Source organism: Chinchilla lanigera, unplaced genomic scaffold, assembly GCF_000276665.1.
Source record: "Chinchilla lanigera isolate Chin_1 unplaced genomic scaffold, ChiLan1.0 scaffold00022, whole genome shotgun sequence".
In the NCBI taxonomy this organism is placed as follows: domain Eukaryota; kingdom Metazoa; phylum Chordata; class Mammalia; order Rodentia; family Chinchillidae; genus Chinchilla; species Chinchilla lanigera.
The window spans coordinates 17,161,615-17,213,069 of record NW_004955423.1 but is presented as its reverse complement, the minus strand read 5'-3'; the positions used below and the strand labels follow the sequence as shown (position 1 = coordinate 17,213,069).

Here is a 51,455-nt window from a genome sequence, read left to right as displayed (position 1 = left end):
CTGCATTGTCTGTACTGTTCTTTTGCTATTTTGTAAAAGGTTGTCTGTCTGTTAATGTTTTCCTCCTTTTATTTTTAAAATAAAAAAACAAAAAATAAAACATGTTTTATTGTAAATTATTTAGACTTCATTAAACTACAATACGGGTCCATGACTCAAAAAAGTTTGAAAATTTCTTCTCTGAATGAAGAGTAGTTATCTCTTGCCTTTAGGCATATATTCTCATTATAGTGGCAACTTCCTGGTAACTCTTTTTCATATTCTTTTTACAAATTTAGGCCACAAACTCAAAATAATAAAATTGTTTAAGACGTACATTATACCCAGACTGTCTTTGGTGTAGCCCAAATGGCCACTGATAATTCTAAAATGTGTTCTTTTACCTTAAACAAGAAGGGATATTAAAATAATTCAATACATTTGGGATTTTCCAGATTTTAATTTAACCATTATGAATAACTAAATTAAATGATCTATAATCCCTTCCTTAAGGACAAGGGCAGTTGGCATTCTTGAACATGCAACAACTGACTTTAGAAATTCCCAACTATGTTCAACACTATATTTCAAATATTTAAAAGTATGGTTGCATTTTAACAGGTGCTGTTTCAAAAACCAGAAAGTTATCACAAGTACCCTATCTGCTTTTGCATTTCTCTTAAACTACTAACTGAGAATTAGTCATCTCATTTATATTCTCTAACAAAGTCACCTAATTCAATTAAAATTTCCACAAACATTGTTCTAGATACACTTCTTACCCTATAGGTCCTTCATTTAGCAGCAGCCTTTCCATTCCAAAAACAATTTTCAACTCCTCTTGGCCAGCTACATTACCACTTATAAAATTATTTTATTATCTCTTCTCTTAAAACTGTTAAATTGTGGTCCAATCTAAAGCCAGCAACCTTATTTTCTTTGATAAAAATAAGCATCATGACTAACAGTTATTCAAAATCTAAACATGCAATATCCTGATTCTACTGATGTTCCCCAGACAACCCAGATATATTTTCTGTAGATGGCTCGTAACTTAGAATTAATAAAGTAACATGCAGTAGAAGATGTGCTATACTTTCTGAACATTCTGTTATTGAAACTTCTTATATAATTCATTCTCTTCAAGTGACCAACTTGATAGCTCTAATATGAGTATAGCAATTTGTTAAAACTTTAATAATTAAGATCTATGATAATAAATTGGATTTCAAGTTTTTCATAATTTTGATGAGATTAAAACAAACTCATAAGCCCCATTCATAATAAAAAATAAATGACTCATTAGAGTAAATCCAAAATCTGAAGGAACTCTCTATCATTAAGATTGAAATACACATGTAAGATAGTTTTTAAAGTTTTAGACGACAAACTACAGTTAGCAAAATCAACAGCCTACACTGATTTAACTATTATTGGTCCCTAAAATCTGTAGCAATTATTCTCTCTCTCTAGAAGAGAAGAAGACATGTTATTCCAAAACTGTCTTATACATGGCAAGACAGACATCAGCATTTCAAAGAAGGTAATTTGATGGTGCCTACATTGACTTTTGTTCTCCTATCATGTGAAAGCATTCACAGTAGAAGGGTAAATTGGACCAATCATTACAAAAATATTGGTGAGAACATTTTATCTGGCAGTTTCAACAACTGAAAAAAACCTTGTCATTTTGTAATTATAACCCAAGAAACAACTATAAAGGTATGATAAGGCTAGGAACACCACACTGACCATCTAAACATTTAGAAATGGACACCATTCAGGTGCCTAAACTGCAAGATTTTAAATATTTAGTCTGTCTTATTCTGGATAGGTTATATTTTCTTTTGGCAAAATATTAGTCTTCCAGTTGGTGCAATAAAAATGTGTATGCATATTACTTTCCCTACAGCAAGAAAATATTCAATACATTCTACTAATAAAGGAACTCACTTTACAGATCAAATACTTAAGAAATTATATAACGCTCTCCCTCTAAAATAACAGCATATTTGCCCAAATAGAAAAAAGCTCTGAAGAAATAAATAATGTTACTTTAAGTTAGAATAGTTCAAATTTTCAGAAGAGGTGAATTACCCATATTATATTCTAAATTGTCATATATCATCAAAAACCAGTAGCAAGTGCCCAGTCATGTAAATGGATACAAGCTACATACCCTTAAGAGACACCACCAGACATAACCCTGACTGATATACAACTAAAGCTGGATATAATAGAGATTCTGTTACAATTTATATGTAAACTGTCCCCCAAAGTCTCATGTACTTGGAAGGTGATTGAATCATGGGGGTGCTATAACCATCAGTTGAATTCATAGCTGAATGTGCTGTTATGAGGTAGGACCTAGTCAAAAGTGATGGGTCACTGGGGTAGCTACCAGGAAGAGTATAGTCTTATGCCTGGCTCCTCCCTTCTCTCTCTGCTTTCTGGCTGCCATCGGTTGAGCAGCTTTCTTCTCCAATGCACTTCCACTATCTAGCCATCCACCATGCTGGTTTTGCCTTGGATCCAGCCAATCAAGAACCAAATCTACTGGAAATTGAGTCAAATAACCTTGTCCTCCTTTAAATTGTGAGTGCGAGGTATTGAGTCTCAGTGATAGAAAAGTGTCTAAAAAAAGAAAATTGCTACCAAGAGTAGAGTTGTTGACTGTTCCTGACCATATGATTTGGAAGCTTTTGGAACTGGCTTGCTGAAGGAGTTGGGAAAATTTGGAAGTTGCCAGCTTTAGAATTTTAGAAACAGAAATTGATGGGAGATGCTGGTGATAGCTGAGGACAGTAAAGGCCATGCTCAAGATGCTTCAGATCAGAATGAGAACTATTGGAAATATTACTAGAGGCCATATGTGTTATATTCTGGCAAGAAACTTGTCTACATTTGCACATGTCAAAGAATTCGTGAAGCTGAATTTAAACATGATATACTGAATAATCTGGAAAAGGAAATTTCAAGGCAGCCCAATGTTAAAGCTGTGGCATGGATTCTGGTAACTGCTTTTAGCTAGATCTATAGGACAATCTGAAGCAAAAAAGCAGAGCTGAATGATTTGAAGAATTTCCAGTTTTGCCAAGAAGGAAGTATCCATAAATTGGGGCTAAGGAGAGCTTAGTAGTTACCTTGGTTCCTTTTCCCTCATTACTGAGACAAAATGCCCAACACCTGCAATTAAGGGAAGAAAGGTTTATTTAGCTCACAGTTAGTGGAGGTTTTAGTCCATAATCGACTGGCTCCAAAACAGGGAGGCATGGCACAGGGACAACACTTCAAGTAAGGAGAAGACAGAAAAGCAACAAGAGCAAAAGGGGAGGGGGAGAAGCAAGCCTCTTTTCCTCCCTTATATTGTATGCCAGCTATCCAGCCATACCATCTCAGTGCCCTCCTGTTCCACAAGCTCAGGATGTTTACAAAGTAAGGATCCTGGCCCCTGCTGAATTAAACTTCTAAACTTCTCAATTTGATACAATGTAGCAACCATTACAATAGTTGAAAAGATTATCAATAAAAAGAAGCCAACTGTTTTGCTTCAGAACAATAGGGAAGACACCTTGAAGGCATTTTAGGAAATGGACAGATCCTACCCATTACAGGTTCAAGGAGCTAAACTTTTCCTAAACTCCTTTGAAAGACTTTGCTTCAAAAAGTGTCTCCAAGTCAACCTGTTCACTTAGGGCTACACAGAGGAGTGTTTCCCTGAGTTCAGCCATGGAGGCACTCAAAGTCCTCTGTAGCCATGGTCCAAGGGGATGATGCTTTTGCTTTAGTTGGTGTCAGATGTTGGCATTATACACATGGTGCTGGTTTTTCAGACATGCACAATATAAAAGTTATGGGTCACGGAGACTTTGATCCAGATTTCAAAAGGTCTTTAAAGACAGGCAATGTTCATGATGCATGAAGCTGTGAAAGTGAAGCTGAAGGTATAGTGGAGACTCCAGGAGGTTGGAGATGACAGGCATAGAGAATATCCGCTGAGGAAAGCTAGAGGCAGTGAGTAAAGCCAGCCCAGGAGAGAGACCATGTGCACTGTAAACACTGAGGCCATAGCAATGGGGTTACCCAAATCCTTTGGAGGTAATATCTCACTACAGCCTTCCCAAATGCTAGAAATGGAGCTATAGCACTTAATGTTTTCCCTGCCTTGCTTTTATCTGATTCCTTTCTATCTCCCATTCTTCCTTTTGGAATGGGAATGTTTACTCTGTAAACATGGAATATATATATTCCATTATATATTGGAATTATCTTTCTTTTTGATTTTCACAGGATCTGACAGGTAAGAATTTTCCTTGAGTCCAGAGGAGTTTTTGGACTTGGACTTTTCAGCAAAGCTTGGACTTTGGTGGCACTTAAAATGGATTAAATATATTTTGCATAATGAGATGGACATAAGCTTTTTGGGGGTTAGAGGTAGAATGTTAAAGTTTAGATCTAAAACAACCTGTGAAAAGTCTCATGATTGAATTATAGGGGTGTCATAGTTATCATCTTGAGTGCTGTTAGAAGGTAGACTGCAGCTGGAAGAGGTGGGTCACAGACGTACGACCTAGAAGGGAGTATTATTGTCCCTCGATCTTCCCTTATCCCTCCACTTCCTGGATGCTGTGGGTTCAGCAGTTTTCCTCAGCCATGCCCTTCCACCACAACATGTCTGCATTGAAGCCAACCAGCAACCAGGGACTGAACCTACTGGAAACTGAGCCAAACAAATCTTTCCTGCTTTAAACTGTAGGTGTTGGATACTTTGTCTCAGTGACAGTAAGATGACTAATAGAGATAGCAACAAAAGTCAACCTTAACAACACATTTGAAAAAAATCAAGCAGGATAGTCTTTTGGATTGCTGAATCGGCCATTAGCTTCAGGAAAGATGGTGAGAAAGATACTTATAGGCATCACCTGGGCAAGTGCTCCCACTAGACAAGAACAAGTTTCCTGAGATCACAGGGGTAGGCCTTTAGTGGTGATACTGTGACCACCAGAAGATGGGTATATGATCTGGTAATAGAGATTTGGTTGGAGCATCACTGTCACCTAGGAACAAGTACTAAACCCTTGCAGTAACCAAAACCTAGAAATGTGGACGATAAGGAGAAATCAGCAAAGATATAGGCAAAGAGAAGAGTTAGTTACACCCCAGACACAATGCTAAAGAAGTATCTTGAATAACAGTTGCTAAAAAACACCAATCTAGGAATAAATCTTATTATAGATTGGAAACTAGAAAGTATTATTGAATAAGATTGAAGAAGACCTAAATAAATTAAGAGACTTACCATGCTCAGTTTGGAAATTTAATTAAGTGAGGTGTGAAATGTGTATGGAAATGCAAAAGACCAAAACCATCCAGGAACATTTTAAAAGTTTATATAATTAGATATCATGGTATACATTATCCTAATCTATACTAATTAAGACAGTGCATGATTAGTAAACATTAGTAATAAATGGGCTGTAGAATATAGAAACAGGCTCCCTCATACTGGTACTTGATTTATGATAAAAGTAGCAATGAATTGCTATAGTCTTTTCAATAAATGATGCTGAGTTAACTGGATATGCAAATAGGAAAATTTTGATTATGATTCCAACCTCATACTATATACAAAAAAAATAAAAAAACACTTCTAGGTAGATTGTGCATCTAAACATGAAAAGTAAAAATGACAAATATTTTCTAAGAAAATGTAGGAAGATATTTTATTCTTTCAGAATAGGCAAAGATATCTTAATAGGATCCTAAAAGTCCTAACAAAAAGGAAAAAAATTAATAAATTAGGTCATGTTTAATTTAAGAACTTCTAAAGTGCTGCATTAAAACAAAAAGGCATACCATACTGTAGAAGTTATTTTCATTGTATATATCCAACAAAAGAAAAAGTTTCAAGAGAATATGTCTTAGTTACTTTTCTCATTGCTGAGACAAAATACCGAACACCCAAAGTTAAAGGGGGAAACGTTTATTTCGCTCATAGTTTGAAGAGGTTTCATTCCAGTCAGCTGGCTCCAAGCCAGGGTGTCACATGGCAGAGGGGCAACAGTTCTTGGAGGCTGGGGCAGGGAAGACAGCAAAAGCAGCACAAGTAAAAAGGGGGAACAAGCCTCTTTCTGCCCCTTTTATCTTATCCAGACTGCTTGGATTGGGGTGGTGCTAATCCAATCAGTGGAGTGATTCAGCAATCACCAGCCTTAATCCCAGCACCCTTAATCCCAGCGTTGTACCATGAATCAGTTATGAACTCTAGATTCAGCTACTTCCCAAAAAGCCTACCTCCCCATGACTGTATGAGGCTTTGGGGGGACCTCTAGAAGCAAACTGTAACAGCATATAAGTGGTTCCTCAAATCAGTAAAAAACAACAGGCCATCAAATAGAAAAAGTAGCAAAAGATTACTAAAATGCTTCACAAAAAGAATAAATAAATGGTCAGTTAATGTATAAAAGTAGTTTAGCTTCATTGGTCCTCAGGGAAATGCAATCAAAAACTTCAAAGTAAAACTACTAGGGTGCCAGGGATATAGCTCAGTGGCACAGCACATGCCTGGCAAGCATGAGGTCAGGAGTTTGATTCCCAATACAAAAAAAATAAAAATTAAATACGGAAACTACTAGTAGCCAACAAAATATATGCACAAGAATATTCACATAACTGTTCTTAGTAGCTAAAAATTAGAAATAGTCCATTAATGGTACAAGAGATAGACTGCAGTGTATTTGTGCAATACAAATTCTATATAGCAATAAGAGTGAATGAACTTACATCCCATAACTCATGAAATTCACATATTTTTGAGTGAAAACACAAATGCAGATGGTATGTGTTGCCTTTCTACACATCATGATGGTTTTTATTTATTTAATGTTATTGTATTAGTTTTCTTCTGATTGTATGACAAATCAGTACAAACTTAATGGCTTAAAATATCAAAGCAAAGTTTTCCTTTCCGTTTCATAGAAGTCCAACACAGTCTTCCTGTTTCATAGAAGTCCAACACAATCCTCTTCAAGGATTAAGATTTACTGTCAACTTGACTGATTTGAGAACCACCCGGGGAATTACTAAAGCACACTTTTGGGTACATCCAGGTGTGTCATACAGATGTGAATTTGGAGTCCATATCTAGTCTCTCTTTACTTCTTCTTTAGCATTCTTCCCTTGGTGTACTTTGTGAATATCAAGAATCCAGCATCTTTGCTCTTCAATGATTTTATCTTTCATATTTAGGTGCACATGATATTTCTGCCTTGCAGACAGCTGACCATGAACAGAATCCTCTGAAACGTAAACCAAATAAACTTCTCCTTTAAATTCTATATGTTGAGTATTGTGTCCCAAAAACAGGAAAGCTACTAATACAACTGCATAATTTTGTGGAGAATGTTTCCATTACTGTGATGGTTAAGCTTAATTGTGTCAATTTAATTGGCTTGGCAACTATCAAGAGGACTGGTGAGGCAGTGGGCAAGCTGACTAAAACACTGTTTGTTTCTAAATTCTAGAAACTCCCTATACTCCTTATGGCCCTCTTCCTCCATCTTCAAAGCCGGCAATAGTGAGCTGAACTCTTTTCACAGTATGTCTTTGATCCTCTTTTTAGCCTCTTCTGCTTTTAACAACTCATTTGATTGGATCAGACCCTTCTGGACAATTCAGGGTCATCTCCCCATCTCAGAGTCCTTAGCCTTAGTCACATTTGCAAAGTCGCTGCTGCCATAGAAGTAACACATCTGCAACTGCAAGGACTAGAGTGTAGATATCTTTGCAGGCCTGAGAGCTGATTTGGTAAAGAGAATAATGTTTCCTCCCAAATTACCCCATTGCAGAGGGAGCTCAAGGTACAGAAGATGAGTGAGATGAAACTCTGATGACACTGAAGTAGGAGGAAGGGAGCTGTACACCACTTTGATTTTGCTGTCACCTTGATTCTAGTCTGATGAGGCCTGTGTTGGGATTCTCATCTGCTGAATTTTAATATAAATTTTGTTGTTTATGCCACTAACTTTGTGATAATTTCTTACTGCAGTAACAGAAAATCAATACAATTGCACTCCTTTGGGTGCATACCCCATCCTGACCCTTTACATGTCACGCTGCTGCTCCTGCCAGGATACAGGGAAACAACCGTCACTTAGCAGGGGAATGAGAAGCCAAGAACCTATGCTGGGGAGGGAGATGGGTCACGTGTGAACCAAGCATATGTTCCGTATTAGTCAGCCAGGGCTGCTATAATGAAATACCACAGATTAAGTACATTTATTTATCATGTAGTAGAGCCTGAGTAGTCCAAGATAAAGCCACTGGCTAATTTAGATCTCAGAAAGAGTCCTCTTCTTGGCTTGAAGATGGTTGCCTTCTTGTTGTGCCTTCCCATAGTAGACTGAGACAAGGGGCTCTCATCTCTCTTCTCATAAAGATATTAGTCTCACCATGAGGCCCTCACCCCCATAACTTCATCTAAAACAAATCTTCTCTAAATACCTCAAAATATCATCATTCCACAGCATACTCCGTTGTCTCACTAGGTATTGCTTACAAAACACAAATTCTGAGATAAAATTAAGATTTCAAGACAGTAACCACAGAGCACTGAATCCTAAGCATAAGGCCCCTTAGTGAGCATGGTCCCAACACAACTACAGTAGTTCCAGAACCATGAAGTTGTTCCAGCTAATAGGAATGATTCAGTAGATTGGGGAAATTGAGCTTTATCAACTCAGGAACAAAGAATGTGGGGTAAATGAGAAAAGATGGGATTCTATGTATTAGTAGAATGTATGACCTTAAATGAGAGTATGAATCCTTTATTCTCTGTAACAGGAGAGGTTGGCAGATTATACCTGTATGTGTATTGGCAGATTGGTTTTTTTTCTACTTGTGCTTTATTGAAACATGATTTTTTTTATTTTAAAGAGAGTAGTAAATGAGAAACAAACAAATAGAACAGTAGCAGCATACCAGTATCACAAACATAAACAAAGCAAGAACATTCAAAGTCATACAGTCTCAAGACAAAATAATATCAATCAACAGTGGTTGTTATATTACATATCGCTATCCTCAACTACATTGCTCAGATTACCAGCTGTAAGAATGAAAGATTGCTCAAACCATTATAGGGAATAAGAAAATAATTCTTCAGTAAAACTAGATTGTTTTATGTGGTAACAATGTCAGATATTAGCCCTCTTCCTATTTCTTCTATTTTCTCATTAGCATAAGAGGAGCATCAATATCATAAAAAGAAGAAAGAATGGAAGAATTAGAGAACAGAGAGCATGTATTAGTTAATTGATTGTGTCAACTTGAGAAGTTTAGAAACTTAACTGAATTTGATTCAGCAACTGGCTCAGCAATTCTACATCCTAGGGTTAGAAGAGCCACTCTAAGTTGGACCATCACCTAGATGATATAGAAGAGAAACAAGGAAAGACAGAGGTGTTCCACTCTTCCTTCAGAGGAGCTCCAGTCTTTACCTTCAGTTTGGACGTCGTCTCCTGGCTTCTAGTGTAGACTCTCCAGCTTCCACCTTGGATCCTTTAGCCTTCTGGTGTAGACTCATCAGGTTTTGGTCGCAGGCTCATCAGCCTCCTGATACGGACTTGCACAGAACACTGCAGTGAACTCCAGACCCTGGACTGAATCCTTCGGTCTCCAGGGTGCACAGACGCTCTGCATGCTTCCTCATCCAGCTCTGTGGCTGACTGTCATAAGCCAGTCTTGTAATTTCTTATACATTTGTACACCTTGTGTTATATCTGTTTCTCTAGTAAAATCCTGACTGATACAGAGCAAAACCCGTAGGCCTGGAAAGACAAAAGGTATGGGATATTCATCTAGGAATATTTATGGAGTAGGCCAATGTGCGAGGATCAGTAGTCTAGGGTGAAATTAATCAGTCTTTAGCCAAATTCAGAAACCTAGTAATAGTTACAGAGTAGGCAATGAGTTGGATAAAAACATGTTGCATTTTGTCAAGTGAGTCTCATGAAGGAAAAGAAGCAAGAGCACTGAAGGCACGTGAGGATTACAGTGACAAAATGTGGTTTATGCCACCTGGTGACAATTCTCAGTTTTAGTTTAAATTACCAAGTTTTGTTCTGGCCTCTGGCTTGCACATTTAAAAGCAGCAGTAAGCCCAGGAATATTTCTGTGAGTTGGCACTAATTTCAGCAGCCTTCTGGAATGTAGGTTAGGATTTAAGGGACATATCCTCTGCCTCCTAGTTTTTCCAAAAGGGTTGTCTGCTATTTGTTCACCTGGCTTTACTCTCCTTTCCATCCTCCACCCTATAGAAAATAAATCATCCCTGTATACTTAAGAATGGCTATCAAGAAGAAGGCAGTCAGTGAGGTAGTTTCTAAATTCTAGTGCTTAACACATTTCTTATTCCAAAGCAATACTGTATTTTACATCATGAAACTGGGAAAGATAAGAGAGCAAATATTGATTAAAAAACAAGAGTTCCAAGAATTGAAATTTGGAGCCCACTAAGATTTACAGGTTCTCATTCCCTGCTTCAGCTACCCATTCCACGATGATAACCTAGCCAGCTTGCCTGGGCCACGCTGAGTGATGAGGAATGCTCCTAAGCCACATCCAAAACACGTAACAGGGACCTGAGCAGAGTGGGGCATATCTGTATTGCTGGCAGAGGGAAACGGACACACAACAATTTCAAGTTCAAGACCTGCCAGGGCAACTCAGTGAGAACCTCTCTCAAATAAATACATAAATAAATAGGTCTGGCAGGGGATGTAGCTCTGTGGCAAAGCAGTCCTGGGTTTGAACCCTACTCCCTGAGGGGAAAACACACATAATAAATTTTTAAAAATACAAAACTTCTTTTATTCTTTCATATTTGTTATTATAACATTAAAAGAAAAGAGTGCAAGTGGACTGCAGGCTGAATTTGGACACACCTGAGTCTAGACCTTACTTTATTATAACCATACTTTCTCCACCTCACTAAAACCCTCTGTCTTTTAACCTCATTCTTGCCAATGTTCTCCTTCCATTAACTTCTCAAACTCAGTAGGCATGCCAAGGTGTTGGATTTCACCACCTAACATGTTCACTCCCCAAAAAGTGAGAACAAGAAATACGCACATTTATGTATATATATTTCTTCTCTCTCTACTGATACTTATTTCCTACTTTACTGAAATAGAAACGATCAGAAAACCTTGAAGTTCTTCTTCCAGCACATGTACCAAACTATGGGCACCTTAACTCATATACTCTTACTCTCTATCATTGTGAAGATCTTTTCCTCAGGAATATATGCATACAAATAAACTTTTGCATTTAATGCCAAAGGATTCTCAGATTCACGTTAAGTTTATTAAGGAATTCTGAGATAAAGACCACTAACCTGCTGGGCATGGTGGTGTATACCTGTGATCCCAGCACTCTGGAGGTTAAAGAAGGAGGATCGCTGTTTGAGTTCAGCCTGGGCTATATAATCGAGCTCAAGGCCAGCCTGCCTCCTAAAACAACAAAAGAAAGAAAAAAAAAAAGCCCACTAAAGAACTGAAGATGCCATGTTGTTTTATTTATTTATAGGGAGCAGCTGAGGCTAGAAATTGATCACACGTGTAGGGGCAAGGCAAGGCCAGTCCCAGAGAAAGAGCTCTGGAGACAATCAAGGTGCTTCAATCCAGAGAAACACTTTGCCTGAGACAATCCCAGCCATTACACACTGGGCAACCCTGTGTCCCTTGATACCAATTTTGTCGAATGTACAAATAAACACTCCTATGGTGGTTGACCAGTTTCTTTCCTCACACTGGGAGAGAGAAGGCTCCAGGCAACCTCAGCTTTCCTCTCTTATTTCTTCTTCCTCTCAAAGTTCCCCCCACCCCACCCCCCTGCAGCATTGAGAGGTGCAAGAGCTGCATAGGTCACAGCATTTATCCCATGGATTGGAGGACACTGGCAAGATGTTTGAATTATTTCACCTAAAAATGTACTACAAGTTTCAATGATCAGATAGCTGGCTATTCAGAGATGATCCCATTTTTACCACTGGGGAAAATTTATATAAAGGATTATTTGCCATGATGCCAACTATCCCTGTATAGATTATTTTTTACTGACAAGAGAAAAATAAACTTTTACCATAGAAAGAATTGTCACAAGCTTAAGTAAACGACCAAACAGCAATAGTGGAACAAACCTGATGTTAAACGTGATGAATTGCACAATATGATATATGAAGTATCCTTGCCAGTTCCCTTTAGTCTGAAGTATTCACGCTTCTATACCTTGCAGTGTAAAGAAAATACAAAATCTAGTACACAGTTCAGATTAAGAGCATTCTCAAGCTAACTGACTAGCTCTCTTAAAGGAAGAAATTTTGTATTACTGTAAGGAATTGGATTAGAAGTTTTATATTAAAAGAGACCTAAGAAAGTTAAAACCTAAGTTTGAGGGGCAATGATTCCTAGGATCATGTTTCAAAAACAAACTTCATACAAAAGGCATTTTATGAACAGTTAGAGAAATCTAAATATTGACTAGGTGTTGAGCAACAGTAGAGATTAGTTATTTCAAAGCACTTTTAAAGGTACATATAGGACAATGTCCTATGGGAGACACTTGTATATAAAGAATGTAGAGATGAAGTGTCTTATGTACAATTTTCAATTCTGACCAAACAAAAACTACACACATATATGTACACACATACATACATAATAAACAAATATGGCTAAGTATTCGAATTGTGATGGTAATGTGTGACTTTTTAATTATCTTTTCTGTGCTTAAAATATTCAGAATAAGAAGTGGGAAAAAATAATTGTGCCTCCACCCCATCTTTAAGAGAATTTTGTGGGGCTGGGGATTTAGCTCAGTGGCAAAAGCGCCTGCCTGGCAAGCGCAAGGTCGTGAGTTCGGTTCCCGATACCGGAGAAAAACCAAAAAAAAAAAAAGAGAGAATTTTGTGTTTTATTTATCTCAAAAGATTTCTTGTGATCCTAGGACAAAACGTAGTTCTCCATTCTCCAAATTTCCCTGATATTTTGTATTTAGCACTTAACATTCTGCCTTGTACCCAGCTTGGGGAACACACTGTAAATTCCTAAGAGACAGAGTGAGAGAGTACAATCCTAGGGTATAGAAATTGAACAGCTAAGCTAGAATGAGTTATGGGTGGGGTTTATTAGACAAAAAGATGTTAAGCTAATTCAAAAGGTTTTCAGGTCGAGGTGACAAAAACCTCAAATAGGGTGCAGCAACGAAGATGAAAAGTCCGCAAAACGGGTGAAAGGTTGAGTTTACAGCCCTGACCTGCCTTTGGGCTTTTCTTAAGCTTTCATAAGTTGCGTGAGACCAATCTGTAAGTACCCAAACCTGGACAGCGTTAGGATCCAACAGCTTTCTAGCGCCCCAAACACCGTCTGGGACACGGGGTCTAAGGGGAACTCTTCAGAAACGCGTCCGCGTCCAACACGCGCTGCGGGAGCGGGGAGCTTTGAACACTCATCTTTCACCCTGATTTCCAGGGCCACGCTCCACATGCCCACGTGTGGGCAACAAGCCGCCTGACAGTCTCAAAGGTCACATTTCTCTAAGCAGCTAACTTAATTTGTTTACACTGTTCTGACGCAAACCTCCTTCTGGCTTTAGCGCAGGTTTGACAGGAAAGGACTTTGAACCCGCAGGGCGGACAGCTTAGCGTGACAGCTCTCTCCGGGTAACGGTCGGCTGACCGCGAGGTGGGACACTCTCCCGCGGCGTCCAGGACGCACCCGAGCGCCGACCCTTCTCCCAAGGTCGGGCCGCCCGGCGAGGACGGGCCTCACCGAGCATGCGCAGGGATGTACCGCGCAAGCGCCCCCCCCTCCGGGTCCCCTCCTCTGGCCACGCCCACAGCCCGGGGCCACGCCCACACCCACGGGCCGGGGGTGGCTGCCCGCGCACTGTCGGTCCGCAAGAGTCCGCGGCTACTCTAAGAGGCGCGAGCGCGAGTCAACATGGCAGCGGTGCTGAGGAGAAGCTGCGGGGTGAGAGGGAGCCAGGGCCGCGGCGGGGTGTGGTGGTGGTGGTGATGCAGGGGAGGCAAGCGGCGGGTGGGGCTCGGGCCCCCTCCTGCCCCGCGTCCCGCGTCCTCCGCCCCCGCTCCGTGGGCGCCCGCACCCCCCGGGCCGCGCACCCCGCCGACGCTGGCCTCTGACGCGGAGCCCTCCGCCCCTCCCCGGGAGCCGCTCACGCACCCACCCCTGCCCATGGAGAGCCGGGCCCCGGGCAGCTGTCAGCGCCCCGCGAGAAAACTGTCGCGGCCGACACTCGCAGCCCGGGAGCGAAGGCGCACAGGCGGGTCGCGCCGCGGGCGCGCGGGCTGTCAGGGAGCGCGTGCACGGCTCCTCGGCCCGCGCCGCAGCGGGAAGGGGCAAAGCAGCGGCCTCCTCGGGTACCTGACACACTCAGTGCGCTTTGTTTTCGTAGTAAGGAGGAGCCTTCAGGGTGCCTGGGTCAAAGCAAAGTAAAAGACAAGCCGGACTGCAGGACTTTGCGCGAGCCTTGTCTGTGTGCTGTAGTGTTAGCTTAGGTTCTCAGTGCCTTTGACCGCGTAAATATTATGGTGCGCTCCCAAGACTGACAAATAACACGTGAAAACGGAATTAAAGTTGTTCTTGACCGAAAAGACCTGCCGTTTTAGAATTTACAGTAATGATATTATTGCCCAGTTTTTGTGGTTGCTATGCAAGGTAGTGGACTCTGAAGGGAGAAATGAAGGGATCTTTGAAAATTATTTTTAACTCTGACGTCAGAAAAAAGGTTTCTGACCCCAAAGAAGGATCCCCAGAAAAACTTAATCACAAAGCTTATTTCCCTGTATCTCTTCTTTGATATTCCTATAAAAGCACTGAAATGTCTAAGTAAACCGTGGGAGTTTTTCATTGTGGTGATAATGTTACAGAATTGATATCTGATTAAAATTGCTGTCTTTGGGGTATTTTGCAAATCTGTTGTTCTGATCAAAGAGCCTGAAATATTAAAATCGGTATTTGATGACAATTAGTATGTATTGCAAACACGTACTTGTAAAAAATTTTAAAAGAAAATAAAAAATCTTACTGATATCATTAGTCAATTAAGAGCAGAAGCCAGAACTTTGTAACCTGTCCTCAGACTCAGCAATTCCAAGAAGTAATTTCTTGGTTCTGCTTCTAAACTACTCTCTCAAGGACTGACAGTATTATGCAGTTAACTGGGTCAGTGGACAGTGATCTCTGGCAATCTTTGCACTTTGTTTTTCGTAACGTGTTTTCTGGAAAAATCATGTAAATGGATTTTTTATAAAGTACTTAAAATTCGTTAATTTTACCTGTCTTGTGAGGAATGACTTTTGTGCTGTGTTTTTTAAACACATTTACAATAGAGTCATGTTATTTGGTCTGGTTTTTGTGGGGTGGTGTTCTTCCTGTGGAACCAGTTAGGAGACTGACTGAAAGAGCAGTATTGCAAGCTGGCTGATACCATAGACTCTTGAGCGTAAATGTGAGAAATTAGAACCCTAATCTACTACCTAAAAGCAAAGTGATCTTGACTAATTTACCTGACCTTTGTGAACCTCAGTGCCTTCCTATGTAAAATAAGAATAAAAATAGTGCCATAATCCTCGGCTTGACATCGGATTCAGTGGACTGATACATGTGACAACCTTAAAGAATAGGTTTGTTCTGAGACAGTGAGGACAAGAAAACCACGTTTTCCACGTTTTACTCCTAAAATAAAGTTAATGACAATCGGAAAGGACATGTTTTCATACGGTGAAATAATTTTTTTTGGAATTATAGTTTGAGGTATGTTATTTTGAAAGGACTAAAGTACATATTCGACAGTAATTATATTATTACTTTAAAAATCGGCAAATCTGTTGGTTGAAATTGTCATTTACAAAGTGGACAGTTTATTTTTACATATTTTGAAAAACATAAATTTAGTTCTAGAAACTTACATTGTTCACCTTTTTTATAGTTCCATCAAAATCCTTTAAAATGTAAATTTGTGATTTGGGCTATCTTCAAACCTTTGGAAGCACCTGTTGTAGTTTTTAGTTTAATGTTAATAAGTGCTAATCATTTCTTTTGTGTCCATTAAATTGTCATTAATATAAAAATGGATTACAGCCAGGCATGGTGGCGTAGGCCTGTAATCCCAGCATTCTGGAGCTGAGGCAAGAGGGATTGCCGAGTTCCAGGCCAGACTGAACTACACAGTGAGACTTTGTCTCAAAAAATAAATAAATAAAAATGTCTTACAAAGGAATAATGTTTGTATTTTTAATATATCATTTTGAAGGCCTATGAATATATTTTGGCTATTAAATGTATTAATACTGTACAACAAACTTTGGCAAATAGTTGGCAAACTTTTTGTGAACCCTGTGATCTCTGTGGCAACCACATAGCTTCACTGTGAGAGGAGCAATAGATAATATGGTATGACTGTGTTCCAGTAAAAAATTTTTTTAGCAAAATTGGTGACTGCCTTCCTTAGTTTGCTGACTCTTGGTTTAGAACATTGTGAGGATGCCTATGGAGAACAGCAGCAGTAAAGCATGGTTTTATGCTAATTTGCTTGTAGAGTATCTTAGAAAAAGTACTATATGATATCCATTTTGTTAGATAGGTATCTTAGAAAATGTGATCCTCCAGAGGGAAGATTCTGAGAGGCTTACCTAAAGGATAGCAGGGACAGGGTCACAAAGGATTGTTGAAGGAGGATTAAAATTGATGGGTTTTGGTACGGTTTTCAAGTTTTGGACATAGTACGGTTCCCTCTATTATTCTCCTCACACCAGTTTCTCAATCACTAATGTCCTAGGAGCGTGTTGGTGAAATTTCCCAAACAGTGATCTTAAGTCTATTACTAACTTAACTGTCCTGAAGCCTCTCTGCCTCAGTAGTACAAGGACAACCAGTTAGTTTTATTTTCCTTACTTTTTTTAGCAGCCTGTATGATGTTCAAATTGGCTTATTTAAATTTATAATTGGAGGTATTTAAGTAATAATGACTTTAAAAACAAGGCCTTGTGTATGATTAAACAAGTGGCTATACTTAGTTATACTGATCAGAATTCTCTTAACATGATTCTTTTTTTTTTTTTTTTTTTTTTTTTTTTTTTTTTTTTTTTTTTGTCTTTTTGAGACAGGGTCTTGCTATGCAGTTCCAGCTGGCCTTGAGCTCATTTTGTAGCCTAGGCTGGTCTCGAACTCGCAACAATCGTCCTGCCTCAGCCTCCTGAGTGCTGGCATTACAGGTGTACGCCACCATGCCCAACCCTTAACATGATTCTTATTATCAGATTTATTTTAAATTGTCTTTTACAGGTCCTAAGAAATATTTCTCATTTTGAGTGGAGAGCACAACATACAAAAGCTGCTCACAAACGTGAACCCGGATTAGGATTTAGTTTTGGTATGTGTTTTGTTCTGTCTTTTGACTTTAAAATAAATGTTTCTGCAGTGTGTTTGTAAACTTGATAATGACAGTCAGAGAGTAGAACCAATCACCATCCACAGATGGTTCAGTTAATCATACAGTTCTTCCTGATCTCGTTTTCTTTTTTTTTTTTTTTTTTTTTTTTTTTTTTTAATCGAACTCACGACCTTGCACTTGCCAGGCAGGCGCTTTGTCGCTGAGCTAAATCCCCAGCCCTCTCGTTTTCTTTTGAAGCATAGCACCATATACATTTAATGTGTTAGCAGCATACATACATGCATACATACGTATATATATATCTTCCCTTTTTCCTAAGTGCATTGCTCAGAATAAATGACCAATGTGCTGATATACCCGAATAGTTTTTACACATATGAATGCAACAAATACGTTTTAGACATTTACGAGATATGCAATACTGGTAACTGGTAATACCTCACAGCCTGTTTTGCAATTTTTTGAATTTAGTTTTATGAAGTATTAGGTAAGGTTCTCAGACCTTGGACTAGGGAGCAATGGGATGTCAAAGAAGAGGAATATTTTCCTTCCCTTTTCTAAAATGAAAACCCCAGGCAAAATACATGAAATAATAATCTCGTATCTTTGGTATCTTTTCCTCTAGGCCCTAAAAGCAAAGGAAAATTTTGCTTCAAAATTTTCACCTCTCCTCTAGTTGAACATCCTTATTCTCAGTTCACTCGATCTCAGAAAATAGTTCCAAGGCAGCTGAAAGAATTAACTCACACCCAGGTGCAATTTACCATCTCAGAACTCCTTAGGATTATTACTGTCTTTGTTCAAGACTTTTTTTTCCTTTCTTATAAAGTTATTTTCCTGAATTAAATGAAAAGTTTTTATGCTGGGTGACAATAGCAGTTTGGTTCAGTGGGTCCTTTTGAAATACAGTACTAGCATTGATTGGTATGATTGCTATCTAGTTTCAGCTTGTTGCAGGAGAAATCTATGATGGTTTCCTGAGTGACAGAGAATAAAACAGAAGTACTTGGGAGGAAGATTGTAAAACTCAAGGAAAAGAACATAGATGACAATTATAACTAGGTCATCTGGTACTTTAAAAACTGATGATAATGTCTGTGACCCAGGATTTCTTTGCAGATTGAATTATGTGCTCTTTTATGAAGTCCCTAGCATATAGTGACTGGGTCAAAGTAGTTTCTAAACAAAATACACATGATAAAAAAGAAATATATATATGATAGATCCCAGTCTTTCCTACCCTTTATCCACCTACAGTCTTAATAGGGACTGGCCTAAATCTTAGAAGTAAAGCTGTGATTTAGAAAACACTGGACCAAAACACTATACTTTTGCTAATTCATTATAAGACTATGAGGCAGTCATTTCTTCCCTGCATACATTATTTACCTTATCTATGACATGAGAGATTTAATCTTCTGTTCTTCAATTCAGCATCAAAATTCTGTTGTCTTTACATTTATTTCTCATGTCCCTATACAAATTATTACTATAATCTTAAACATTTTTGCTCTTCTGTGCTTTTGATCTCATTCTTCTTGCCCGAAGTAACCCTATACTCTTTTATCTACCTTTTGATATTGGATGCAACCACATTAAAATGCTAGATAGTGTGGACTTGAAAAATACAGTTAGTAGTTGATTCTTTGATCCAGCTATCACATGCATTCATTAATTTTGCAATAACAAGTCTTTGTTTTTATAAATGAGTTGTTTGGACACATTATTGGCAGTGCAGCAGAGTTTCATATTGCTGTCTCTTGAGAAATTTTCCTGTCACATTTACAACTTTTTTTAAACTCAGACAAGTTTAAGTGTACAAATTAGCATAAAGGACTAAAATAGAAATTATGGTATTGTTAATGCCCAGGAGATTGTTTGAAAGAAGCTTTCTTGCTATTTGGTGACAGGGTGTGTCACATTTCTTTAGACAGATTCTTAAGATTAGGGGCATGTTGTAGACATTAGTTTCAAAACCTGCTTATGAACTAGAAATGAAGTTTGTGTTTTTATCCTCATCAATTAAAAAAGCAGCTCTATGAATTTATATCTATTAGTTTTTTGGTAGATACTAGAAAGCTTATCTATTTCCTTCAGCATTAGTGTTGACAGATTTACTTACACTGTACAGTGAAATTGTGATTAGTTACAAATTGCATTGTAGTCTTTCAATTTCTGGTTAATCAAAGTTAAATGTATACATTGTAAATATAAATTTCTACTTATGAATTTAAAGTCTTTTTTTCTCAACTCATTGTCTTATTTTAATGTTTCCTAAATAACTTTTCCTTAGAGTTAACTGAACAGCAGAAAGAATTTCAAGCTACTGCTCGTAAATTTGTCAGGGAAGAAGTAATCCCAGTTGCTGCAGAATATGATAAAACTGGTGAAGTAAGTATACACATTTTTAAGGAGAAAGACATCTCAAGTGTTTTATAAGATCGTATAATCAAACTTTAAGTATTAAATTCATTATAACTCTGTTCTTTCCTTTTTCTTTTTTTTAGTACCCTGTGCCCCTAATTAAGAGAGCCTGGGAGCTTGGTTTAATGAATACGCACATTCCAGAGAGTTGTGGTAATCTTTCTTCACGTTTTTAGTCCCACAATGGATATGAAAAAGAAAAATGTGACACTTTACTCATTTTTTTAAACATTTATTGACATTAAATGGCTTGCTTTCTGTGCTTCTCTGTTCAGAATACCATATTTGTCTGCTTTTAGATATCTGTACTCAACACTGAGAGGCACTTTTTCCTCTCTTTAACTGGTTCCAACCTTAATTTGATCCTAACTTTGACGACTTCTTGACTATAATTGGTCAGTTTGCTACATACCATTTTACTATTTTTTCTCAATAATTGTTGCATTTTAATCCTACTTCCTGTTTTACCTTTTACTGAGACTATTTTTGTATGTGAGATTGTTTCTCTCTTCATCAAATCAGTGTATCAAAGCTTATGGGAGTTGAAACAAGTGTTTACAAAATCGCATTTAAACAATAAAGGTCCAGATTACAAGTAAATAATTTTTTGAGAATGTTAAAATTTATTTTAGAAAAGTATAACTTGTTATTGCCAGCCACACTATTTACATATATTTGTACACTTCCTTTTTAAATAAGTTAGACCATATTGGAAGCAATTAAAATAACTTCCCTTTATTTTGATTGAGATTCACTAGATATTATAATTGGCTTTTAAAACATTTTGATACCATAGGAGGTCTTGGACTTGGAACTTTTGATGCGTGTTTAATTACTGAAGAATTGGCTTATGGATGTACAGGGTTTCAGACAGCTGTTGAAGCAAATTCTTTGGGGGTAAGTTACTTATGAAATCAGTTCCCTAGGTGATCTGTTCGTGAGACATTCATAGCTAAGTATCAGTAATTGACAGAACAGTCATATAAAAAAAAATAAAGATTTAACAGTGAAGCCTGTAGTTCTGATTCCAAGGCTTGCTCACCCTTGTTCTGGTGTTTGCAGTACCCAGATTTTTAACTGTCCTTGTGAGGAAGCTGTATACTTTGGCTGTAGTTGCTCTGGCTGTAGCTGCTATGGGAATTCTTAGGCAAGGGCAAGACTTAAAGCCAGCATTCACAAGCTGATCCAGTTGGCTGGCTGCCCCTGCTGGCAGCACTTAGTGAACAGTTCTGAGGAGACGGGAGGCTTGATCATAAGCACTGTGTCACCTGTCCTAAATGTAGTGCTTTATTTGAGCATTTTACTGTTGTAAGCCTTTATATGTTACATCACCAACAAGTCCTCCATAAAACTTCATGTTGATGCTGTACTGAGATTGGCAGATACATTTCCTCATGGTTTTGGCTTTTTAACTTAGAAACAAAATAAATACAAATTCTTTCAACTTACCCTTTGGTGGGAGTGGTTATTTTGATTTCAGTTGTAGTATCTGAATTTGCATATGTAATAAAAATAATCTTGATCTTTTAATGTCAATTTTTGTTTGATAGCAAATGCCTGTTATTATTGCTGGAAATGATCAACAACAGAAGAAGTATTTGGGAAGGATGACTGAGGAACCAATGATGTGTGTGAGTATGTACAGCTGCTGCTTCATTTCACATTTCACTTTTTCTTCCTTTGTGGTACCTAGGGTTGAACTCAGGGCCCTGCCTTTTATTTTCTCTTGAGATAAGATCTCACTGTTTCCCACACTAATCTTGGATCTGCAGTCCTCCAACCTCAGCCTCCCAGGTAGCTGTGATTATAGGTATGCACTGCCATGCCTGACCTACATTTTACATTTGAGAAGAGTTAAGAAGGTGTTGTGTTTCCTTTTCAATCTATATGTGTATATGGACTATAGGACATTAAGACAAAAGTTAGCAACATATTTAGGTACAGTGATGTTTCTTGTGGAATTCTGGGATTCCACAAGAAAGTGTCATAATAAATCTCCTGCTGATTTCCATGCAAGATATACCTACTTCATGTTTTTGGGGTCCCAAAAAGTGTCAGGATAATCCCCTTGCTTTTAAGAGGGTTATGATGACTTTATAGAACAATATCTACCAAACTTTGCTGTTCAAGAACTGGGTGGTTCTTCTGAGAAACCACTTCTGAAGGAATTCAGATTAAATGAAGGATGCTTAAGTGTTTGAACCATGAAATAATAGTATTGAAAGCAATTCAGTAGATTCTTTTTTTTGTTCTTTTGGTGGTACTGGGGATTGAACCCATAGGGTTCACACTGACCTACCTGCCCGGCCCTCTTTTAATGTTTTGATTTAGGGTCTTACTTGATTGCCCAGGCTGGGCTTACACTTGTGATCCTCCTGCCTCAGCCTCTCAGAATGCTAGAATTGTAGGTAAACACCACCACTCCTGGCAATTTAATAAATATTTAAACTGGATTTTTGAAAAAGATATTAATATATATTAAGTTGATGGAGACCACTATGAAGCAGCCCTGAGCGGACTTAAATTAACCAGTTGGCTTTTTATATTGACTTGTGAATCTGTCCAAAGCCTAGGCCACTTGTCTGGAAGTGGGCAATGACAGACTCATAATAAGTGAACCTCTGTGAGTCACTCATCCCTCCGAAAACCTGTAATGGCACATGAAGCCTGAAAGCCTCAAAAGATAAGACTCTTGGATCCAATCTCAACTAGATAAAGACTGTAGCTTCAGGGGCCTCACTCTGGGGTGAGATAAGGATTAAGGATTAAATTAATACCTGGAGTCCTAGAGTAATTCCACTCTTCTTAAGTACTCCCCTCCCTTCTTCTGATAACTAAATAAATATGGGCCATCCAGAGAAGGTCTTGGTCTCAGTCCTGAGAGAATGTCGAATTCTGTGAGAGGGTTTTGATCCTCCTGGAGACCTGAAATTCTATTTGCCTCTTTTTATTTACACTCATTGCTGTACACTCATTTGCTATACACTCATTCAGGAGATTGCAGACCTGATCAGCCTGCAACTAAGAGATATTATTAACCCAATATTGTGTCTATTCTGAAGCTGTTCTTTATCTAAAAATTTTTCTTGATTATTAAGTCAAACAGATAATCAAGGTGTGATTGTGTCACTGAAATATAGTAGATCATTATTTTAAGCTAATTGTGAGAATTTACCTAAAAGAGTACAAAGTAATAATTGAAAATAAATGTTTTTCATTTATTTCAGATACCTTAAGATCAGGAAGACTGCTTAATACATTTATATATATTTTCTGATAATTGGTAATTACTCAACAAGTAATGTAGGCTAAACATTCTCAGTGTTGGCTGGGTGTGGTGGCATGCTCCTGTAATCCCAGCACTCTGGAGGCTGAGGCAGTTAGATCCCTTTGAGTTCAAGTCCAGCCTGGGCTACAAAGTGCATTTAAAACCAGCCTGAACTACATAGTGAAACCCTGTCTCCAAAAGACCAAAAAAAAAAAAAAAAAAAAAAGAAACAAAACAACAACAACAAAAAAAAACCCTCAGTGTTGTCCATGAGTTGTATAAAGCCTCTAGATTCTTTTCCTATAGCATTTGTAGTAATAGATAATAGATGAAGCATGGAGATGCTTAGGAGAACCTGTCTTAACACATTGAGAAGAATATTTGTAATTAGTTATAAGTAGGTATTCCTGAATTGTCTTTAATTAAAAGTATTTTAAACATTTTTTTTGTAGTCTTGTTTGTTATTAGTACCTGTGATATATGTAAATTTACTATTTTCCCCAAGATATCATAACTTCTGAATTAATAAAGGTTTACTGTACGTTTTTCCTTTTACAGTGCTTAATAGCACTAATTGTACCCACAGTAATGAAACTTAAGAGTGAGTATAGAAATTGCCAATAGGCATATGAATTGTAAGTTTTGTATAATCCCATAGTTCAATTATTTAAAAGTTCAGTAAATACATTTTAACTTTCTGTTAAACTTTTCAATATAGAAAATTTGAAAATGTATAAAGAAGGGCAAAAATATCCCGAGATATTCAGGTATGAAATTAACCAGGATTACTGTCTTAGATTTTTAAATATACAAATGTTTTTAGCACTCAGGGTCATACTATGAATGTAGTATATCAATTATATGTTTTTACCTTTTAATATGAGCATTTCCCTATGCTCCTTTTTAATGCTATGGTATTACTGCATAGTACGCTACCTAATATACGTACTACAAATTATTTCATTTCTCTATTATTGAATATTTACACTTTTTAGGTCTTTATTTTTTAAAATAATGCCATCATAAAAATTAATACAAGTTTTTGGATTTAAAGTTACAGTACATACATATTTGTTGTATACTCTTGCTGAGGAAAAATAGATGAGTGAGGTCAATGCTATGATCTTTAAATATAATTTAGTACAAAAATATTTCTTAAAATCAAAATTATTACATTTATATGTCATATTAGGATAAAATAAAAACCATATTTCATTTTGAAACATTGGGTTCAGTCTTTTAAACAGTATACACCTACAAGATATGCAGTATTAAAATAAAGTATTAGACTATTCAACGCTTCCTGACTTTTTGGCTAAGATCAAGTGTAGACTACTTGATAAACTTGTTTTGGGGACATTCAGTGAAACTCATTCGTTTAAAGGTAATCTTAGAACCCACAAGTCTGTGTAAAAATTCTAATGGTAAAGCAGATGCTTGTCAAAAAGCCATAGATTTCCCCTGGAGCTAGCAAATAGCTGGAATGTGCCTGAAACAGCGCTGCGTTTGGAATCTGAAGGTCTATAGTCAAGTTATGGCTCAGTTATACAATAGCAGTGTGGTCTTAAATATGTATAGCACTTAACCTCAAAGACTTTATCTAAAAACGGAATTAAATATCTGGAAAGGTAATAGTAAAAATAAGATACTTCCACGTTTATAGGAATATCTCCACTCAGTCCCTGTTTTACAAAAACATTTAAAGAAATATCTTTCATACCTAGTAAGTAACTAAGATCCTCAAGAGGCTGCCCTGTTTCTACCAGATAAGATTTTAAATTCTCAGTATGATAAAATGGCTTCTTTGTCATTTGTTCTTTCTTTTTTTCCAAAATCATAGCCTACTGTTCCTTTCCATACATAGTATTAATGTATTATAGAACTCTGGTACTTTTCAGCCTTACATTCGGTAATCCTGTTTCTTGGTATCATTGTATATGCCGTACTACTACCTATAGTACCCTTTTCTTCTCTTTTGTTCTCCTCCCAAAGAATCCCTTTTCTGTTTGAGACTTAATTTATGCATCATTTCTGAAAGTTTCTCAAGTCTCTCCTATGTAACTTTCACACTTAGACAGGAATTGCAGTAGGTTTACCCTCACTGTTAACATTGTGAAAATCTCTAGGACAGGCTGTCTTTCAGCTCTGGTTTCTTCATCTCCTATGTGATAGCCTCGTACACAGGAGGTATTCAATAGATATTTGAGTGAGTTAGTACAATTTAAATTGAATTGAATAAACTTGTTTGAAGATAGCTGTCATTTAAATTTTTGATGTACCTTATTTTAATTTATATATGAAATGTTTTTACATTTGAACCATGTAATTTATAAAGAACATTTTAATTGTAGGTATTTTTTAAATATTTGAAGTATTGACTTCAAAACTAGAATACAGGGGTTGAGAGTATAGCTCAGTGGTAGAACATTTGCTTAGCATGCCCAGTATGAAAAATTAAAACACAAAACATTAGTTCCCCAAAATTCAAAATTTTGTACCTAACATTTAATTTTTTCTCATTTCCATATATTCAAGGCCTACTGTGTAACAGAACCTGGAGCAGGCTCTGATGTAGCTGGCATAAAGACGAAGGCAGAAAAAAAAGGAGATGAGTACATCATTAATGGTCAGAAGATGTGGATAACTAATGGAGGAAAAGCTAATTGGTATGATTTTGGAAACATCTCTGTATATTTCTTAATTACTTTTATGTTCAGAATCTTTCTTATTTTTAAACCACAATTAAAATAAGCCATGTTCATGAAGAGAAGATTCTAAGAGATTACAGATACTTCAGTGATTTTCAAGAACTATTTTTAAGCCCCTTACCTATATCAGATAGATATATTCTAATAGGTTTAATTTATAAAATAAAATAAAAATAGTTACTCTGTGAACTCTACACATAAATTACATAATATATGAAAATAAAAAGCTTTTCAGTTTTTTACTGTTACTAAATTAGAATCAATGATCATTTGTTAATTGTAAGCATAGGAAATAAACTTATTGTTTGAGAATTATGCTTTTATTTCTAGTGTGGCTTGAGATTGAATCTAGCACCTTAGTACTCTACTACTAAGACACACCCCCAGCTCTGTTCTGAGCAGAAATCCTCCTAGAGGAAAGAACCAGCAAATACTCATCATACGTCAGCTATAACAAATACTGTGCCTTTGCTGCAAAAGGCGGCAGTAATCAAACATAAAAAAGTCAGAACATAATGTTCCTATTCGTAAGCAGTCTTGTTTGCCATCTTTTTTCAGATATCTGTCCCTTAAAGAATAAACTTGATTTGGAAAAGAGAAAAAATGCTATTGTGAACTTGTACATGCTTTCTTTTTTGTTGTTGTTTTGTAGTTTTTTGTTATTTTGGGTCAGGAATCAAATGCAGGACCATGCACTTGCCAGGCAGGTGCTATACTGCTGAGCTATATCACCAGCCCTGCATTCTTATCATATTACATTACGAAATGCAAGGAGTTTTTACCTACAATTTATGCTATGAAAAGTTAAGTTCCATAATAGAGAGTAGACCTGGGTTGAAATACTAGTTCTGCCAAATAGTAGGTATGTGACTTACAACAAGTTTTGAAACCTATTTGTTCATTTTCTTTTGTAAAATGAGAGTAACAATAATTAGAGTGTTAGGAGGATTAACTGAGAGAGCAGTCACTTTAGTTAATCACCATCATCATGTATGTATTTGTATCAGGTACTTTTTATTGGCACGTTCTGATCCAGATCCCAAAGCTCCAGCAAATAAAGCTTTTACTGGATTTATTGTGGAAGCAAATAGCCCAGGAATACAGATTGGAAAAAAGGTACAGTGTATATTTAACAGTGATTAAGACCTCAAGTACTAACTAAATGTCAAAATTACTATTTAAACATCCTTTAAATAAAATATTTTGTTTAGTTAGAATAAAAATAAAGCTGCATTTTGATAGCAGGTGAAATAGTTCATATGTTGAAGTTTTAAATTGAGCAAAGTAATTTTGAATGGTTGGTCCTTCACAGTACCAACCTATAGGAAATGCTAATAACAGCTGTGAGGAAGCCAGGCATGGTGGCACACACCGGTAATCCCAGCACTCAGGAGACTGAGGCGGGAGGATCTTTACAAGTTCAAGCCTGGCCTGGGCTACAAAGTGAGCTCAAGGCCAACTTGAACTGCATAGCAAGACCCTGTCTCAAAAAGACCAAAAAAAAAAAAAAACAGCTATGAGGTATCATGAAAAAGAAATCAAACTATCATTTAGATTACTTTCCCAATAGTGGAGTTTGAGACAATTGAGAGGACTTTCCCACTCTTTTTCCAGTTGGATCCTCATAGCAACCTTTTCGTAGGATAAGTGAGATTCTGCTTATCAGGTTAATAACCATTAGTTATTGTGCACTGGTCAGGCCCGTAATCTCCCAAATGAGTGGACTTCAAAGACTTAAATAAATGAGACAATTGAAATGATGTGAGGGCTCCAGGAGGGTTCAGCCCTCTCACAGAATCAAGATTCTCTGCATTGTAAGACAAAGAACTTGCTTGGGTGGCCTGTATTTCTTTGGTTTTCAAATAAAGGAAGGGGATACTGAAGAAAATGTAGGAATCTGGACAGGACTTGGGAATCCCTTTAAGGACTTCTCCAAGTAATACTTAATTTAGGAGAACTATGTTATCTCCAGAAAGGCCTTCACCGCAAGAATGAGATGCCTGCAGCTATACTCAGTCTCCTTTTAGTTAATTGGGGTTGGAGCCAAAAGTTCTCAGCTGTGGCCTTGCCTTGTCATTTGAGGGCTCATGGCTTCACCTACCCTTACAGGTCTCAGTAGGGACCAGTGACTCACAAGTAAACATGGTAAGCCAGTTGATTAATTTAAGTCCTGCTCAGAGCTGCTTCATACTAGTCTCCATCCTTGCCCATTGCATGAATTAAACAGTGTGAGTTAAATGATCACCCAAGATCATACAACATTTTAAGAGAGCCATCTATGTCTGAGAAATGTGAGAATGGCAAAGAGCCTGGAATGTGGTAAAGCACAAAAATTTTATTTAAGAAAAGGTTACTTAAAATATTTTGTAGCCTGAATATGTGGAGATAATTTAGCACTTAAAATAGACTAAAGAGAAGAGTTTAAAATGTGAGAAAGAGAAAAATGAAATCATTAAAGTATTTCTAGTGGCAGTTAACAAAACATGGTTTAAGATTATACTCTGAAAGTAGAAAGAGGGGCTCAGGTTTATAATTGTAAAGCCTTTTGCAAAATGAATTTCAAAATAACTACTAGTGTTGAAGTCCTGTCTGCACCTAACTAAGGCAAAGGAGGAATTGAAGATAAGAGATACCAAAGGTTACATGCACTTATTTTCTTCTTCCTAGGTGGTGAAAGGCATGCATTATCTGGAATAGAGTAGGTTTGTGTGTCCTGAAATGGAAAGGCTAATTTGAATTGAGCAAATGCATTTCAAAGCCAATCTTACATATTTGGAGAATCCCATTGGACTCTCTTCTGTTGTAGCCAAGCCTAAGATGAGTGTTGCTGAAGTACATAGAAAGGGTAACTTCTCTTAGATCATTGTTTTAGTTGCTTTTTTGTCACCTCAAACTTTTTTTTTTTTTGTCTTTTTGAGACAGGGTCTTGCTGCGCAGTTCAGGCTGGCCTTGAACTCACTTTGTAGCCCAGGCTGGCCTCAAACTCCACAACAATCCTCCTGCTTCAGCCTCCCAAGTGCTAGGATTACAGGCATGTGCCACCATGCCCAGCTTGTCACCTCAATCTAAATCATAACTGTCATGGAATTTTAAAGTTAGAAGATACTCTATATGTTATTTACTTCAGTTTATTCACAGAATAATGAAACCAAGATCTAACTAAATGATTTACTTAAGGTCACAATTTTCGAGGGAGAATTGTGGCCAGTAATAAGGTCTAAAAACTTACCTGTGCAGTTTCTGACATTACTGTAATATATTTTAAAAGCACAATTTTAAGAGGTATTAAAAATGGGCTGCATTTTACAAATAAATCTAATGATATTGTTTATATAAAAAAAGTAAGTACTAAGGCTGCTGTGCTTCTCCCAAGAAATCAGTTGTTGTCTGTGTAACAGGTTATGTCTCCTTCTTACAGATGACTGGGAATCTCAGGGCTATCTGTATGGTGCATGAATAGAAAGCATAAAGGACTTAACAGTTTACACTTTTTTTAGTAGTAAGCTGACTCCTGACTGTTGGTATTTCTAGTCTGTCTTTTAAGTTTCTTTAAATCTTTTTAGAAAGAAATGTCATTTACAAATATGAAATTTGATGTTCTCCAATGTTTTATGTTTCAGAAATTATATGGTTTGAGAAGAGTAGGGAGCATTTTGGTTTTAAATGTGAGACTTGAGGGTGAGTGAGAAGCAAGTTAAACAGTGTTTTCTCACTTTATCTGAATAGTACTCTAAATTACTTGTCTTACTTTTCATTGCTGGGACAGAATACCTGACACCCCCAAGTTAGAGGAGGAAAGGTTTATTTTAGCTCACAGTTTGTAGAAGTTTCAGTCTATAGTCAGCTGGCTCCAATGTAGGACAGCATGGCAGAGGGGCATTACAGAGGACAAACAGTCCATGGCCAAGCAGGCAGGAGGCAGAAAGCAGCAGCCTTCCTTCTGCTTGCCCTTTTTTATTCTATCCAGGCTACAAACCCATGGTTGGTGTTGCACACACCTAGCATGGGTCTTCCATCTTCAGTAAATCCATTCAGTCACATCCAGAACTGTGCTAAGCTAATCAGTTGGGCATTCTTTACTCAAGTTGACACAACAGTTAACTATCACAGTACTAGAGTTTATTAATTTATAAAGGCAAAATAAAGGGAAGTTAGTTTCTTCCTGAGTAGAGCTACTATTGTAACCATTTCTTCAAACCTAGAAACAGACTATTGATATTAAAGCCACCACAGTAATTAGTTTATAGCTCTGTTTTCATTGCCCCTGCTTCTCATCCTGGTTATTAAAAGCAAGATTTTATAAATTTTTCTTTCCCTTGAGAAGAAGAGTTGCAGTGTGTGTAACTTCCTCTCAGATGACTCAGCATAATGCAAATAGTTACATATACATCCACAGAGAAAGTAAATAAATGAGTCAAGATATCAACAATGGGTGCACCTAGATGAAATGTGGATAAGTGATTATTATACTATTAAAACTTCGGTTGATTTGAAATTTTTCAGAACAAAGAATTGAGGAAATATATTTAAAGTTTTCTTAAAAAGTTAAATAATCAGTGTTCCTGAGTATTTACCCAAAAGAAATGAAAACAAACACCCGTATTTGATTAACTGTGGCAGCTTCATTAATGATTGCTGAAAACTGGCAAGACAGTGGCCATCACCTGGTAGATGAGATATAGAGTGCATCCATATGGTACAATACTGCTCAACTATAAAAGAAATGAATTATTGACCATGCAAAAATAGAAGTGAATCTCAAAAGTACCATGCTAAGTGAAAAGTCAGATGGAGCTGGTTGAACTTGTTATTCCACTTAGTTAACATTCTAATGGAGAGAAAGCAGGTCAGTGGTTGCTAGGGGGTTGAAGTAGAGCAGAGGTAGTGAACCCCTTATGGCACACATGGTACCTTTTCTTCTAGGACAGAAAATGTTAATGTATGAGTTGTTTTTCCTAAACTAAAGCCTCAGTGCTCAGGTTTGATTGCAGTGTTGGTATTTTGTGATAAGTGGGTTTTGGGTTGCAGCGTGGGCTCTCGTCTCTAAATGGTTCACCATCACTGAAGTAGATCGAGTAAGGTAATTTATTATAAAGGCAGAGTAAGGTAACTTTCCAAGGTGCCAGAATATTCTGTATCTTGATTGTGATGGTGGTCACACACATACATCTGTCCATAGTATTATAAATGCATACAGTGGTTCTTACAGTTTTGCTTTTCAGTTTCAGTCACAGAAATAAATAGTTCATAAGTTTTTAATAACGTTTAGTATAATATATTGTTATATTTCTTCTGTTTTATTACTGCTTTTAACCTCTTACTGTGCATAATATATATGTTAAGTTTGATCATAGATGTGTTATACATAGGAAAAACAGTTTATAAAAGATTTGGTACTATCCATAGTTTCAGGCAGCCAATAGAACTCTTGGAATATATTCCTCACATAAAAGGAGACTGCATAAAAATGGTAAATTTTTCTGCATGTAAAGTCTACCTTAACTTAATTTCTACAAAGAGTTAGGGGAAAATAAAACCCGTTTTTTAATCAGTAGATTACTTTGGTTCTATTAGATAAGCTAATATGAAAGGTCCAAATCAAATTACGCTTGCTAAATGTTTTTACTGGCACTCATAGTAAAAAAGATAGTTTTCACACATTCACAAAATATACTCAGTTTGTAGACCTTTAGGCTAATGTTCATTTCAAAGCTGTGACACATTTTTGACTAAGGTTTGACAAACTTTTCTGATAAAGATCTGAATTCTAAATACATTAGACTTGGCAGGCTATATGGCCTCTGTGATCACTGCTTGCTCAGTTCTGCCACTATAACAAGGAAGTAGCCATAAAAGGTGATTAAACACATACATGTATCCATATTTTAGTGAATTTTTCCTTAAAAAACATATTACAGGTCATAGATAGTTGTCTCTGCTTTTAGATACTTACAAAGGCAAAACATAATGACTAAAGCTAAAATTGATATAACAAAGGTGTTTCTTAAAATATGACAATTTTCTTGTTAGGAATTAAACATGGGCCAGCGATGTTCAGATACAAGAGGAATTGTCTTTGAAGATGTAAAAGTGCCTAAAGAAAATGTTTTAATTGGTGAAGGAGCTGGTTTCAAAATTGCAATGGGAGCTTTCGATAGAACTAGACCTACAGTAAGTAATAGAAATTGATAATCTTTATAGGGTTTTTTATCTATTGCATTAAATAATTTTTTATTTTGACATTGTATGCTTGTGTTTTTAAATATCTTCTTTACTAAGAGTGGAGAAGTGATAGTATTACTTTTATATTTATAGTTCTTTTTGCTGCTCATTATAGAAATAATTTTAGCAAATTGAAAATTAAACTAGTTTCTGCTAGATCTACAGAGAGCAGTATACATTTAATTTTATCATTCCTGTTAACTATGTCCTCATTTTTTATTTTTTCATTCATTAAGAATATTTTCCCTAAGAAGGCTTCTTCTGTAAAACAGAAGAGTGACTCCTCTAGACTATCATCCTGTATCTATCATTACTTTTTTTCCCCTAATGCTAGGGATCAAACCCAGGGCTGCAGACATGCTAACCATGCATTTACCACTGATCTACATCTCCAGCCCCTGCCTTTACCTTTAATTTATAAATACTATATATTTCAGTGCTTACCTTGCTTTAAGCTATATGTTATTTTCCCTTTGTTTAATCCTTAATTTTGAATCTTAGGGAGTTAACTGTTTACTATATATCTTAAAGATAATATGAACTTTTGTTTAAAATGTTAAAATCCTAGGTAGCAGCTGGTGCAGTTGGATTAGCACAAAGAGCTTTGGATGAAGCTACCAAGTATGCCCTAGAAAGGAAAACTTTTGGAAAGCTACTTGTAGAGGTAATTTTAATGCTGTGCTTGCTTTATTGAACACTCTTTTTTATCAAAATATTTAGAAATTATTTTTAAAATACAAAATATTAACCATTCTCTCTCCTATAACTTACTGTACCTCCTATGTTGGTGTTTGAAACTATCTGTGATGGAACGCCAGTTCGTCTTTAATTTCCAATCAGTTGTGGGCCATTACTTTTGTAAAATATTAACCTACATTGAATGACAGACTGACTCTCCCAGAGTTTGAGACTAGCAAGTGATTGCGATTTGGGTGTACATTCCGTGGCAGATCATAGGCACACCTAAGGGAGCTGGGGCAAAGAAACTCTTAAAGACAAAAGGAGGTCTGTGTAAGTTCTTTTGAAACAAATATGACTAGTTATAGGAGCTTATGATCTTAATGGAAAAAGATATTGCAGGGCAAGTATCTTTGTGAGAACAACTTACCTTGTAGGGGATATTTGAGACCCAAATCATAACAGTATCCATTTCTACCTTTTAAGTTTTGAATTGATTTTAATTATTCAAAAAATAAAGTTTAAAGAAAAACATCTTTGAAAGAATCCTTGGTTTAGAAAGCTACAGTGATTAAAACAGCATGGTACTGGCACAAAAACAAAAATGTGGATCAGTGGAATAAAATAAAGCAAGCAGAAACAGTCTCACACACATTCAACTATTTCATCTCCAACAAAGGGCCAAAAACATACACTGGAGAAAAGATAGTCTCTAACAAGTGGTGCTGCGAAAATTGGATCTCTGCATGCAGATAACTGAGTCTAGACCTGTATATCTCACTGTGTACTAAACTAAAATTAAAATGGATCAGACATCTAAATTTAAAGCAGAAACAATGTGCTGAAGGATAAAACAGGTAAAACTGTTGAAGATATAGTTTTAGGCAAGGACTCTCTGAACAGAACACCAATGGCATAGGAAATAATACCAAGAATCAATAAATGAGATCATATCAGATTAAAAACTCAAAACAATTAGATCCCCGAAATAAAAGATCAAATCAAAAAATGGGCAACTGAAATGAACAGACATTTCTCAGAAGTACACATGGCTAATAAATACCTGAAAAAAAGTTCATTATCACTGGCCACTAGAGAAATACAAATTAAAACAATACTTAGCTTCTGTCTTATTCCAGAAAGAGTGGCTATCATCAAGACATAATAAAAAGTGCTGGAGAGACTCTGGGAAAAAAGGAACCCTTCTGCATAATGTTGGTGGGAATGTAAACTAGTACAACCAACCACTATGGAGATCAATGTGGAGGTTCTTCAAAAAAGTTTTTAAAAAAGTTCCATTCAACCCATCTATTCACTTTCTAGGAATATTCCCAAATCATCATATTACAGTGATACATGCATGTGTACCTATGTTTATAGCAGCACAATATAATAGCTAGGTCTTAGAAATAGCAGTATACCCATCAGTAGATGGATGGATAAACAAAATGTGGTATTTATACACAATGGAGTACTGCTCTGCTATAAAGGATAAACTTGAGGTATTTGTAGGTAAGTGGATACACCTCAAGACCATAATGTTAAATGAAATAAGTCAGATGCGTAAGTTTAAATATCATATTGTCTTATATGAGAAACCCAAAATATAAATAAAGATCAAAATAAAGGATAGATAATAGAAGTAGGGAGATCTTTTTCAAATGGGAAGGGAAGCAAGAGATGGGGGAGAGTAGAGGAAGGGAAAAGGGATTTTAAAAAGACAACTAGACAAAGAAAAAGCTTTTTCAAATTGGAAGGGGAACGGGAGTTGGCTATATACATATACAAACTCTCAATGATAAATGTAATCATGTACTGTAAACATGTATTAATAAATTTTTTTAAATCCTTAGAAAAGCACATGTTATAATCAAATAGAAATAAGGGAGGACATTGTCCTCCCTGTTGCACGTGGGAGTTATTCATACTGGTTAGTTATGCCTCCAGTAAGACCTAATTTCTGTGCTGATCTCAAGCAATTTGTCACATTCAAAAGCACTACAGTCAGGTTTATATTACCAAATATAGTGTATATATAAAGTTGAATAGTCCTATTTTTTGTGTTATTTTTTATGGCCTCTGATTCATATCAGTATATATTCAGTCATAGAATTTGTGGTTATATAACATCTATGTCATCAGATCCATTTGATACTGCTTCCTATATGTAGTGGTGTCTAATCATCTTAACATTATTGTTTCTAAATATCTACAAGACTGCTTTTTTATTTATAATTCATTCATTTATATATTGGCACTAGGGATTAAACCCAGGGCCTTTGCAATGAACCGCATCCACAGCCTTTTAAGTTTATTCTGACAGGGTCTTGGTAAATTCCTCAGTTGCCTAGGCTGGGACTGAACTTGCCATCATCCTGCCTCACTGAGTCTCCAAGGGTGCTGGGAATACTGGTATGCACCTCCATATCTAGCTAATGTCAGTCATTTTAAGGCACATGGTTCATTGTATTGTGAAACAATTTATAACAGTACAAATAAGTAATAAAATCCATAATCCTTCCAGCTAGATAATTATAATGAATATTTTGGTGTATGTTCTTTGCTCCATAAGTGTATTTTTCCAAAGTTGTAACCATACTGTATATTGGAAAATTTCTTACAATAATATATAGTAAACATATTTCCATCCTGTAATGCATTTTAACTGTATAAGTCATGAACACTTGCCATTTCTTACTGGAAGTATTTATGTGTCCTGTTTAATTTTGAGCCTCTAGAACAGTAATGGCAAACTTTTTAGAGCTTCCAGTGATGCAAACAGTCCACTGTGCTGCATGTGCCATAGGTTCACCACCACTGCTCTAGAAGAGATGAAGCATCTTATCAATATCTGACACATTTCCATTTTTTAAAGAAAGCCCAGCAGATACCAGAAGGATAATCCTTGTGATATTTGTCCTCAAAGTGCATAATCTCATTCCTGTTACAAGAAAACATTACATAAACCAAATTGAGGGACATTCTACAAAAGATGATCAATTAATATTCTTTTTTTTTTTTTTTTTTTTTTTTTTGGTTTTTCTCCGGTACCGGGAACCGAGCTCAGGACCTTGCGCTTGCCAGGCAGGCGCTTTTGCCGCTGAGCTAAATCCCCAGCCCCCAATTAATATTCTTTAAAGGGTCAAAGATCATGAAAGACTGAGGGAAAAAGCCTGGGAGAGACTGCAGAAATGGGTAAATTCAATGTATGGTTTTGGAACAGAAAAGACATTAGTGGAAACCTTGACCAAATTTGAGTAAGGTCTGTAGGTTAGTTGATAAAATATACCAATATGAATGCCTTGTCCTTGATTATATTGTACTATGGTTGTATAATTTAACTTTAGAGGAAGCTCGTTGTAACTTTTCTGCTAATCTAAAATTTCTTTAAACTGGGTGTGGTGGTGTACATCTGTAATCTCAGCACTCGAGAGTCTGAGGCCAGAGGCTGAGGCAAGAGAATCCTTGAAAGTTTGAGACCAGCCTGGGCTACAAAGTGAGCTCAAGGCCAGTCTGAACTGCATAGCAAGACCCTTTCACAAAAAAACCAGAAAACTTTCTTCAAAATAAAAACTTTAAAAAAAAAGTAGTCCTAATAGCTGGACATGGTGGCACATGCCTGTAATCCCAGCACTTGGGAAGCTGAGGCAGGAGGATCACTGTGAGTTTGAGTCCAGCCTGGGCTACACAGTGAGTTCAAGGCCAGCCTAAACCATAGGGTGCAACCCTGTCTCAACTGCCTGCCAAAAAAAGTCCTAGAAGAAAAATTTCTGAATTCTAAATCCTTAGACAACCTTAATCTGTTTCTTTTTAATTCTAGCACCAAGGAGTGTCATTTTTGCTGGCAGAAATGGCAATGAAAGTTGAGCTAGCCAGATTAAGTTACCAGAGAGCAGCTTGGGAAGTTGATGCTGGTCGCCGAAATACCTTTTATGCCTCTATTGCAAAAGCATTTGCTGGAGATATTGCAAATCAAATAGCGTCTGATGCTGTGCAGATTTTTGGAGGCTATGGATTTAATTCAGAGTATCCAGTAGAAAAATTAATGAGGGATGCCAAGATCTATCAGGTAAACTTAAGATAGACTTTTGTTTATTAGAATATTCATAAATGACAGTGGATTTCTGATTATTTAGGGATTTTAGGCTGCTGGAATGATAAATGACTATCATAGATGACTGTGAGTCAGGTTTTGGAACTGGTACATGAAAGGATGTTAATTTTTGCCAGGTCAGGTGGTGCACACCTACAGTTCCTGGTACTAGGGAGCTTGATAAGTCAGGAGAGTCACCAAGAATTCAAGGTCAGCCTGAACTACAAAGCAAGACCCTATCTCAAAACAAAATAACAAGGAAACAGAGTGTTATTTTTGACTAAGTTTAGGTCTTAAAAGGGAATAGTCTACAGAGTAAGAGGTACACACATATATAATGTGTCTGGATCAACCTCTTTTCAGTTTTAACATTCTAGATAATTGTAGCCCATGTTTTGCTCTGCATGCCACTTGAAATTACTTCATTTTCTTTTTTTTTGTTTTGTTTTTTTTGATTTTTTTTGGTTTTTCTCCGGTACCGGGAACCGAGCTCACGACCTTGCGCTTGCCAGGCAGGCGCTTTTGCCGCTGAGCTAAATCCCCAGCCCCAATTACTTCATTTTCAATGCATTTCATTGAAATCATAGTTGGAGTTAAAAGCCAACATGAGGAGATAGTGACATTTGACTTCTAAATTAAAGTGGTGATTTAAAAAAAGTTAGATAAAAGAAATTAGCCAAAAGAAATAGCCCAGCAGGTGATGTGTTATTGGGTTAATAATATCCCTTAGTTATTGCAGGCTGATCAGGTCTGCAATCTCCTCAACAAATGTATGATGAAAGCTAAATAAAAAGAGGCAAATGGAGTGATTTCAGGGTTCCAGGAGGATCAAAGCCTTCTCACAGAATTGGAGATTCTCTGAGGGCTAAAACTAAGACCTCCTCTGGATGGCCCTTGTTTACTTGGTTATCAGAAGAAGGGAGGGGAGTACTCAAGGGTGGAATTACTCAAGGACTTCTCCAAGTAATATATTAAATTAATGCTTAGTAAGGATTAAATTAATCCACCCAGGAGTGAGATGCCTGTCTTTATCTAGTTGAGATCGGATCCAGGTGTCCTTGGCTGTAATCTTATCTTTTGAGGCTGTCTTCATCTGCCATTACAGGTTTTACTAGGGATTAGTGAGTCACAGAGGTTCACTTACTATGAGTCTGTCATTGCCCACAGACAAGTGGCCTAGGCTTTGGACAGATTCCCAGTAAAGATAAAAAGCCAATTGGTTAATGTAAGTCCTACTTGGGGCTGCTTCATAATGGTCTCCTTCAGTGCATGCCTGTAATTTCAGTGAATTTTGAGGACAGCTTGTGCTACATAAGGAGGTACTGTCTGAAGAAACCAAAAGAAGGGAAGGAAAGAGAAAAGAAAAAGTGGAGAAAAGGAAAAGAATTTTTTTCAATAACTCTGCTTCTAATGCAGCCAAAGGGAAAGAAGTGAAAAAGAAAAGAAACCAAAATTACTAATAAAAACAAAATTGCTAAGGTGAAAACTATGTAGGAACAGTTCAAAAAAGTTGGATGAATTTTTTTGAAACACGAAATTTCCATTTAGCAAATATTTTAAAGGATAAATAGCCTTTTCTTTGGTGTTTTGAAGATTCTTCCCCAAATTTTCGTGAAATAATGTTTTTATACTTAAACTACTTTTACAGGTGTCAGACTGTCCGTAGGCTACAGACTATACATGGCTTGCCTCAGTTTAATACTACAGTGGAATTCATACTGTTATCCAAACTATTGAATAAATCAAGCTATCTGTGTACTGTAGATATTTAATCTTCCTTTATATTTTTCTTACAGATTTATGAAGGTACTGCACAAATTCAAAGGCTTATTATAGCCCGTGAACATATTGCCAAGTATAAAAGTTAGAGATTGCTGTAGAGATTGCAAAACATGATTCATTGTGAACAACGGAGATTGCAAAACATACATAATCCTTTAAAAGCTAGCACATGATTGAGTACTTGTGCTTGAGAAAAGAGAAAGGGCTTTAATATTGTTCCAATGCTTATATAAATCTATGCATTTGATTGTAATCATAGTTTGTACTTTTGTACCAATGCAATGATTTTCCTTTTTTCAAACATTTGGTCTCATTAAAGTATGTATTGTCCTCATTACCACTATCCTTGAACAATACTAACCTAGAAAAAATAATTTTATCATTTGTATCTCTTAAAATAGCAGTGATATCCTCTAATTCTGATATTTTTAGTGACAGAAAAGTGAGCTTATCAAGAATTCAGAGAATGTTCCAAAATTTACATTGAGAAAACATTGTAGGATTTGGATACTATCAAACAATTTACCAAAGACTTTGTAGACTTAATGGTATTATTGTATCAAAGGAATTTATTTTATAATTTGGGATGAATTTTTTTAGTTTTACACAGAAAAAGAATGTCTTGAAAATTATACTATTGAGTTCACATTGCATTTGCCTTATTTTCAAGTACTAAAGTTTGCCTTAAATTATTTTTATATGACTCTTAGTCTTTGGGTAACCTTTAGTCTATTGTATACAATAGACTTTTTCATTCTGAAAAGGAACTTAAATAAAATTATCTGTCACTGCTTAATAGTTTGCCTTTGTGTATTTTTTTCCAGGATGCTTTATGACTTCATGTATTTTCTCCTCCAAGCAGGCCATGCTTTGATTTTCAACTACATAAAATTATCTGCTTTTTTATTATATTATTAAAGACCTCAGAAAATATAAATGTAAAATAATGTAAGAATCAAAATGTGTGGATTTAATGATTCTTTATAATTCAGAATACTAAATACTACAAAACTACTAGTCTGTTTTCTGACACTACTTCTGATTCTTCATCTTGGTGGGCTGCTTGTGGGCTGCATTTCATTTCTGTCCTGATATGACCCATCGCTAGACTGTCTCTGCAGTCTGCCCTCACTTCAGAGGCCGGTCTTATCCTTGGAACCCCAGGCTACCTATATTCAGTCCAACATGGCTACAAATTCAGAAATTCCCATGAGCTCACCCTCAGGTTTAATAATTTTCTAGAATGTTTCACAGAACTCAGGAAAACACTTTACTTATTTATTACAAAGGATACATTTGAGGGATAGCAGTGGAAGCAATACAGAGGGCAAGGTCTGGTGGCAGGCAGGGAACTGGAAGCTTCTTGAACCCCATTCACTATCTGTTCCTCTCTTCCCAAGAGGATAAGCTGAGGCTCTCACCTGTAATTAACCTGTTAAAAAAATACTATAGACTATGTAGCATAACTAGAAATACATTTTCTCACAATTCTGGACACTAGATCAAAGTGCCCTTAAGGTTGCTTCCTGTTGAAGCCTCTTCTTGTCTGTAGAATTCCACCTTCGTGCTATGTCCTCTTTGCAAGCAAGGTTTAGGCTGAGGGAACTCGGGTGTCTTTTCTTCTTATAAGGTGTGCTGGCTGGTTGTGTCAACTTGAGTTGTAACACCCATCTAGATTCGCTCAGCATAGTTCTGGGTGTGGAAGATCCACTATAAGGAGGATCAGCACCAGAATGGTGTAAAGGGAATGAAGGAGGATTGTTTCTGTTTCTTCAAAGAAGCTCCAATCTTTGCTTTCACCTTGGTTTTCCTCTCCTGGCTTCCAGTGCAGACCCTTCAGCCTCCTGTTACACTCACAGGGGACACTACAGTGAGCTCCAGGCTTTCAACTAGATCTTTCAGATCCCCAGTGCACAGACAGACCTTTTGCACTCTTCCACACCCAACTCCCAGAACTTGGGAGACAGAAGCAGGAGGATTGCTGCAAGTTTGAGGCCAGCATAAGCTGCATAGTGAATTCAAGGCCAGTCTGAATTACATAGTGAGACCCTGTCTCAAAAAACAAAAAGTGAAAACAAAAAAAAGAAAAACATGGTGCTTTAATCAGGAAACTCAAGGGGTCTTAGGAGCTCTGTGCCAGGAACTTGAGGCAAAGACTGAATATTGAGTATAACACAGTTACCAAAATAATGATCTTACAGAAACAGTATTTATGTGACTTTCATGCTCAGTATTGAAATTTTAATGGTACAACTAAAGATTTGGTAAAATGTAGCCTTCAAAATGGGTACTTCTTGAGTATTACATAGAAACTATAAGTAGACTACATACATTCCAAATGTAGATTTGAATTTGTAATACTATGAAGATCCAAAAATTTACCAATTTAAACAGCTTCTAGACATGATATAAATGTACTCCAAAACCATAGGATGAAAATATTAACATTCTTAGTATTAAGCAGTCATATATCAGTTACAACTTTTAATCACAAGAAGTGACTTTAAGCTACTTTAAGCAAGCAAGAAAATAATGTACAGTACTTTAAGTATACTGAGTGCCTCCTGGATCTGAAGGGCAGTGATGGAATCAGTTACAGAAAAGAACAATAACCAGAATAATTAGTGGGTTTTTTTTTCTTTTTGTCTTATTTGTTGAAATATGTTCTTACTACATAATCCAGGTTGGCCTTTTGAACTCACTGTGTAGCCCAGGCTCGCCTTGAATTTGCAATTCTGCATCGGCCTTTCCAGTGTTAGGATTACAGGCATGTGCCACTACACGCACCAGAATAGTCAGTCTTTTTTTTTAATGAATACAAGTAGATATTAATAAAATATAAAAAGCACTGTTCTATGAAAAAAAATTTTGAAACAAAGATAACCATTAATATAAGTCTTGACTTTTTTTTTTTTTTTTTTTTTTTTGAGGCAGGGTCTCATAATGTTGCCCAGGTTGGTCTTTTTTGTCTTTTTCAGACATGGTCTCATTATTCAATTCAGGCTGGTCTTGAACTTATTTTGTAGCCCAGGCTGATCTGGAACTCGCAACAATCCTCCTGCCTCAACCTCCCAAGTGCTGGGATTACAGGCATGCGCCACCATGCCCAGCTGTAAGTCTTGATCTTAAGAGAATGGCCAAAATATTACTCATGGCGAAGTCATAGATAAAGGAAAAAGAGCCCTCTCTTACAAAGAAGAAGAAAACTAATAACAGGACAAAACTTTGTTTTCAATGAGCAAAAACTAGTAGTAAACAAATAGCATATACTTTAAAATACTTAACAGAATAGATAACTTGGAGAATTATTTGAATTTCCTACTTCTTATTTATATTCTATTTTGCTTTTTATTTATAAATAGAGTATGTATTTTGAGCATCATATAACAGAAATAATGTATTTAAGTTTGTCTTCCTGAGTTACTTTATGTTCTGAGGTTACATCCATTTGCCTATGAATGTCTGAAGTTTATAACAGAATCGTACTCCATTATGTATAAATACCACATTTTCTTTGTCCATTTATCTATTGATAAATCATACATGTTGTCAAGATCTAGCAGTTATAAATTTGTGATGCTGTAAACATGGGTATGCATGTATCCCTGTAATATGATTTTGACTCTTTTAGGAAGATATCTAGGAGAATAGCCAGATCAAATAGAATTCCTGTTTTTAGTTTTTTGAGGTATCTCCACATAGGTTTCCATATTGCTTCTACTAGTTTACATTCCCACCAACAATGCAGAAGTGTTACTTCACATCCTCGTCAGTGTTCATTACTTGGTTTCTCGATCATAGTCATTCTTTCTGGGGTAAGAGAGTATCTCAATATAAATTTGCATTTCTCTAATGGCCAGCAATACTGAACTTGTTCATGTGTTTTTTCACCATTTGTACTTCTTTGGAGAAGTGTCTGTTTATTGTAGTTACCCATTTTTCGATTGGGTCTTTTATTATGGAGGGTCTGATTTTTTTTTTTTTTTTGAGTTTTCCATACATTCTAAATGTTAGTCCTCTGTCTGAGGATAGATGGCAAGAGTTTTTCCCCATTCTATAGGTTGTCTCTTCACTCTGTTGGTTTCCTTTGCTATGTAGAAGCTTTTTGATTTGCTAAGATTCCATTTGTTGATTTTCATTATTTTTGTGCCATTGGGGTTCTGTTCCAAAAGTCTTTGCCTACACCTGCATCTGATATGCAGATTTAACACAGTCCAAGTCAAAATACCAACAGCATTTCTCACAGATCTAAAGAAAACAATCCTAAAATTCATATGGAATTAGAAGAGATGCAAAATAGTAAAAACAGGTATGTGGGTCAATGGAACAGATTAGAGGAAGCAGAAACAATGCCAGGCACATTCAGCTAGCTATTTGATGTTTGACAAAGGGCCAAAGATATGCACAGGAGGAAAGATAACTTCTTTAATAGATATTGCTGGGAAAATTGGATACCTATATGAAGAAGATTAAGTGAATATTCATATATTTTACCATATACTGAACTAAAATCAAAATGGATCAAAGATCTAAATGTAAAATCAATCTACTGGATGATAGATCAGGTAGAGCTCTTAAAGAATAGTCAATCTGGAGAAATCCATGAGATACAATTTTTTCTTTTGTATTCTGCCATGCTTCTTTTTCTTCCTCTATAGTCTGGCTTTCTCTGCTTCTTTGATTCTACAATAGAATAAGACTTTGCTATGGCATATTTATATTCTCAGTTGACCACTACAACCATAAGTGGACTGTTTAGGCCCTTTTATTGCCTAGAAGGTAGGTAGCCTCAAGAATACAAACTGATATTTTGGTTCTCTATGTTTTGAAGGTTCTATAACCAAGAGGGTAAAATGGACCTTTAAAAATTAAAGACTATCTTAAAGAGATAAGCTGTTTCTCCAAATTTCTCATGCTGAGGGCATAAAGCACCACCCCCTCCTCCTTAATCCAGATGAATGCTCAGGAAAGTAACACCTCAGTCAGAAAACTAGGGTGTTCTATGACAGGCATATGCAGATGCTGGCCCCTGATGTAGGAGGTCACGTCTGATTTGGTTTCCACAAGGATAGGAAGGAGCTGAGAATGGCAAGGAGATGCAGCAACACGAGAGCCTCCTTGTCTCCTAACTCACTGTATTCCTCCCCCCTCTTCCCCGCACTAAAAGCCATTGTGCACTTGAACAAGGGGAGACTAAGGTTGGGAGCAGAGTTGTCTCCTAGAGAAAGCAGCTTTTCATGAGATCTAGTACATGTATGGTAATGTTAACCTATATTTAAGGAAGCTGCCATCATCAGTTTGCATACAGGGAGAAGATTATTTCAAAACTCGTTTGGACTTAAAAAAATAAAAAGCCAAATGTAGTGGTGCATGCCTATAATCCCAGAACTCAATTATATTTTTCAGAAATTTAAACTTTATGTAGAAGTTAGGTTAATTTGACAGCTAGCCAGTATAAAAACGGTAGCAAATTCAGACTAATAGTCTTTTGTTTACAAAATGTCTATTTTTAAAGTACTTTCAAGATTGGGGATTTAGCTCAGTGGTAGAGTATGTGCTTAGCGTTTTCAGGGCCTTGGGTTCAATCTCTAACTACAAGAACAAAAATACTACTCGGTATGGTAGTATATGTTTTAGTATACTATATACTATAACAAAATACCATAAAATGATGGCTTATCAATTACTGAAATTTACTGCTTATAGTTCTGAAGACTGGAAATCTGAGATCAGGATGCCAGCAAGGTTCAGTTCTTGTGAGGATTCTCTTCTAGGGCTACTTATTGCAATATCCTCACCTAACACAAAGAAAAGCACACTAGGTCTTTAGCCTCTTATTAGGACCTGTCTTGGTTCCTTTTCTCTCATTGCTGAGATAAAATAGCCAGCGCCCAAAATTAAGGAAAGAAAGGTTTATCTAGCTGACAGTTTGTGGAGGTTTTAGTCTGTTATCAGCTGGCTCCAAGGTAGGGTGGCATGGCACAGGGGCAACAGTCCAAGGTGGCAGAAGACAGCAAAACCAGTAAGAGCATGGTGGGGTGAGGGGACAAGCCTCTTTTCCTCCCTTGTATTGTCTATCAGCTATCTGCCCCTGCCCACACCATCTCTGTGCCTTCCTCTTCCATAAACTAAGGATATTTACAAAGTAAGCACCCTGGCCTCCCACTGAATCACTTAGTTGAACTTTTAAACTTCTCAAACTGACACAATGAACAACATCCTAAAGCAGTAAGGGCATGTCCTCTGCACCCCAAGATGTAGAACTGCTGAGTTACTTAGTTAAGCTTCTAGACTCCTCAAGTTGACACAATGTATCAACCATAACAGGGCCCTAATCCCATTCTTGAGAGTTCTACCCTCATGACCTAATTTTCTGCCACAGGTACCACCTCCAAATACCACAACACTGGGAATTAAACAACTCATGAATTTGGGGAGTGGCATGAATATTCCATTTATACAATATGATGATATTACACTTAACACTGATAAAATGAAGAAAATGTTTAGTAATTTCTAGTTATCTTAAACCAAAATTACTAAATTTATCTGAATTACCCAAGATTCATCTTAATGCAATTCTGGATTTTTAAAGATTTTTTTGAGCTAGTTTCTATAAGAGTGATTTTTTTTTTTTTTCTTAAAAATGTATCTTAAAGAAGTGTTTTGTGTCTTTGTGTATGTGGTACTAGGTATTGGACATAGGGCCTTCACACTGAGATACGTCTCCAGACTTTAAAATATTTTTAAATTTTAAGACAGGGTCTCATTAAGTCACTATGTTATCTACAATGTGCTCCAATTTAAAATCTTCCTGCCTCAGTCTTCCAGAGTACTGGAATAATAGGCTGGTACCAGCAAGCTTAGCTCGGATTAAAGATTTTTTAAAAAATCTTTCTTAATTGGGAGACTCCTATCTCTAGAATTGCTTATCTCTACAAACCAGATTTTGCTCTGAGACAGATTAATTAATGTATAGCATAGAGAATAGGGAAACATGTCATCGATATCCAAGGAGTGGGCAAGCTTTCCTCAGTTACAGCCATACACAACCATTCTGAGTTTCAGATCTATGATTTCAACCACAGGCTGAAAGTGAAGTTACCAGAGTTCGAATCTCATCAAAGAGCAAAATGTCCTTAATTTATTAAGGTTCTCAAACACTAAAAGGAGCAAACCAGCTCCTCTCTCATTACTCACTGAAGTGATAACTGACTTACATAACTGACAATCATCAAGTGGACCATAATAAGCACATAGTCTCAATCACTGCTCTTTCCCAATGAGTATGAATTTATGGACTATCCCTAAACCAGAAACAAAACACAAAATCAGTAGAGAGGAGAAAACCTACATAAATAGAATCAAGAAAATTTAAAGTCCTTGCCTTGTGAGAGTTATGCTGAGCCCTAAGCAAGGATGCCTTGGCCTAAGTAGATGTTTAAGTGCTCAAGCAATTTAAGTTCTCAAGCAATGCAGCTTGGTTCCCTGGTGAGTTCTTTGTGAGTATCTAAATTCACATCCTCCAACACTGGTAATGTATAATTTTCAAGATGGTAAAATTATGATGCATAGAGAAATAAAATGAGCCAGGGGTGGTGGTGCATGCCTGTAATCCCAGCCCTGGGGAGGCTGAGGCAGGAGGATCATTTCAAGTTTGAGGCCAACCTGGGCTACAAACTGAGCTCAAGGCTGGCTTGAACTGCATAGTGAGACCCTGTCTCAAAACGATAGAAAAAAAAAAAGAAATATAAAATGAACATAACAAAAATTTAATTTAGCTGGGTGTAGTGGGACCTCTAGTACCAGGTAACCTGGAGGCTGGAACTGGAGGATCACTTGAGCTCATAAGTTCAAAATCAACCTAGGCAACTTAGCAAGGCCTATATTGAAACAAACAAACAACAGTACATTTGCCTCTTTGGTCAAGGAGGGAACTATTAAGATATTAAAATGAATTTCCAGCAACCAGTTTAAACTTTAAAATCTAGATAATCTCAAATGCATCTTTTAAAAAATCTAACTTTCAAAATATGTTTATATTTCATAAAGGACACAATTTTTTTAGTAATGGTTTTTAATACCCAACCTTATCTTTAAAGTTTCTTTTAAATGGCTTTAGAATTCTCCTTCAAGGGGCTGGGGATTTAGCTCAGCGGCAAAAAGCACTTGCCTGGCAAGCGCAAGGTCGCGAGTTCGGTTCCTGGTACCGGAGAAAAACCAAAAAAAAAAAAAAAAAAGAATTCTCCTTCAATATCTGCAGAGTATATATAGAGTTCCTTTTATTACTAGAATTGCTTAGTCATGAAAGCCTGTAATGGCAGGATTTTGGATGAGATTTAATTTGCTTGAATTGAGTCAAGAGCAGAGGAGTAAAGAAATCAGAAATCACAAAATAAAAAGAATAGACGTGTGTGTGTGTGTGTGTGTGCGAGTGGGCGCGCGCGTGCTGGGGATCAACCCTAGGATCTCACACATGCTAGGTACATTCAAACACTGAGCTACAATCCTGCCTGAATGTACAAAAATATAAAGTGAAATACAAAGTATATGCAGGATCCTGTTTTCTATATATGCTGTCCCAAAAATAAGTATTTAGTGTATTTCATTGATTCTAACGTCCATACTTTTCATATTAACATCTAAGAAATCTGCATAAGTTTTATGTTAACAGCCATTGGCTATTTTTGTCACATTTATCATGCTTATAATTGATGGCATTGCAAGTGAAATGTACTTTTGTGTCATGAAAATGCTATTCCATGACACAGTAAAAATGTTAAAGGAGGCAATATATAGTTTATTATTTTTTTTTTTTTTTTGGTTTTTCTCCAGTACCAGGAACCGAACTCACGACCTTGCACTTGCCAGGCAGGCACTTTGCCGCTGAGCTAAATCCCCAGCCCCCAATATATAGTTTAGATGTGAATGCTAATGAAACTGTGTCATTCCAGGTCATAATTCAGGCTTTGAACACAATTGGTAAGTGAAACTCAAACTGGCCTTGAACTCAAAATCCTCCTGTGTGAGCATAAGGTAGAACTAACCCTAAGAATTAACCCTGAACTAACTCTAAGAGAAACATTTTTTCTTTACATAATAATAGGTCTGCTTCTGGTAGCAAGGTATGAAATGGTAAACAAAGGAGATATAGCACTGAACAAGAGAAATACTGTATAGATGTAAACCATGCATATAGATTTTTGTGGGTTTTTTTTATTTGTTTGTTTTTTTTGTGGTACTCAGGATCCAATCCAGGAGCATTCTTCCACTGAGCTACATCCTCAGTCTGCCCTCCTTCCTTCCTTCCTTCCTTCCTTCCTTCCTTCCTTCCTTCCTTCCTTCCTCCCTTCCTTCCCTCCCTCCCTCTCTTTCCTTTCTTTTTCTTTCTTTCTTTTCTTTTTCTTTCTTTCTTTCTTTCTTTCTTTCTTTCTTTCTTTCTTTCTTTCTTTCTTTCTTTCTTTCTTTCTCTCTCTCTTTCTTTCTTTCTTTCTTTCTTTTTCTTTCTTTCTTTTTCCTTTCTTTTCTCTTTCTCTCTCTCTCTCTCTTTTTTCTCTCTTTCGAGACAGTGTCTCACTGAGTTGCCCAAGCTGACCTTGTGATCTTCCTTCCCTACCCTTTGAAGAGCTGGAATTACATGCATGCATGACCATTCTCAGCTCACACGTATCATTTTAAATTTTCTAACAGTCACATTAGAAAACAAGTATACAGGTTAGATCAGTTTTAAGAATACATTTTATATAGCCCAATACATCCATAAGATCATTTCAATAATATATACTTTTAAATGATTAATATTTTATATTCCCATTTTCCCCCCTAAGTCTTCAAAATAGGGTGTGTATTTGGAGCATATTTCAATTCAGACTGGCTATAATTCAAGTGCTTCATGTGACTTTCTTAGACATCTCAGGTCTTTAGAGCAGGATAAACATGTAAATCAGTATTAGAATTTTGTAGGTACCTATCTTTGGAAGGGGAATATTTTTTATTCTTTGATGAGACAACTTATTTTAAACTTCAAACTTACCAGAACATTCAGTAAAATGCAACCCTTATTATTTTATAGTGCTGGAGGTCAAATTCAGTGCCTTGTGTATGCTAAGCATATACTATACCACGATCTACAACACCAGCTTACATATCTCAACATTTAACAGTTAAAATACATGCTGGTAAACTATGTTCTACCTTCCAACTTTCTTAGCTATACCTTTATGACAACCCAGAAAGCCAAGTTCAGATTTAGACTGACTGGAATTCTTGAGAGTCCCATCCTAGAAAACTTCAGAATAGAAACAGCTGTCTCTTGGCATGTCTCCACCTTGTCCCACTCCTGGCTCCTGTGTCACAGTGGGTTGTATGCCTATGTGGACATCTTGTACTATACACATCTAAGCTCCTCAGACACCCACAGCGGTGTCTTAGCTAACCCTCGGGGAAGTGAAACATGGAGCCATTTGGGCAGGAAACCCCAGGGTAGATTCAGGGTTTCCTCAAATATGATCTAGAGCAGAGGAGCGAGACCGTGGGGAGGAACGTCCACTTGGCTCCAGGGACTTCTTGCCACATGTAGGGAAATGTTGGCTGGAGGAGGACCATAACAGAACCCTCTCTGGATGGGGCCCAGGCAAGGAATCCATCTCTCCTAGGTCTAAGAATGGTACTGGAAGAAATAATGTTGACAGATTTTCAGGACTGATGAAAGAATTTCACAAATATAGGATGTTCATCAAGTACCTAGTAAAAGAATGAAAAATAACTTCACAATCAGATACAACTTGAAAATTACTCAAATCAGATCATCAAGAAAATATTTTAAAAGCAGCCAAAGAGAAAAGAGAAATCATGCACAAAATAAAAACATTGACAGCTGTATTCTCAATATCACACATGTATTATCTTTCAAGTGCTGAGAGAAAGCAACTGTCAATTGAGATTATCAACACAAGCTCTTTGAAGAATCATTTGTGGTGAAATAAAGGCATTATCAGATAACACAAATTAGAGTTCTTGACCAACAATCACTACAGGAAGAAAAAAATGACCCCAAAAGGATGGCGTGTTATGCAAGAGGGAATAGTTAAGTGAATTAATGAACTTGTAGGTAAAAAAATTGGCCATATTAAGCAGATGATTATAAAATAATGTTTATGTTAAGACAATAAATTAAAATACTAGAAAAAGTTAAAAGGAGGGTGACTGGAACGTTCTAAAATCTTATGTTGTTGGCAAAGAGAGTTCCGTTATTAAATTTAGACTTTTCTTTCAGTCCTAGAGACTGAATCAAAGGCCTTCACACTGAGCTCTATTCCCAGCCCTTTTATTGATTTAAAACCTGGGGACTTTTCACTGAGCTACATCTTCAACCGTTTTTTTAAGATTTTGTTTTGAGACAGGATCTCGCTAAGTTGCTCAGCCTGGGCTCAAACTTGCCATTTCTCCTACCTCAGCCACACATATTTCTGGGATTACAGGCATGGACTAAGCCAGACTAACTTTAGAGATTTTTAAGTATGCAAGGTAAATTTCAAAGTAGTCACTAAAATAATACAATTATAGTTTGTAAACTTATAAACTCAGATACTTTTAATAAAATAGACCTCAATGTTAAGCGGGAAAAATCACCAGAATTACAGAGAGATGATGATGAAATCCATCATCATAGTACAATCAAGATAGTCTACATTTCATTACGTCAGTAATGCTTCTCCAAATCGTAAAATAACACACTTCTCAAGGATGCCAATTATTTTCTAGTAGGTGCTCAAAAACACAGGTGTAAAAGACAAGAACACATGAATGAAAATAGCTAGCATCTTGGAATTCTGTAGAAAGTTCCTAAGCGCTTTTTTTTAAAAGTAACTTCCAAATATTTTAATTACTGTGTTAGCGCTTCCTCCTGGAGGAAGGAGCACAAAGGGAACTTGAACATCCCCTTACTCTAAAAATTCTTATTTTGAACACTTACTACCCGCAAGCAGGCATTCTACTAATTAACAGCTATTTCCGGTCTCCCAAGTACAAAGTGCCTAAAAACTGTTTTGTAACAGCACTGGGATATTTAAATGTTACGTAAAACTGATTTAGATAAAAAGGGAAGGATTGGTAACCGAGAAAATTGGCGCAGGCAGCGAGGACACCTATGAAGAGCCGGAAGGGTCCTGCTCCGCCCTTCAGGCAAGAATGTGGTCAGCTACGTCTGGCGTGGAAGGGGCCTGAGGGGCGGCGTCTGCGCAGGCGCGCGGCTCCTGCCTCTACGCGGGTACCAGCTTGCTTCGGTCTTTTGGCTCTCCGACATGGTGAGTGCGGGTCTGTTGCTTGTAGCTCTCAGCTCCGGGTCCGGAAGAAACAAGATGGTGTGCTGTTGAGAATTTTAGTCGCCGTAGGGTTGTTTGCCAAGTATTACAGAGTGGTTAGCTTACGACGTGAGCCTTGGAAGGCTTTCTGGGAGCTCGGAGGGCGGATTACTCAGCGCTTCCTGCAGAGCTCCCCGGCTCGGTTACCGCTTCTAATTTTATCAAGGCTCCTTCCCTTTGGGCTGGCCTCCTCTTGGGGTTCGGCGATCCTGTTTCTTAATCCGGAATAGCCGAGGATGATTACCTGATTTTCTTCCCCCTGTTCTATACATGTGTAGTTTACTTGCTTTCTTTACATTTGATTTTAGGCTTAAGGAAATTCTAAAATCATTAGAAGCGTCTGGCTTAAGTCCTTGTAAATTTTAAATTGGATCGCCTGGAAATGGGTTGCTCGGTCGCATATGTTAATTGTGAGGAACCTACTTAGTGACGACCGCGCCCTGTTTTTTTGTTTTTTTTTTTTTTTT

At 37.0% G+C, this 51,455-nt stretch overlaps 2 protein-coding genes and 1 long non-coding RNA gene across 5 annotated transcripts in view; 2 read left to right on the top strand and 1 right to left on the bottom strand.

Moving 5' to 3' along the window:
* Positions 1-6,833: 6,833 nt before the first annotated feature.
* LOC102025811 lies at positions 6,834-13,779 on the bottom strand. 3 transcript variants are annotated; one of them, XR_001234125.1, is made up of 4 exons: positions 13,357-13,779; positions 12,179-12,266; positions 9,477-9,806; positions 6,834-7,277 (listed from the first exon to the last, which is right to left on the bottom strand). It is a non-coding gene; the product is annotated as an uncharacterized LOC102025811 (long non-coding RNA). The 3 variants fall into 3 exon arrangements; XR_260980.2 differs by having other exon boundaries at positions 13,617-13,779; XR_001234126.1 differs by lacking the exons at positions 6,834-7,277; positions 9,477-9,806 and adding an exon at positions 11,453-11,489.
* A 101-nt stretch (positions 13,780-13,880) lies between these two features.
* Positions 13,881-39,422, top strand: Acadm (acyl-CoA dehydrogenase, C-4 to C-12 straight chain). The gene is made up of 12 exons (XM_005385228.2): positions 13,881-14,009; positions 17,343-17,430; positions 19,745-19,842; positions 19,959-20,028; positions 20,672-20,772; positions 21,426-21,506; positions 25,679-25,809; positions 26,859-26,967; positions 31,882-32,022; positions 32,642-32,737; positions 36,572-36,820; positions 38,641-39,422. The coding sequence occupies exons 1-12, from the start codon at positions 13,980-13,982 to the stop codon at positions 38,710-38,712; spliced, it is 1,266 nt and encodes a 421-aa protein (XP_005385285.1). The 5' UTR covers positions 13,881-13,979; the 3' UTR covers positions 38,713-39,422.
* An 11,410-nt stretch (positions 39,423-50,832) lies between these two features.
* The window catches only part of Rabggtb (Rab geranylgeranyltransferase, beta subunit), a 7,077-nt gene continuing 6,454 nt past the window's right edge, over positions 50,833-51,455 (top strand). The window contains exon 1 of the mRNA XM_005385227.2: positions 50,833-50,931. Coding sequence (XP_005385284.1) covers positions 50,929-50,931 — 3 coding nt within the window. The 5' untranslated portion in view covers positions 50,833-50,928. The remainder of the gene's footprint in view (positions 50,932-51,455) is intronic.

What these genes read in the sequence shown, in the direction of transcription:
- Acadm (XM_005385228.2), top strand. Translation starts at nt 13,980, where the DNA reads ATGGCAGCGGTGCTGAGGAGAAGCTGCGGG. An exon ending in CTGAGGAACCAATGATGTGT is followed by an intron (nt 21,507 to 25,678) that starts GTGAGTATGTAC and finishes CATATATTCAAG; the next exon opens with GCCTACTGTGTAACAGAACC. An exon ending in GAATACAGATTGGAAAAAAG is followed by an intron (nt 26,968 to 31,881) that starts GTACAGTGTATA and finishes TTTTCTTGTTAG; the next exon opens with GAATTAAACATGGGCCAGCG.